Source organism: Coturnix japonica, chromosome 33 (genome assembly GCF_054131305.1).
Source record: "Coturnix japonica strain WE chromosome 33, WE-NBRP24, whole genome shotgun sequence".
Lineage (NCBI taxonomy): Eukaryota > Metazoa > Chordata > Aves > Galliformes > Phasianidae > Coturnix > Coturnix japonica.
Window position 1 is genome coordinate 2,271,782 of NC_140695.1, and position 72,089 is coordinate 2,343,870.

The window sequence follows — 72,089 nt, forward strand, 5'->3', positions numbered from 1 at the left end:
GCAGGGCTTGTGCTGCCACAGCTGCTGCCTGGGGCAGGGGGATCACAGCTCCACTGCACAACAGGATGTTTGTAAGGGTTCTCTGCAAGAGCAGAGTCAAGGCAGGGATTTTCCATTTCCTGTTCTGAGGGAAGGAAAAAGGATTGGAGGCTGAAATCTAATACGGGCTGTAAAATTTAAAACACAGTTCTGAGACTCCCAAATATTTTATCAATCAATCACTTGTTTTGAGAATATTCACACAGGTTGTGCTTTCAGCCTCTCCTTTCTAAAAGGTAAGAATAAGTTTAAGTTTCTGATGTTTTCTGCAGACACTGATAGTGCATTTATCCTGCAAACAGGCATATTTGACTAAGACAAATTGAAGTGCAAGGAGACTGGGGCTGGGGGCTCTAAGTGCTATTGGAGTAAAGATATGAGATATGTAAACAGCTACTAAGAGGAAAATATTCAGGAGGCTGGGATATGATTATGAAATGAGAAAAAAGTAACTGCTCCTTAGTCTTCCACTTATTTAGGAATGGTGAAGCTCATGAAAATAAATTCAAGATCTGGAGTAAAACGATAATTTTCCAAAGGGAAAGTGTCACGGGTTACTTAGATTTACCTATGCCCATGACAGGGGAAGCCACCCCGTGGGCCCCCCCACCCCGGGGCCCGGAAAGGAGGGGGAAAAAGGGGAGTGGGATAAAACAGTGACAATCTAAGGAGGAAAAACTTATTTTACTAAATATGATATCAAAATACAAGATAACACAATATAATATAATTGAGGCTAACAAATCGAACGAAACAGAGAGAGAGAGAGTCCCCGAAAACCGAGAGGCCTACTGTGAACTTTAGGCGACACGGCTGGAACGCTTCCCACTCTCTTTCACCCGTGCTTGTAGTGCAGAAGTGGGCTGATCATGCCACTTCCTCATGTCTTCTCCACGGTCACGTAGGTAGCGCCACATGGAAACACGCGGTGCAATCATACTGTTGTTCTTTGCTCGAGCTGGGAAGCGTGTGCGTTTAACAGCTGAGACTTTTGATGATGCAGGTGAGGAGTAGGACTGGACTAGTTTGATCAGATCCTTCATTAGACCTGGCGGCCTGTACGAGGATTGACCTTCATTAGTTGTTTCTGATACTATTACGAGATCATTACGATTAGTTGATGGAAACAATTTCTTGCACATTTCATCTACTCGGTCTTCTAGCCGTGAGATGGCAGAAACTGCGGCACACGTTTGGGGGAGCTGCTGATCGACGTTTTGAAGCATTATAATCAGCTCAACAACTCGGGGCCATCTGTCCTCAAATCCTCTAGATGCTGTTACCAGTGTCTGTGCCATTCTCTCTGGTGCTGTACTTGTGATTTTCTGCCACATGTCAGGATCGGCCCTCTCTCTCTCAGGATCATGTTTGCTTGGATCATGGTTGTACAACAATTTCTCCATGGCCAATTCCCTCAGGTACTGGATACCTTTTTGGACGGTATTCCAACTAGTAATTTTAGGCTTCAAAGCATCCTTATAGGGGTACCTTTCTCTCATGGCTTCTAACAGGCGCAACCAGAGAGTGGCAGCTCCATCCGAACATCTGCTTATCCCTCTGTCAACACCTGCATCTTGGGCAATGCTTCCTAGTTGGCAAGCTTCATTACCATCTATAGACAAGCTGTTGGCCCTGTTGTCCCAGCAGCGAAGCAACCAAGCAAGGATACCTTCATCTTGACGCCGTGTGAACTCCTTTCTTGAGCCTTGGATTTCAGTCAGCTTCAGAGGTCGACGATAGGTGATTTCCTCCTCATCATCAGTCTCTTCTTCATGCCTCTTGGTTTTTGCCTTTGCTTTTTTCGGTACTGCTCCATGCCCGGCACCTGGGTCTTCTGCTGCCCCCCCCCCCCCCCCTCTGCTTCTCCTTCTTTTCGTTCTAGACACATGGACACCCGTTTCCATTTCTTGCCTTCCACAGGGACAACTGATATTGCTACTGATGCCTCCTGTGACTGATCAGAGTTAACTTGGGCTTGAATCTCAGATCGGAAACTCTCTCTCTCCGGAATAGTATGATACAAAGCTCAGTATGCATAAGCCAAACCCCACATAAGGTTTACCTCCTTAGATCTCTGACCCAAATACTCAATTTCTCAGGGTCCCTTAGGTGTTCAAGAGTGAAATCCCATGACACTGCGGGTCCCCATGCTTATAAGACTTTTCCTAAACCTTTCCATATTCCCTGCCAGTCATCATTCTCTGGTTCTGGAGGAGACTTCCACATAGAACGAATGTATAGGATTACATATACATTCATTAATAGTGATAACATGGATACAAGTATGAACCCTATCTCAGTTATTGAAAGGCGTACGGAAATCTGAGAGTACAGCCTAAAAAAAAAAGCAGGTTTTTTTAGTTTGTACACTGGATTAAACATGGTGGTGTTTGTAAAATTGCCTATTCCATCTGGGATGCAAGTGTTTGTAAGATTCGCAATTCCATCTGGGATGCAAGTGTTTGTAAGTTTCGCAATTCCATCTGGGGTGTAGATGCCAAAATTCGGACCATACCACATCTCATAAAAGTACCAGGCAGGTGTCTCCATCAGTATCCACCTTATTAGGCTATATATCTGCACAATTCCACAACACCAAATTATGGTGTCAATAGTTGACCAATACTTTGAGAAGATCATAATTGCTTTCAATCCCTTAAACAGAGCAACTGGGATGAAGAGTGGATTCATACCTGGCAGGCTCTGTAAAAGTCAGAGCTAGCTAGCTTTGCTCTAAGGGAGAAAGAAATCCCTTTGTTTTCTATACAAAAGTTAGATAGCAATGCTGAGAATGTGCAGCTGCCCTTAATGTTGACAATTTGTCTGGTATTTCAAGGTCACGTTCTCAGTGAGCAGCTACAAAAATATAACACTCCCGTAACGAAGCTAACGAAGCTCTTTAAGAGCAAAGAGAGAGTCGTTCTAAAAGCTAAAAAGCTCTAAGCCCGCATCCTCCACCAAAACATCTGTCATGGGTTACTTAGATTTACCTATGCCCGTGACAGGGGAAGCCACCCCGTGGCCCCCCCTCCCTCCCCCTGGGGCCCGGAAAGCAGGGGGAAAAGGGGAATGGGATAAAACAATCTAAGGAGGAAAAACTTATTTTACTAAATATGATATCGAAATACAAGATAATACAATATAATGTAATTGAGGCTAACAAATTGAACAAAACAGAGAGAGAGTCCCCGAAAACCGAGAGGCCTACTGTGAACTCTAGGCGACACGGCTGGAACGCTTCCCACTCTCTGAGAAGTTCGAGAGAAGAAGGAGGGCACTCCAGCCTGGGAACAAGATTATATAGTGTCCTGGTCCCGTGACTTATCATTACCCTTGTTGTTCTCTGGGATATGTAGTCTTCTTCTGTGGACTGCACATTCAATAGAAGTATCCATGCTTTAAATGATGTTATGATGTGGAATACTGATAGCAAAATTACAAAATTACAAAACCATGATACAGGGCCATCTCCTACACAAGATGTACTGCACAGATCTTTTTCTATGTTTTGTTCATGTCAGCAGAATTGTCTGTTCTCACCATCATGTGCTATGACCGCTATGTTGCCATCTGCAAGCCCCTGTGCTACGGGACCTTGATGGACAGCAGAGCTTGTGCCACCATGGCAGCAGCTGCCTGGGGCACTGAGGTTCTCTATTCCTTGCTGCACACTGCCAGTACGTTTTCACTGCCTCTCTGCCAAGGGAATGTTGTCAGCCAATTTTTCTGTGAAATCCCCCAGATCCTCAAGCTCTCCTGCTCAGAATCAAATCTCAGGGAAATTATGTTTCTCATTTTTAGTATAGGTTTAGGCTTTGGATGCTTTGTTTTCATAGTTGTGTCCTATGTGCAGATCTTCGTGGCTATGCTGAGGATGCCTTCTGAGCAGGGACGGCAGAAAGTCTTTTCCTCATGCCTCCCTCACCTGGCCGTGGTCTCCCTGTTTCTCAGTACTGCCTTTTTTGCCCCCCTGAAGCCCCCCTCCTTCTCCTCCCCCTCCATGGACCTGGTGGTGGCAGTTCTGTACTCCGTGGTACCTCCAGCAGTGAACCCCCTCATCTACAGCATGAAGAACCACTTGGTCAGGGGTGCAGTGAGGAAAGTGTTTACCAGATGTGTTTCACAAACATTGAACTGCCTATCCTTTTGAACTCATATCATGTAATACAGATTTTTACTGATGCAAACTCTTTGTTTTGTTTTGATCAATTTTATAACTATAATTTTTATTATATTATTTTAATACTGTGATGTTTTTCACTAAAACATCATTACGCAAATCTATTCCTCTTCAGCTTGTAACTTTTTAGTGTAGACCAGACACACTGTACATAATGTACCGGGCTCTGTGTGAACCTTAACAGAATAAAGGATGTGCAGTGACTCTGTCTGTCCTCCTTCTCGTGAGACATTTCTGGATCTGTCGGGGTCGGATGTTCTCAGAAACCCACAATCCAGCAGGAAGCACACATCTGTTCATCAAACTATGCGCTGACTTCAGCCTGAAACAGTTTCTAGCTGGTCCCTTGCCCAGTGTTCCCCATAACGCTGACAATGGAGTTTCAAAATATTCTTTTCTTATCTGACCTGACATCCTGCTTACCCAAGCCCCTCTGCAATCGTTAAGTCTTAGATTGTCCCCTTGTTTGGACTCAATTATCCCCTTTTCTTGGACCTAGCAAATACTCTTGCTAGATTACTACATTCCTGGAAAGGGAAGATTTCAAATAACTTCCGCTCTCCACTTTCTGTCTTAGCTTGTGCTTTTTCTATTCTTCATAGCTATTCCCACAGGTCTTACACTGCCATAATACACACCTCATTTCAACATACATTAAAACAAGCAAGATGATTACAATAGTACTAAGTAATAAAGAGTTGCTTTAGCCATGCAAAATGTGGTAGCCAACCAGTAAATTTTTCCCACAGTTCGGTGAATCCAAGTATCTATCTATCGATACTTGATGAAGTAGTTTAGTTTTGTTCCCATATAGACTGTAGTTCAGATTCTTTCTTTTGTTGTTTGTAAGAGATGTAGTTAATCCAATCCACATTGTTAATTGTCACCCACCAGAACAGTGATTCAAACCCTGCAGCAATTGGATTTCTCAACTTAAATTTATCAGAGACACCTCTGATCACTCCATTTGAATCTGTATCTATATACAGCATCATCAAATGAGAACCCTGAGCTCCTTTTGTTCCTTCTGGGGGTGTGTGACATCCCCTTCGTGAATGCCAGGGTGAATGGTACAACTCATTGAGCAAGTGCACAGGTACCTCACAGTGAGATGGGAGAGTGGACTGTAAGATCTTCTCACCCGCCGCAACACCACCAGAGATCCGCTCTACAGATTTCCAATCTCAAATAGTTTCCTTCTGAATCTTCCGTAACATTCAAGGTCTCACTGCATAGGGAGAAATTCCCTGTATGCCTGGTAGCTCTTACACCCTGCCTTGAGATGGAAGCTGTATGGTTACCTGTAGCCATGGTGAATGCAGGAGGGGTTTTGGCATCCATATCAGGCATTGGAGAGAGCAGTAAAGATAGCGATTTACAGGCTCTGTTTCCTCAGGAGGCTTTCTCCTGATACAGGGCAATCATGCACCATATCCCTTGGGGTTCCTGGGTCTACCGCAGTGGAAGGGGTACTACCTGTGCTACAGGCCATCCTGATGCACAAGCATAGCAATCACTATGGCTGAGACTCTGGACAGTATATTTAATCCATTCTACCCAGGCATTCATATCCCCATACTTTGTCTCAATTTCAAACGTTTCTCTGAGATCCTTTATTTCTGCAACTATTACAACTGCAGGGTTTTTAGGAAGATTATGCACTCTCTTTTCCCTGTGCTGGACATTCTGAGTATGATCAGGGAATTAATCCCATACGGCTATCCTGAATTGTATTGGTCAGAACTAGCATATAACTACACCATCCTTTTTCTTGGGAGTTCAGTGAAATCCATTTGCCAATGTAGCCCAGGTTAAAATCCCTTTCCCTATTTGTTCCACAGAACAATTGGGCCTGTTCTAGGATTATTCTGTAAACAAACCTCACATTTCTGTGCTACCTACTCAGTGGTGGTGTCTAAATTCCGAGCCACAATACATTTGCTCAGCTATTTATAAAGAGCCTCTGCTCCCCTGTGAGTTTTCCTGTGCTCAGACATGAGTATGGCCCACAACAGGGACGTGGGAAATATTATGTTTTCAACCCTTACCCACCCTCCTTCTCCAACCTGCCCTCCTAAGACCTTTATCAATTTTTGTTATCTTGTTTTTTAATCTCATTTTAAATATTTACTGTCTGGAAACAAAGCCTGCGCCTCCATGTCCTCCGTTTTTGTATACTCTCCAAACCCCCCTGCTCTTCCCCCTCCCTCCATTAATTTCAGCAGACATGGAGGGAGAAAACTGAAAGACTGTAACTGTCCATGCCAGACAGGCCCTCTCAACATAATCACCAGACACCTAGTGTGGGTGTTAGCAGATGCTATAAAGACCATTGGCAAGCCCCACCAAAGCTTGAAGTGAGCGCTAAGGAGCCATGGGTTCATGTCTGACAAAGTAGTAGATGGCAAATACAGAGGAACAAACAGCAGAGTGCCAAATGGTGGAAGATGAGCCGCGCGGTGGGCGGCACATTGCTGAGTGGCTGCTGACAGAGTACTGCACTGAGATGGGGGCCCCTGATGGCTCCTTTCTTGTCAGGGAGAATGAAATTTTGGTTGGGGACTGCATTCTGTCCATCTATTGTAATAGGAAGGTGCAGCATTGTCACATCCTCTGGCAGCAGGACGCCAGCATCCACAGGTTCTTTCTGACTGACAGCCAAGCATTTGACAGCCTCTACGACTTCATCACCCACCACCAGGAGATGCCACTGTCGTGCAAGAAAATTGAGATGAGGCTGACAGAGCTGGTGCCTCAGTCCAGCCCTTGCAGCAACACAGACTGGGTGCCACGGGATGGCACAAGAGGGACCATGCCAGTTCCCCTGATAATTATGTAAGCGGTGCATACGGATATGCTACCAATGGATAAAAATCCTCCACTGTTCTGTTGATAGCCCTTGAATCTTGTAGTATCCGGAAGTTCCTGTACATTTTTCTAATCAGGAGGATGGGTACGTTGTATTTTTGACTCACACTCCATCAACAACCTGAGTTTCTGAATATGATCAATTATTGGCTGGATTCCTTTCCTGTCTTTGAATATAAAGGAGTACTGAGTAATCCAAACTGGCTGAGCTCCCTGCTTTATTCTCAATGCCATTGGAGCTGTATTCTTAGCCCTTCCTTTGTTTTGCACAACACACATCCCAGGGTGAACTTACTCACTTTGCCTGAAATCCCAGTCCCTGCAGGAGTAGTGATCAGTGCTAAACTAAGCATCTCTTTTAACTGTTCTTCGTCTGAGGGTGTGCTTGATCTCCCTGTTCCTCATGCTGAAGATAATAGGGTTCAGTGTTGGAGGAACCACTGAGTACAGAAGAGCCACTGTCACATCCAGGAGTGGGGATGAAGTGGAGGGGGGCTTCAGGTAGGCAAAAAACCTAGTGCTGACAAAGAGGGAGACCTCAGCCAGGTGAGGGAGACACATGGAGAAGGCTTTGTGCCGTCCCTGCTCAGAGGGCATCCTCAGCACAGCCAGGAAGATCTGCACATAGGACACAACTATGAAAACAAAGCACCCAAAGACTACACTGGCACTAAAAATGATAAGTACAACTTCCCTGAGGTAGGAGGCTGAGCAGGAGAGCTTGAGGATCTGGGGGATTTCACAGAAAAACTGGTTGACAACATTCCCTTGGCAGAGAGGCAGTGAAAATGTACTGGCAGTGTGCAGCAGGAAATGGAGAACCCCAGCGCCCCACACAGCTGCTGCCATGGTGGCACAAGCTCTGCTGTCCATCAAGGTCCCGTAGTGCAGGGGCTTGCAGATGGCAAGGTAGTGGTCATAGGACCTGATGGTGAGAAGGGAATACTCTGCTGAGAGGAAGAAGGTAAAGAAAAAGAGCTGTGCAGCACATCCTGCGTAGGAGATGGCCCTGTTGTCCCAGAGCTTTGTCTCCATGGCTTTGGGGAGAGTGGTGGAGATGCAGCCCAGGTCGAGGAGGGCCAGGTTGAGGAGAAAGAAGTACATGGGGGTGTGCAGGCGGTGGTCGCAGGCTACAGCTGTGCTGTTGAGGCCTGTTTGCAGCTAAAGTGAATTATTCATGCCTACAGAAAATGATGATAATTAAAATTGTTTCCATCCATCAAAAAATTGGAGACTGGAAGCACATCACGTGTGACTGTTCACAAAACAAACAACTGACGAAAAATTCTCAGAAGTGTGACTGCCACTTTCTGCCTCCAATTTGTTTTGCCTCAGAACAGGAAATGGAAACCCCCTGCCTTGGATCTCCTCTTCCATGGGCCCTAGAAAACAGAGTTGTGCAATGGAGCTGTGATCCCCCTGCCCCAGGCAGAAGCTGCGGCAGCACAAGTCCTGCCGGGGGGCTCCTTCCCCACACACGTCTCCCCGCAGCACTCTGGGCAGCTCCCTGGGCAGGCTGAGTGCGGAGCCTGGCAGGCAGCAGAGTCCCATACCTGGCACACAGCCCCTGGGGCACAGCAGGGACCCTGCTCTGCAGGACAGCCCTGGTCACCCGCCTGCAGTCCCGGCTGCACAGCCTGCAGCCATGCTGGGATACAAAGCCCTCAGAGTTGTGCTCTGGCGCTGCAGCAATGAAGCCCTCAGCTGGATCAGAATGCTTTTTCCACAGTAAAGAAACATGCAGTGCCTGCAGCTGGATCTGCTATGGGATGTCCCAGACTGTTAACCCTCTATGAAAACAGCTCACGGTCTGCAGTGAAACTTACCTTTTCACGGTCTGTGAGCAAAGCTCCTGCAGTGAGCTCACAGCCCACTCAAACCTCACACATCCTGTAAGGTCTCTCCAATTTCTCTCCTCTCCTGTCAGCTGCAGGCTGTGTTGTGCACAAGAGCTGCTCCTGAGCACAGCTGTCTCTCTACATCTCTGTCCACTTTTATGAGCTCACTGTGTCCCAGGAGCCAGGACAAGGAAGCAGCAGATGATGTCATTGCTATCCTTCCCACTCATCTCCCCTGAGATGTACCTTGGTCCTCATGGCCAACAGCTCCTGAAAGACAACAGCATAATGACTATGCTTTGAAATCCGTTCAATTAACCACCACATGTCCAGTGGTCAGTGACTGATTGTAGACATATAGGGAGTACTATCAGAGTATGTTTGATGAAGCACGAAGGTCACACAGACAAGGAAGGCAAGGTTTGGACTTTCCCTGTGCAGGGCAGTGATCCAGATGAGGTAGTGCAGGAGTCTCATCCGTTGACAGAAATCCTGGAGCTGAAATGGGATTCAGCTCCCCACAGAACCACAGGAGCTGGGATTCCTCTGGTTCAGTTCAGAAGTGCGCAAGGAGTTGCCTGCATGTGAGCTCCTGCTCTGAGTCCTCGGTCCTTCAGCTGGGAGGCAGCTGCTTACACACAGACACTGGGTGATGCCCAAGGTGCCTGGGCTGCTCCTGATGTGTGCCAGTGCTTGTAAACTGTGTGGGAAGTCCCTGAGATAGACAGCTCCTTCCTGGGCATCAGCTGAGGGCCAGAGAGGGGATAGCACCGGCTGTCTGGTGAATTCACATGCAGCTGCAAGAGCAGCACAGGTCCTTCAGGAAAGCCATGCCCTTGGAGTGTCCATGTTGCTACGTCAACTCCAAGACCCACGATCGGTCTAATGTCTGTGTGCCACCCTCTGCACACTGATACCATAGATGAGCTGCAGGCCTGAGCTCCTGTTTGGACCACAGGGACACAGTTAAATGGCTTCCACAACTTCACTGTAGCGCAAGGGGGATACAGAGTCTGTACAATGGTTGGATGAGTAGTCATGGAATGGCAACTGCCCTCTGTGAGAGTGCACTGAGCTCTGCCTGGGGATGGAAGAGCAGCCAGGTCAGAGATAATGGAAATGGCAAACAGAGGAGACCATCAGTGTCTGTTCCTGGCTTCTTGATCACGGAGGGCATGTGGAATGTGCCCTCTGCAGACATACGGGAGACTCGTTGTCAGACCTGTGTCCCCTTTGGGAGCCTTTTTCACTCCAGTATCTGCTTCAGGGACAGCACAGCAGGGCATGTGCCATCCAGCAGATCCGTGCAGAGCACAGATGGCAGATTCTTGACCAAGCCATGGAGGAACCAAAGAGGAGAGGTTCTCTGCTGGATCTCATACTCTCCTGCAATGAAGGTCTCGTTGGAACTGTGAAGGTCAAAGGGGCATCAGGCCAAGTACAAGACACAGATGGATCTCATGTTATTTATTTATTTATTTATTTATTTATTTATTTATCTATCTATCTTGAGGCTGTAAGCTTAAAAGATGTTCATTAATGTCAATAAAATTGAGACAAGGCATTGAAGACAAAGATCGAAATCAATGAAAATGTTTTAACTCAACATGCGAAACTCTCTTGAGTCTTGTTCCATTTTAAGTTGTAAATATGAATCTTTGAGTTGATTTTATGGCTTTTTTTTTTTCTTTTTTTCTTTTTTCTTTTTTCTTTTTTTTTTTCTTTTTTTTTTTTTTTTTTTCTCTTTTTCTGAAACTAAGATGTTTTCCAGAACTGTGTTTGCTGGACACAAATGCCTTCAGGTTCAGGGACACAGACAGTGGTGCCAGTGCCAATGCCCTGTGACTAAATCCTGGCGTCGCCACTGCTCTTTCCTGCTGCCTATTTGATGTCCCTCATCCTCCAGATGTCTCCAGCTCTCCTAAATAAATGGCCATGGTTAAGGGCATGTTTTCAGTAGGCCATTTAGACACACGCTCCTGCCATAGCCTGCCAGATTTCCCCATCCCTTGCTCTTTGTTCAGTCAGATACCTCCCAATTATCTGTCTGATTTCTGACTTCTAGGAGGATGATTCAAATTTGCTCCATCTCACCAAAGTCTTATAGATTGTGTTGTCAACTCCTTCATCGCGATTCGATCTATCCCTTCCTATCTTTTCTTTTTCTCATTCTTTTTCTTTTTCTATGTTGTTTTCTTCTTTTTCATTCCTTTTCCTTTTCCCTTTCCATATACTTTTCTTTTCCTTTTTCCTTTCCCTTTTCCTTTTTCTATTTCTCTTCTTTTTTTTTTTTTCTTTTTCTCTTTCTCTCTTTTAATTTTCATGCTTTAAAAAAAGCATGAATTCTGAAAGCTGTTCAGTAATGTCAGTAAAAGTGAAAAAAAGAGTTGAAGACAAAGATAGAAATCAATAAGAACGTGTTAATTCATCTCAAAGTGTGAAATACTCATGAGTCCTGTTCAGTGTTAAGTTCATATCTCCCAACTCCCTGGATGATTTATCCCAGGGAGATTACTGGAATTTGCTCCATTCCTCAAAAGTCTGTTGTCAAATCCTTCACCATCATTCTATCTATCCCATCCTATCTGTGTCTAACACATTTCTTGTGGAAATACTCCCTATGAAACATAAACCTCAATAGAAGCAGCTTGGACATGGCATGCAGTTGATCCCTGTGTTTTACTGTTCATTCAATTGCATCACCTTTCCTTCCGTTTGTTGGACATAAATAAAGAGAATTCTTTCTTTTTCCATGTGCAGTTGGTTCTCTGTGGAAAGCCACTGGGAGTTGGTACAAAGGAGGTTTAACAATGAGCAGGTGGCTGCAGAGCAGAAGAGTGATGTGAGGAAAAGTGATGCAAGTGCCATGGGGCCAGTGTGAGTAGAAGTGGGGTGGGGAGGTTGAGGAGGAACTTTGTCCACACAGAAACAGAATAGAACTCATTGGGGACATCCTGGATTGACATCAGTTGCAAAATGCTTCTTCTTGTATAAAACAATCTATAAATGAATAGAAAATAAATGCTTTTTTGATTCTTGCTCTTTAAGCTGTCTCCATTTTTCTGAACAAGTTCTGAAAACCTGAAGAAGAGAACAGGAAGGCACAAGGCACAGGAGGCTCTTTAGGTTAGAATGGGCCCCAGGGCGTATTTGCTGCTAAGTCCGTCAACCTCCAGTGCAGAGAGATGTTTGCACAAAGAACTCATCAAGACAAAGTCAGAAGTAACAGTGAAGTTTCTTGGAGTATTAGTGGTCCCACTGAGGGCCATTAGCAAGCAAGCTTCCCAAGGCACTGGTTAGAGCAGATAACTGGGAGCCATGACTCCAGTCAGGCAAAGGCACTGGCATGGTGGCTCTGATGCTAAGAAAATCCTTCTTTGTCTTAAGAATCAAACAGGACAAGCCCTGATTCCCAGACCCTTGGCAGGGAGATCCTGTCTCTCATGCTGACTAAGGATCCTTCCTGGGGCAGTGGGATGGAGGTCTGTATGATGTTAAATGAAAGACATGGGGACAGAGATCCCAGGCTCTGCATTGGGTGCAATGATACTGTCAAGTTCATGTCCCATGTGTGCCCTGTGTCTCATCACAGGATGTAGGATGTGAGAAGGGCCCTGTCTAAACAAGCAGTCAATCACAGTGAAATTCTGAACTTCAGATCTCTCAGTTCCAGTGCCCTCCTGTGCACACCCTCCCATTGTTTGATGTCCTTTATGTTCTGCATTGCCCAGAAGTGCACCTAGTGCTCCAGGTGATGCTGGAGCTGCACAGAGCAGAGAGGGACAATCCTTTCCCTCACCCAGATGGCAATAAATTGCCTGATGTGCTCCAGGGGACCGTTAGCTTTCCTGGCTGTCTGGGTACACTGCTGACTCACATTCAATTAGATTTTTACCAGGATCCCCAGTCCTTTTCAGTCAGACCTCTCTCCAGTGTCCCGTATACATTCTGTGTTTATGTCCAGGGTTGCCCCTACCCAGTTGCACAATCAGGCACTTGTTCTTGTTAGACGTTATTCACTTGGTGCTTAGTACCAGCTGGTACCCACTTCTCTGACTTGTCCACATCTCTCTGCAAGTCCTCTCAACCCTAAGTGGAGGCAACAGCACCTCCTCATCTGGTATCATCAGAAAACATCAGCAAAAAGTCCTGCATGCAAGTCATCCGCAAAAACATGAAAGAGAAGTGACCCTAAAATGGAGCTCTGGGGAACCCTGATAGTGACCATCTAACAGCCTGATGGAACCCATTGACTGTAATCCTTTGGGGCTTACCTGTGGGAATACAAGAAAAGCTGTTCAGAGCAGCAGCTGTGGAGCAAGATAAACAGCATGGGAACCAAGGACACCTCTGCAAGGAGAAGAAGAGTCTCACAGCTCTGATTGGTTATGTGCCTGCATGGACAGTTGAAAAGTGTTTTGTAGAATGCTTTGTTGACATGTAAGATGTTTGGGAAAGTTGTAAGGGCGGATGGGAAAGTTAGAAAATAACAACTTGTGAAGGTATATAAGGGATGTGAGAACTTGTAATAAACAATTTGGATTGTTCACATCTGAGTCCGTGCCGAGTCGCTGCAAATGGCGCCCACAACGTGGAGCAAATCAACCCGCGGCTGAGCGAGCCCGGTCCGGCAGCGTCGCCCGACTGAACTTCGGAGAGACTGTTTCACGCGCACCCGCACCGTTCTGCAGGACAGAAGGTGAGCAGTCGGGAACTATGGGGAGCTCACTAACGAAGGAGCAGAAAGTAAATCTCGAAGTATTGCGGTCAGTGTTACCGTATCAGGATAAGACTGTGTCTACTAAAGCATTAGCTACTCTTCTTAAATGGATAAGCAAAAATGTCCCTGAATTTCCAAAAACTGAGTTCTCTCTCGATGGAGAACTTTGGGACAAAATCGGCTCAAAACTCTACGAGGCTTCTCTCGCTAAAGACAGAAAGGCTGCTAAGCTGTTGCCCGTTTGGAGCCGGATAATGGAAGGGATTAAGCAATCACGACGGGAAATAATTTATTCCGACCGTTCCCTGCCGCCCTCCGTCCCAATCCCGCCGCTGCCTCTCGCTGCGGGAAGCGGCCCATGCCCGGATCCGACTGGCGGCTCCGACCCCTCCCCAATCCGGGGAGACGAGGGGCCGCGGCCGCCCCCCTTCGCGCTCCCGCCTTTCGCTCCTCCCCCGACGTTCGCCGCGTTGCCGCCCTCTACGGCGCCCTCGCCCTTCGCTCCGCCTATGACGTTCGTCGCGCCGCTTCTGCCCTCCTCCCCCCCCACGTCATGTGCTGCTGCGTCTGTGCAGCCGGCGTGTAACGTGGTTAAAGACACGGACGGATCGAAACCAGGGGATCGTTGTGACCCCGGTCCAGAAGATCCAGAAAGAGAATCGGATGCATTTCCTCCTGATGATACTTTGAAGGAAGCAGGAATGACAAATTTCCCTACAGCGTACTGTGATGTCTTAGAGCAATGCAAAAAAGAAACAATATTAAGGGGTGATGCTGACACGTTGCAGACCTTTCCTAATCAGGTCCCCCGTTTGGAATCTCTGCCTTATGAGGCAGTGAAGGAGCTAAGGGAGTCAGTGAGAACATTCGGAGTTCAGTCAGCCTTTACATACAATCTTTTGGTTACAAACAGTGACAGTTACACTATGGCCCCTCACGATTGGAAAACTGTGTTAAGAATGATCCTCTCTCCTATGCAATGCACCGTGTTTATGACTGAATATCAGCTACATAATTTGACTAATAGCTCTTTGCCTCAGACTCGGACAAATCCATGTGGCACAGCACCTCTTCAACTGTGTCAGACAGATGTCACTCACTTTCCTGAATTTGGCTGTCTAAAATATGCACATGTAACAATAGATACTCATTCTTCTTACGTATTTTCCACAGCACATACAGGTGAATGCAGTCTCAAGATTTAGAGTTTAAGGCATTAGCTAGGATGTTGTGTGCTTCTTCTATTTTAGTAATAGATCAGATGTGTATTAAACAGGATTTGATCTAATCAATGCTAGAGTCTACAGGAATAGCTCTTTTAATGTTTTAGTACTGTTTGGTTATGATGTTATTAGCCTATTAATTAGCTTTTCTTAATTTGCAAAGACAAAACCTGGAAAGGAATCCCAGGCAAAGAGATGACCCTGTATCATAGAACGGATACCTCTTTTACATCCAATTAATTGGGATCTGAAAATATAACCATGTATCATTTTAGACAAAAGTGCACGCTAATAGAACTAAATTTGATGGTTTATTCTGTTTTCCAAGCAGGTGTTCCACTTGGGCTCTATATCACGCACTGGCCATGCGGATGTGGTGTACAACTGGAAGAAATCCTTCAGACCCTGAATGCAGGAGAGAATCTGTGATGGATGAGAGAGGAAATGTGCACCTTGAAGCAGGGGACGCCCTGCTGGCACTACCTGTCACATCCACCACCAACATGGCTTGCTGTTTCTCAAGGGTCAATAAGTATTAATGCCCCTAGTGATACTCTAGTACATTTGTCCTCTAAAATTGGTTCTATTTGACATGATATTCCATTAAATTGTGCAATCATTAATCAATTATTAGCCCGGATAACTCAGTTGGTAGAGCATGATTATGAACATCTTAAAAGCATTTACTGCACAAATTTTAGTGGTCATTAAAAATCAATATATCAGAGTATATAAAAATTGAAGCCTTTTCCTGATCAGTTACGGATTAACACAATGGGACCCTCATGGATTTATTTTCAGGTTGCAGAAACTTAGGTTGCAGTACAAACATGTTTGTTCTTTTTAGTGGGTTTAACAGTAATGTTGTTATGTTGTATTTGACTTGTCTCTTTTTTCACTTTTAGAGTATTGTCAATCGAGGCCTTGATTGAGTTATAATGATTATGTTATTAATATAATGAGTGTTATTATTTTATTGTATGGTAGTAGCTTGTCAATAAACAAAAAAGGGGGAATTGTGGGAATACAAGAAAAGCTGTTCAGAGCAGCAGCTGTGGAGCAAGATAAACAGCATGGGAACCAAGGACACCTCTGCAAGGAGAAGAAGAGTCTCACAGCTCTGATTGGTTATGTGCCTGCATGGACAGTTGAAAAGTGTTTTGTAGAATGCTTTGTTGACATGTAAGATGTTTGGGAAAGTTGTAAGGGCGGATGGGAAAGTTAGAAAATAACAACTTGTGAAGGTATATAAGGGATGTGAGAACTTGTAATAAACGATTGTTTCTCAAGACCCAATATGGTGTTTCAAGCAGTTGCATGGGGTACTGCATGTGTTTCAAGCCACCCAGTGGTTACCTCCACCATGGTAAGCACATAACACTTACCACTACGAGATTGTGGCAATGTGATATAATCAACCTGCCACATCTCCCCATATTTATCCTTCTGCCATCACCCTTCCTCAATGAGAGGTTTCATATTCTTGGCTTGTTTAATTATGGCACATGTTTCACAGTCATGAATAATCTGAGCCATAGTGACAATAGTTAAGTCCACCTCTTGGTCTCTGGCCCACTTATATGTCGCGTCTCTTCCTTGATGGCTTGAGGTCTCATAAACCCATCGAGCTAGAAATACTTCACTTTTATTCTGCCAGTCCAAGTCTATTTGAGCCACCTCAATTCTGGCAGCTCAGACTACCTGATGGATATTCTGCTGTTTTTCAGTAGCCTGACACTTGGGTGCATGAGCATCTACAAGAAACACGTTTATAACCATATTCTTTGTTCAGGCAGCAGTGTCCTTCAGCATGTCTGCTGTTGATATAATATTGGGAGGATTGGCTGACAAGCCTGAAAGCTGTGCTGCCATTCAGCAAGACCTGGACAGGCTGGAGATCTGGGCAGTAAGAAACCGGATGAGGTTCAACAAAAGCAAGTGTAGAGTCTTACATCTAGGCAGGAAGAATTGCATGCATCGGTACAGGCTGGGAGATAAGCTGCTGGAGAGGAGCTCTGCACAGAGGGACCTGGGTGTCCTGGTGGACGACAGGTCGGCCATGAGCCAGCAGTGTGCCCTTGTTGCTAAAAAGGCCAATGGCATACTGGGGTGCATTAAGAAGAGCGTGTTCAGCAGGTTGAGGGTGGTGATCCTCTCCCTGTATACTACTCTGGTAAGGCCTCATCCATAGTACTGTGTCCAGTTCTGGGCTACCGAGAACAAAAAAGACAGGGACCTCTTGGAAGGAGTCCAGCGAACTGGGTCTGTTTAGCCTTGAGAAAAGAAGACTTAGAGGGGACCTGATCCAGGTCTATAAATATCTGAGGTGTGGGTTGCAAAGTGGTGAGGCCAGACTCTCTTCAGCAGTGTTTGGAGACAGGACAAGGGGAAATGGCCAGAAACGGGAACATAGGAAATTCTGCATGAATGTGTGCAAGAACTTCTTTATGGTGGGGGTGACGAAGCACTGGAACATGCTGCCCAATTGAGTTGTGGAGTCTCCTTCTCTGGAGATATTCAAGACCTGCCTGGATGCCTACCAGTGCAACCTGGTGTAGGGAACCTGATTTGGCAGGGGGGTTGGACTCAAGGATCTCTGGATGTCCCTTTCAACCCCTACAATTCTGTGATTCTGTGAGTAATGGGCACCTGAGAGTGCAGCGTTATTCAGCTAACCCAATGGGTGAGTACACCAAATTAAGAGACCTTTCTCTATATATCTAGTGAAAATTCCAGATCTTAAGGCATTCCTAAGCTGTGACAAACCCACATTCTGTCACTGATGGCACCTTTCTTTGTTTTGGGCTCTCATTTAAATGGCAGTTCCCTGGCGTCTTCCAGCACAGCCCTAGCCAGTTGGCAAATGCAGCTGAGGACTTTCAGAAAAGCCATGTCCTGGTAGTGTCAGTGCTTGCTGGACAACTGTGAGCTCCACAATGGGTCTCGTTTCTGTGTGACACCTTGTGAACATGAGTACCACTGTGTAGATGTGAGGCCAAGCCAAGCTAAATCTAATCATGCTACTGAAAAGGGATGGAAGAATCTTTACACTAATGAGAAGACCACAAATATTCACTCAGTGAGCTCGAAATCACTGTGCATTTGCAGACCCAGGGTCTTGTTTGTCTCACACAGACATGGTGGGGTGGTTCCCACCTCTTAACTGTAGCAAATGGGATAGAGATACTTTATGACGGATGGGCAAGGAAGATGAAGAAAGGCTGCTGCCGTCTGTGAGTGTGCACTGAGCTCTGCCTGGGGATGGCAGAGGAGCCAGGTGAGAACTGATGGAAAGGGCTCAAAGAGAAGAGTTGCAGATTCTGTTCCTTGCTTCCTGATCAGGAAGAACAAGAGGATGGGGACAGGCAGGTATCTGAGTTACAGCTGGGATGGAGTTGTTTTCTTCAGACTGCCTGCTCTGGTGCAGTGTTTTGGTTCTAGTAGAAAACCATTGATAACTCTCTGATGTTTACAGCTGCTGCTAAGCAGTGTTGTACATAGCCAAGGTCATGGTCAGTGGAAGGCACATGGAGCTGGGAGGGAACAGACTGCAGACAGGTGACTGAAAGTCACCTAAGGAACATTCCGTACAAACTGACAGCAAGCAGAAGGAGTACTGAAAGGGTGGAAGTTCATCTCACTCTCTTCTGCTGCCCAGAGACCAGCTTGGAATCTTTCTGGTGGTGCTGAGCAAGTGCTTGTGCATCAGTTGTTATATACCATCCCACATATCTGGATATATAGTGATAACTATTACATTTCTCCTTTAATCTTGCTTAGTAAATAGCATCATTTCACGAGTTGTACTTTTTTTCCCCCCCAGTACCCTTCCCCATCCCACTGGGAATGCAGCAGTGGACAAAGCTCTATTTCCTGCTTCATCCACCATTGTCTCTTTGGTGCCCAATGTGAAGCTCCAAGGCTTGACATAACACCACATCTGTCCAGAGCAAGTTAACACAGAGCTTTGTGGAAGCTGGACAGTTGCAGGCCATGATGCTGATTGTTTCCCTATTTGTGGAGCTCATTCAGCCTTTCACATGCTTTACACAGGCATTGCTCAGCTCCTTCTCTGCTGCTTGTTTTCCATGCTTTGCTGTTTGCCAACTCTGGGGGCTGGATGAGGATATTTATTTTGCTATGCTGTTTGACTTTGGTTTATATCATGATAAAATTGGCAGCTGAGAAAATGAAGTTTTGCACACATTCATCTCTGAGGTCATCTTTGAGTTACAGAAGTAACACTGTTGATAAGGATAGAAATTACACCCTTTACTTTGAGTCCTCAGGGAGTCTGGCTATGGAGGAGAGAAGGGTGGGCTCTTTCCAGTAGTCCCTCAGTCTCACTCTCACTTCTTTTTGTACTGGAGAACAAGAGCTACTTCCAATAGCTCTTGAGGATTTTGACAGTGGCAGCAAGGAGACGAGCTCTGACACAGCCGGTCATATTGTGGGCTACTGACTGCAGCTACAGAGTGCTGCTGTAGAGACAACAGGATGGCCATGAGACCCACAAGATCTTCAGGACTGCACAAATGAGAGGACTTGAGAGCAATGTAGCACTGTAACAAGAGGAGGAATGAAAAGAGCTGGTTGTGATTCTGTCCATGGCTGTACCTCCCCCAGATCCAGACAAGGTAGGAAGAGAGAAGAGCTAAGGAAAAGTCTACTTTGAAAGCTTTTTAGGTATCTTTTAACTGATTCAGGGAATCTGGTTCCATGTTTACATGAGTTCTTGGAGTGAGAAAACGGAAAGTAGGTAGGAAAGAAGTGAAATAAATTTTTATTTATAAGTTCAATAACATATTTTTGCAAGTTGCTATATCACACAAAATCAAACAAGCAAAGATGCATAAAACATAAAGAACCATCTCTGGGAATCCTGTGAGGAAGGTGTGCACTTTATTTAAGCTGGAATAGTGTGTATTGCAACTCCTTCCTGAGAGCGTGCTTGATCTCCCTGTTCCTCATGCTGTAGATAATAGGGTTCAGTGTTGGAGGAACCACTGCGTACAGAAGAGCCACTGTCAGATCCAGGAGTGGGGAGGAAATGGACGGGGGTTTCAGGTAGGCAAAAGAAACAGTGCTGAGAAACAGGGAGACCACAGCCAGGTGAGGGAGGCATGTGGAGAAGGCTTTGTGCCGTCCCTGCTCAGAGGGCATCCTCAGCACAGCCACGAAGATCTGCACATATGACAAAACAATGAAAACAAAGCAGCCAAAGACTAAACTTATACTAAAAATGAGAAACACAAATGCCCTGTGGTAGGAAGTTGAGCAGGAGAGCTTGAGGATCTGGGGGATTTCACAGAAAAACTTGTTGACAACATTGCCTAGGCAGAGAGGCAGTGAAAACATACTGGCAGTGTGCAGCAGGGAACTGAGAACCCCAGTGTCCCAGGCAGCTTGCGATCATGGAGGTGTGGTGGGACAGCTCGCATGACTGGAATGTTGTCATGGAGGGCTATGTGCTTTTTAGGAAAGTTCAGCTGGCAATGCGGGGTGATGGAGTTGCTCTTTATGTGAGAGAGCAGCTAGAATGTATTGAACTCCACCTGGGGGAGAGTAATGTAGAAGTCGAGAGCTTGTGGGTGAGAATCAAGGGCCAGGCTGGCAAAGGGGACACTGTTGTGGGTGTGTACTACAGGCCTCCTGATCAGGAGGAGGTGGTTGATGAGGCCTTCCATAAGCAACTGGATGTAGCGGCACACTCTCAGGCACTGTTTCTTATGGGGGATTTCAGTTATCCAGATATCTGCTGGACGACCAACATGGCCAGGCATGCGTGGTCCAGACAATTCTTGCAGTGCATTGAAGATAACTTCCTGATGCAGGTGGTAGAGGAACCGATGCGGGGTGGGGCGTTGCTGGACCTTATTCTCACCAATAAGGAAGGATTTGTTAAGGAAGTAAAAGTTGGAGGCAGCTTGGGATGTAGTGACCATGAGATGGTAAAGTTCGAGATCCTGAGTGGAGGAAGCAAAGCAAAAAGTAGGATTGCTACCCTGCACTTTAGGAGAGCCAACTTTGATCTCCTTCGGGACCTACTTGGGGCTATCCCATGGGCCAGGGTGCTAGAAGGCAAGGGGGCCTGTGAGAGCTGGTTAGTGTTTAAATGGCTCTTCTTCCAAGCTCAGGATCGGTGCGTCCCTGTGACTAAGAAATCGGGAAAAGGTGCAAGGAGACCTGCGTGGATGAGTAAGGAGCTCATGTGCAAGCTCTGTGGAAAGAAGAAAGTACATGATATGTGGAAGAAGGGTCTGACCACTTGGGAACAATACAAGAATGTAGTCAGGGACTGCAGAGATGCAACCAGGAAGGCCAAAGCCCACCTGGAGTTGAATCTAGCTAAGGAGATAAAGAATAATAAAAAAAGCTTTTTTAAATACATTAATAGCAAAAGGAAGGCTAGGGAGAATGTGGGCCCCATACTAAGTGAGGGGGGCGCTCTGGTAATGGGAGATGCTGAGAAGGCAGAAATACTGAATGCCTTCTTTGCTTCTGTCTTTAGTGAAAGGGCTCTCCCTCAGGAATCCCAGACCCTGGAGGCTGATGAGAGAGTCTGGGGAATGGGAGATTTCCCTTTAGTCAGGGAAGAGGTGGTCCGTGAGTGCCTAGGAAACATTAAGGTCCAACAATCCATGGGACCTGATGGGTGCATCCTCGGGTGCTGAGAGAGCTGGCAGAGGTTGTTGCTGAGCCGCTCTCTGTAATCTATCAGAGGTCTTGGAGAACTGGGGAGGTGCCTGAAGACTGGAGGACAGCCAGTGTCACTCTAGTCTTCAAAAGGGGCAAGAAGGATGACCCGGGTAATTATAAGCCAGTCAGCCTCACCTCTGTCTCAGGGAAGGTGATGGAACAGCTTGTGCTGGATGCCATCTCCAGACAACTGGGTGATAAGGAGGTTATCATGAGTACTCAGCATGGGTTCACCAAGGGTAGGTCGTGCTCGACCAACCTGGTGGCCTTTTATGAAGATGTCACTAGCTGGGTGGACAGGGGGAGGGCGGTAGATGTAGTCTACCTTTATTTCAATAAAGCTTTTGATACTGTCCCCCATGACATCCTTATAACAAAGCTGAGGAAGTATGGGATAGATGAGGGGACGGTGAAGTGGGTTGAGAATTGGCTGACTGGCCGAGTGCAGAGGGTTGTCCTTGGTGGTGCAGTGTCTGGCTGGAGGTCTGTAACTAGTGGCACCCTCCAGGGGTCTGTACTGGGTCCGGTCTTGTTCAACATCTTCATCAACGACCTTGATGAGGGGATAGTGACCACCCTCAGCAAGTCTACTGATTACACAAAGTTGGGAGGATTGGCTGACACGCCTGAAGGCTGTGCTGCCATTCAGTGAGACCTGGACAGGCTGGAGAGCTGGGTAGGAAGACTGAATGAGTATAAGTCTATGGGGCCAGATGGCGTGCATCCCAGGGTCCTGAAGGAGCTGGCTGAGGTGGTTGCTGAGCCGCTCTCCATCATATTTGAGAAGTCGTGGCTGTCAGGTGAGGTCCCAGATGATTGGAGGAAGGGTCACGTCACTCCCATTTACAAGAAGGGGAGCAGGGACAACCCGGGTAACTACAGGCCGGTGAGTCTCACCTCTGTGCCTGGGAAGATTATGGAACAGATCCTCCTGGACAACATGCTTGATCACATAAAGAACGAGCATGTGATCCGAGACAGCCAGCATGGCTTCACCAGGGGAAGGTCATGCTTAACTAATCTTGTGGCCTTCTATGATGGAGTGACGGCGTTGGTGGATGAAGGGAAGGCGACCGATGTCATTTACCTGGACCTGAGCAAGGCCTTTGACATGGTCCCCCATCACATCCTCATCTCCAAATTGGAGGGAGGTGGATTTGATGGGTGGACAACTAGATGGATAAGCAATTGGTTGAAAGGCCGCAGACAGAGGGTGGTGGTCAATGGCTCTATGTCCAGGTGGAGGCCGGTAACGAGCGGCGTCCCTCAAGGGTCTGTCTTGGGACCGGTGCTCTTTAACATCTTTATTAATGACATCGATGAGGGAATGGAGTGCACCCTTAGCAAGTTTGCTGACGACACCAAGCTGAGTGGTGCAGTCGATACGGTGGAGGGAACAGATGCCATTCAGAGGGACCTTGACAGGCTGGAAAGCTGGGCTCGGGTGAACCTAATGAGGTTCAACACGGCAAAGTGCAAGGTTTTGCACTTGGGCCGGAAGAACCCCAGGCACCTGTACAGGCTGGGAGGAGTTGTCCTTGAGAGCAGCTCAGCTGAAAAAGACCTAGGGGTCCTGATAGATGAGAAACTTAACATGAGCCAGCAGTGCGCTCTGGCAGCCCGGAAAGCAAATGGGATCCTGGGCTCCATCAGGAGAGGGGTGGTCAGCAGGGATAGGGAGGTGATCGTCCCTCTCTACTCTGCTCTTGTGAGGCCCCATCTGGAGTACTGTGTCCAGGTGTGGAGCCCTCAGTACAAGAAAGACATGGAGATTTTGGAAAGGGTCCAGAGGAGGGCCACAAAGATGATCAGGGGGCTGGAGCACCTCCCCTATGAGGACAGGCTGAGGGAGTTGGGTTTGTTCAGCCTGGAGAAGAGAAGGTTGCGAGGTGACCTCATTGCAGCCTTTCAATACCTGAAGGGAACTTACTCCCAGGAGGGGAGTAAACTCTTCGAAAGGGCTGATAATAGCAGGACTAGGGGAAATGGTTTTAAGTTGAAGGAGGGAAGATTTAGGTTGGATGTTAGGGGAAAGTTCTTTACTAGAAGGGTGGTTAGGTCCTGGAACAGGCTGCCCAGTGAGGTTGTGGATGCCCCGTCCTTGGAGGTGTTCAAGACCAGGTTGGACAGGGCCCTGGGCAACCTGATCTAGTAAATGTGTATGTTTGGTGGCCCTGCTAGGCAGGGGGGTTGGAACTACATGATCCTTGAGGTCCCTTCCAACCCGGGTAATTCTGTGATTCTGTGATTCTGTGATTCTGTGAAACCGGATGGGGTTTAACAAAAGCAAGTGTAGAGTCTTGCACCTGGGTAGAAATAATTGCATGCACCAGTACAGGCTGGGGGAAGAGCTGCTGGAGAGGAGCTCTGCTGAGAGGGACCTGGGCATCCTGGTGGACGACAGATTGACCATGAGCCAGCCACATGACCATGTGCCCTTGTAGCCAAAAAAGCCAATGGCATACTGGGGTGTATTAAAAAGAGTGTGTCCAGCAGGTTGAAGGAGGTGATCCTCCCCCTCTACTCTGCCCTGGTGAGGCCTCATCTGGAATATTGTGTCCAGTTCTGGGCTCCCCAGCACAAAATAGACAGGGATCTCTTGGAAAGAGTCCAGCAGAGGGCCACTAAGATGGTGAAGGGCCTGGAGCATCTCCCCTATGAGGAGAGACTTAGGGAGCTGGGTCTGTTTAGCCTTGAGAAAAGAAGGCTGAGAGGGGACTTGATCCAGGTTTATAAATACCTGAGGTGTGGGAGCCATAGTGGTGAGTCTGGTCTCTTTTCAGTAGTGCGTGGGAATAGGACTAGGGGTAATGGGATGAAAGTACAGCATACGAAGTTCCGCACGAATGTGCAGAAGAACTTCTTTACAGTGAGGGTGATGGAGCACTGGAACAGGCTGCCCAGGGAGGTGGTGGAGTCTCCTTCTCTGGAGATATTTAAGACCCACCTGGACGCCTACCTGCGTGACATGGGGTAGGGAGCCTGCTTTGGCAGGGGGGTTGGACTCGATGATCTCTAGAGGTCCCTTCCAACCCCTAAAATTCTGCGATTCTGTGATTCATTCTCCTATGACAATATACATTTAGCAACTCTAATTGAATTTAATTTCATTAAGTTCAACATTCTATTAGCAGAAGAAGTCCATGGAGCTTTAACCTTCTTTTCATCTTCTAATCCATCTCCCTGGACTTGTTCATCTGTTTTGTGTCTCATATCTTTACCCTCACTGCTGTTAAAATCCTCAGTCTCAACCTTTGTGCCCTTCACCTTCTGTTCAGGAAACCTGCCTATATGCAATATAAGTGCATTATTCTTGTAAAAAAAAATTGATAAATTCAACTAGTTCCACCCTTGGAAAGGTTACTTTTCGTGAAAGGAGAGGCTGAAAACACTTCACCTGTGACAGTTCACATAAAAAACAATTGACTGAAGAAGAATTGGGAGTCTCAGAGCTGTGTTTATATTTGACAGACTATTACATTTCTGCTTCAAATCCTTTCCACTTCCGTACAAACAAGAAATAGAAAATTGCTACCTTGGCTCTCCTCTTGCAAAGGACCTTCAGAAACATACTGTTGTGCTGTGGAGCTGTGATCTCCCTGCCCCAGGCAGCAGCTGTGGCAGCACAAGCCCTGCCAGGGGGCTCCTTCCCCCCACACGTCTCCCCGCAGCGCCCTGGGCAGCTCCCCGGGCAGGCTGAGTGCTGACCCTGGCAGGCAGCAGACTCCCATACCCGGCACACAGCCCCTGGGGCACAGCAGGGACCCTGCTCTGCAGGACAGCCCTGGGCTGAGACATGCAGCTCCCCCCCCAGCTCTTATGCCACAGCACAGAAGCCCTCAGCTGGAGCAGAAGCCTTTTTCAACAGTACAGAAACACGCATTACCTGTAGCCAATCTGCTATGGAATGTTGCATATTTTGTTAACCCTCTATTAAAAGCAGCTGCATTGCCTACTGCATGATACTTACCGTGTCGTGGTCTGTGAACAATGCTCCTTCAGAGAGCTTGCAGCCCGCTCACACAGTACACATCTTGTAAGCTCACTCCAATTTCTCTCCTCTCCTTCTGTCACCTGCAGGCTGTGCTGTGCTCAAGAGCTGCTCCTGGGCACAGCTGTCTCTCTACATCTCTGCCCACTTTTATGAGCTCCCTGTGTTCCAGAAACCCGACCCAGCTGAGCAGTAGAGGATGTCATTTTTTATCCTTCCCACTTGTCTCCCCTGAGATTTACCTGCATCCTAATGGTCAACAGCTCCTGAAAGACAACAGCATCATGAGCTTTGAAATCTGTTGAATTTAACAACAGATTTCAAGTGGTCAGTGACTAATTCCAGACATGTTCTGGGTCATCCCAGAGAGTGTTTGCTCAAAGAGGGCACTCATACAAGGACGGGATATCATAGAGTCATAGAATCGCCAAAGTTAGAAATGACCTAAATGATCATCCAGTCCAGCTGGTCACCTATCAGCTCCCAGAAACCATGTCCCTCAGCACAACATCCAATCATTCCTTGAACACTTCCAGGGTCAGTGAATCCATCACCTCCCTGGGCAGTCCATTCCAGGTCCCAAAGTTCAGGACGTGGCATTTGGTCTTGGTGAACCTCATCCCATTGGCTTCAGCCCAGCTCTACAGCCTGTCCAGATCCCTCAGAAGGGCCTTGCTAACTTCAGGCAGATCCACACTCCCAGCCAATTTGGTGTAGTTTGCAAACCTACATAGGATGCACTCAATGCCCTCATCCAGGTCATCAGTAAAGATACTGAAGAGGACAGGCCCCAGCACAGACCCCTGGGGAACACCAGGTAGGCACAAAGGTGGGCGTCCAGGCTGGTCTGGAATATCTCCGGAGAAAGGGACTCCCCAACCCCTTGTGCAGCCTGTTCCAGGGCTCTGTCACCCTCACTGTAAAGATTTTTCTGCATACATTCGTGCAGAACTTGCTATGCTACAGTTTCTGACCATTTCCCCTTGTCTTGTCTCCACACACTGCTGAAAAGAGCCTGGTCTCTTCTCTTTGACCCCACACCTCAGATATGAGCACTGACATGAGAGCAACCCCCTTCACATTTCCCCTGTGAGCAGAGCATCACAGACCAGAGACACAGTCCCCATGTATCATGCAGTGTTATTCTGCTTACCAACAGCAGAGGCCAGTCTTTCTCTATGCTCCATCTGTGGCATACTCCAGAGTTCAAGGCATTGTAAAGCTATGGCACATCTACGTTCTTGCAATGATGACACCTTAGTATGCTCTGGGCTCTCATTTCAACTGCATCTAAATAAGTCTAGGGTCATACAAGTCGATGAGAAGCTGGCAAATGTTGTCTCATTGTAAGGAAGAGCAAGAAAGATGACAGGGGCAATTATGAACCAGTCAGTCTCACTCCAGTGCCTGGTAAAAGTATGGAGAAAGTGAAGGTGGGAGTTATGAACAAACAGCTGAAGGACAATTGTGTCATTGGTTGCAGCCAATGCAAGTTCCCGAGGGGAAGTTCCTGTTTAACTTCTGATCCCTTTATGACATGATTATCCATTTAGCTGACCAAGGGAAACCAGCTGATGTTATCCCTGGGGATTTCAGTAGAGTTTTTGAGACTACTCACAGCACCCTTCTGGGCAGAATGTCCTGCATACAGCTAGACAAAAACAGAATGTGGTGGGTGAACAGTTGGCCAATATGTCAGGCCAAACAGACTATAGTCATTGTGTTTCATCAGGCAGGTAGATGGTCATTGTCAGGGTTCCCCAGGGCTCCATTTTAAGGTCACTTCTCTTTCATGTTTTTGTGGATGACTTGCATGCAGGACTAGAAGATGTTCTGAGCAAGTTCGCTTATGAGACCAGATGAGGAGGTGCTGTTGCCTTCACTGAGGGTGAAGAGGACTTGCAGAGAGATGTGGACAAGGCAGAGAAGTGGGTACCAGTTGGTACGAAGCACCAAGTGCATAACGCATAACAAGATCAAGTGCCTGATTGTGCATCTCGGTAGGGTCAACACTGGACATACACACTGACTGCATGTGGGACATTGGAGGGTGGTCTGACTGAAAAGGATTGGGGGTCCTGGTCAGCATCAAATTGAATGTGAGTCAGCAGTGTGCCCAGAGAGCCAGGAAGGCCAATGGTCCCCTAAAGTGCATCATGCAATTTATTGCCATCTGGGTGAGGGAAAGGATTGTCCCCCTCTGCTCTGCACTGCTACAGCCACACTTGGAGCACTAGGTGCACTTCTGGGCAATGCAGAACATAAAGGACATCAAACTATGGGAGAGTGTGCACAGGAGGGCACTGGAACTGAGAGATCTGAAGTTCAGAGTTTCATTGGAACTGACTGCTTGTTCAGACTGGGCCCTTCTCACATCGCACATCCTGTGATGAGACACAGGGTACACATGGGACATGAACTTCAGACCGTCCTTGCACCCCATGCAGAACCTGGGATCTTCTGTCCCCATGTCTTTCATTAAACATCATACAGACCTCAATCCCACTGCCCCATGAAGGGCCCTGAGCCAACATGAGAGACAGGATCTCCCTGCCAAGGGTCTGGGAATCAGAGCTTATCCTGTTTGCTTCTTAAGAGAAAGGAGGATTTTCTTAGCATCAGAGCCACCATGCCATTGCCTTTGCCTGACTGTATTCATGGCTTCCAATTATCTGCTCTAATTAGTGCCTTGGGAAGCTTGCTTGCTAATGGCCCTCAGTGGGCCCATTAATACTCCAAGAATCTTCATTGTTACTTCTGCCTTTGTCTTGCTGTACTCTGTGTAAACTTCTCTTCACTGGAGATTTGATTGATTCAGCATCAAATGCGCCCTGGGGCCCATTGTAAGGAAGAGCAACTTGTGCCTTGTGCCTTCCTGTTCTCCAGGTTTTCAGAACTTGTTCAGAAAAATGGAGACAGCTTAAAGAGCAAGAATCAAAAAAGCATTTATTTTCTATTTATTTATAGATTGTTTTATACAAGAAGTAAAAGAAGCATTTTGCAACTGATGTCAATCCATGTCTCCATGGAGAGATATCTAGAGAGAGATTTAAGAGGAAGAATCCAGCAGACATTTATATTCTATTTATTTATAGTTGGGTTAAAACAAGACATTAAAGCAGCACTGAGCAACTGAGAGTGATCCAGGATGTCCCAATGAGTTCTGTTCTGCTAATGTGTTGACAAAGCTCCTCAACATCCCCACCTCATTTCTAATCACATTGGCCCCATGGGACTTGCATCACTTTTCCTCACATCACTCTTCTCCTCTGCTGTTACCCACTCAGTGTTAAACCACCTTTGCACCAACTCCCACTGGCTTTCCACAGAGAACCAGCTGCATATGGGAAAGGAAAGATTTCTCTTTTTTGTTTTTGGCCAGCAAACAGAAGGAAAGGTGATGCAATTGAATGAACAGTAAAACACAGTGATCACCTGCATGCCATGTCCAAGCTGCGTCTGTTGAGATTTGTCTTTCACAGGGAATAATTGTACAAGAAATGAGTTAGAAAAAAATCGGAAGGGATAGATCGAATCACAGTGAAGGAGTTGACAACAAAGTCCATCAGACTTTGGAGAGATGGAGCAAATTCCAGTAATCTCCCTGAAAGTCAGAAATCAGCCAGACAGTTGGGAGGTATCTGATTGATCAAAGAGCAAAGGATGGAGAAATCTGGAGGGCAGTGGGAGGGGCTCATGTTCAGATGGCCTGTTGAAATCATGCCCTTAAGAGTAGCCATTTATTTAGGAGAGATGGAGACAACTGGTGGATGAGTGACAGCAAATAGCAGCAGGGTAGAGCAGCAGTGGATGCCGGCCTTTAGTCACAGGGCATTGGTGCTGGCACCGCTGTCCGTGTCTGTCATGATTTTGTGATTTTTGCTATTGGTGTTCCACATCATAACATCATGTGGAGCGCAGAGAATAACTACATGTTCCAGAGGACCTCAAGATCGGAGCAGGAAATACGTCACGGAAGTGACGCTCGCTCTCTCTCTCTCACTGCCTGGCAGCAGGTTTGGGTGTGCTTCCAAACCATGGTGCCTTCAATTTCAAAGTTGGCTTCTCAGTCTTTGAAGCCTCTCTCTCTTACTTATTTTACTTGTTTTATTAGCCTCAGATTCAATTATCTTGTACTATATTGTGTTATCTTGCACTCCGATATCATACTTAGTAAAATATATTTTTCCTCCTTAGATCTTAGCCATTGCTCTGTTTGTTTTTGATGAGCCCAGCTTCCATCTCCATACCATTTCCCATTTTCCTGTACCCAATTTTGTGGTAAGGGGCCTGACTTGTCGAATCAAACTCCATAACCACAAAGTAGTTATAAAGCAGGTATGTTTAATGAGGGATGCACATACACCTTGGTGCAAGGGGGAGAGCTCCACCTCACTTCCACACCGTTAGGAGAAAGTGTGCAACAGATATAGGCTGAACTAATACATCATCAATAGTTTGCAGGAATTTGGATACATATTCATTACATTCCTGAGACCCCATTAGCATGCAGTCCCTCCCCCCTTGAGCATGCGTAGTGAGTTGTGGGGGTGGTCGTGGGATGAAGGCTCATCATCTTCCTCGTGAAGGCTCATCATCTTCCTCACCGTAAACTTTCAACCCCTCGGGAGGGGCATTCTCCAAACTGGTTCCAGCTTGCTCTGTGGACATCTAATCACCATACTGTTCTCGGGCTGTTCCACCCTTATCTTCATGGCCTTCATCCCCTTTTCTCAAACTTAGCGTCTGCAATTCCCCCTCTCTCTGCTCCCCCTTAACATAAACTATCTATCTGTAACTACCCTTTGCCTTAGTGAGGCCCCTTTTCCCTTTCTGTAGCAAAGTGTTCCCTTTTCATCTACTATGGGGTCCCTTAACACTATTCAATTCCCCCCTTTTCTTTAATCTAGCAGGGCTTCCACCTGCTAGATCATTTTATTCTTTCTTGACGTGTCCTGAAATAAGCCCCGCTCTCTACCTTTTGTCTTAGCTCATGCCTCTCTCATTGCTCATATTCCCTTCCGGTATCCTCGCACAGACACAAAAATCAACTTATAACAACACAAGTAAAACACACCAAGAGTAGCAAGGTGATGCAGACTAAGAAAAGCTGTTTTAGTCATCCTAAATTTGGCAACTAGTAAGTTTATCCCATAGTCCAGAGAAAACCATTCCCCAGTTGATGTTATCCCTACCTACTCTATGTTGCAATGCAGTTTTGGATAAACAGGATACCTCCTCTTGGATTGTCCATCAGGCATCTGCAGCAGCATCCTCAATTGTTTCTAAGGTTACAGAGATTTTCATACAGCGATATCCCCCTTTTCTTGGGAGTTCTGTGAAATCAATTTGCCATTGTTGCCCTGGATAGCCCTTTCCTGTGAGGCCCACTTGTCACGGCTTGAACGAAAAGTCCACCTGTGTCCGTGACAGGGGCCGTGGGCCCCAGAGGGGCCCTAGGCCAAAGGAAAAAAAAAAGTTAATTAGGAAAAGAAAACAGCAGCAACGATCTAAGGAGGTACACTTATTTACTAAATACTATATCGAAATACAGAATAACACAATATAATACAATATAATTGAAAATTGAGCTAACGAATCAAGCAAAATAGGAGAGAGAATGAGTCCCGTAACTGAGAGGCCTACTGTAAAAATCTAGGCGAACGGCTGAAGGCTCCCACACACTCCCCTGAACGCCAGAACTCGAAAGACGTCAGTCTGTTCTGCGACCAAGTTAATATTGAGTCCAGGTCCCGTGACCTATCGTGTTGTTCTCTGGGAGATGTAGTCTTCTTCTGTAAGTTGCAGATTCAGTAAAATTATTCATGCTTTATATGATGTTATGATGTGGAATACTGATAGCAAAATTACAAAATTATTAAACCATGACATTCCACCCCTTATTCTACATCATTACATTATGTTTATACATACATACACACTCTTACGTATAGTTGTGAACAATCAGCAACCTTATTTTCTCAACCATTTATATTTATTCCATACAAATCCCTAAGTTGAGAACAAAACTCTATAACTTAACCTACTATTTATTAATTTTGAGAAAATGGCAAAACTGCCAGAAAAAGGAAAACATGTCAGCGGTGGAGGAGAAAGGCAGCTTATATTTTATATACCTTATATATTAAGGTATATAGGAAAAAGTGTTTCCTTAACATTAATCCACTCTATCTTAAGTCCTGTGCCTAACTGAACATTCGTCAAATATTTTCTGAGACTCTACCTATATATCTACAGGAAAATTATTGGCTGCACTCCCAACATCAAATTCCCTTGTGGTACACATTGGACATCCCCATTTTTGTCCATCACCCACCATGTGCACCCAGGTCCCTGGGCAAAGACAGTACCTCGGAGAGGTTTGACCTTTCCAGATGCTGGAAGGACCCAAACTGTTTTTCTCAACACGCTCTTTATGTGTACTACAGGAACCTTATCTCCCTCCACGGTACGTAGGGAGCTGGATTGGTTAGGACCATTACGATTACTAGATCCTCGAGTGTTGACCAACCAGGTGGCTTCTGCTAAATGGTTCTCCCAATTTTTATATGTTCCGCCACCCATTGCTTTCAACATAGTTTTAAACAACCCATTGAATCGTTCAATCTTACCAGAAGCTGGTGCATGATAGGGAATATGGTAAATCCACTCAATACCATGATTTTTGGCCCAAGTGGTTACAAGAGAATTTTTAAAATGGGTCCCATTATCTGATTCAATTCTTTCCGGAGTGCCATGCCACCACAGGATTTGCTTTTCCAACCCTAATATGGTGTTTCGGGCGGTAGCATGGGGTACTGCGTATGTTTCGAGCCACCCAGTGGTTGCCTCCACCATGGTGAGTACATAACGCTTACCATTGCGAGATCGTGGCAAGGTGATATAATCAACCTGCCATGCCTCTCCATATTTATACTTTAGCCACCGCCCTTCCCCCCAAAAAGGTTTCATCCTCTTGGCTTGTTTAATTATGGCGCATGTTTCACAATCATGAATAACCTGAGCAATAGCGTCCATAGTAAAGTCCACCCTTCGGTCTCTGGCCCACTTATATGTTGCATCCCTTCCTTGATGACCTGAAGTCTCGTGGGCCCACCGAGCTAGGAATAATTCACCCTTGTTCTGCCAGTCCAAGTCTATTTGAGCCACCTCAATTTTGGCAGCTCGATCAACCTGATGGTTATTTTTATGTTCTTCAGTAGCCTTACTTTTAGGCACGTGAGCATCTACATGGTGCACCTTTACAACAATGTTCCTTATTCGGGCAGCAATGTCTTTCCACAGTTCAGCAGCCCAAACAGGTTTACCCCTTCGTTGACAATTATCATTTTCCCACTGTTGCAACCACCCCCATAAGGCATTTGCCACCATCCATGAATCAGTATAAAGATGAAGCATTGGCCACCTCTCCCGTTCAGCCACATCTAAAGCCAGCTGAACAGCCTTTACCTCTGCAAATTGACTTGATTCTCCTTTACCTTCAGTGGCCTCTGCAACTTGTCGTGTGGGGCTCCATACAGCAGCTTTCCATCTGCGATGCTTCCCTACAATACGACATGATCCGTCAGTGAATAGGGCAAATTTCTTTCCGTTTTCTGGTAGCTCATTGCATGGTGGTGCCTCTTTAGCACGTGATACCTCTTCTGTAGGTGGTGTTTCAATTTTTTTACTCTCAGGCCAGTCCATGATCACTTCTAGAATTCCAGGACGGCTGAGTTTTCCCATTCGAGCTCATTGAGTAATTAATGAAATCCACTTACTCCAAGTGGCATCAGTAGCATGATGTGGTATACTGATAGCAAAATTACAAAATTATTAAACCATGACACCACTTGTGCCCTGTTCCTGGTTCTGGGATTGTACTTTGTAGTGCTGGTTTGCCCAATATATTCTCTTATCTTCTCTTAGAACAAATTTCCATAAAACACAAAAAGGCATGACATTGTGTCCATCTGGGCGCACACCCATCTGTCAGCATGCTCTCTTCCCTTCTAAATCATTAATTAGACTCCTGTCTTCTTTAGAATATTTTACAGGTTTTGACTTGAGTTCAGAGATTTTAAGTTTACAGTCTGGAATTGAAGCCTTCATCAACTGCCTGTACTGCCACCTGATCTATCATCCTATTTTCTGTTTCCTGTACAGTGTTACATTTCTGATGTCCTTTACAACATATAGTAGCAATTGGTAGATTTACATCATGCTGTTTTCCTTGTGTGTGAGCAATCTCTTTTCAGATGGTACTATGAGCGTGTGGCGCCCAAACACATATTTAGCATCTGTCCATATGATTAAGGCTCTTGTCAAGGCAGTTATTTCAGCCTTCTGAGGGGAAGTCCCCACAGCTGGTGGTTGTGCTTCGATTACCTACTCAGTAGCAGTGACTGCATGTCCTGCCTTACAGTCTCCTTGTCTCACAAAACTGCAGCTGCTGGTAAACCAGGTGTCTTCTGCATCTTCTAAGGGTTTGTCCTCCAGGTCCGACTGATGGCTGGAATGTGCAGTTTCGGTTGTTTCAAAGCAGTCATGTCATCCTGGTTCTCCACCAGGGGAGTTCCACTAAGGAAAGATACCGGGTTGACAATATTAGTTATGATTATTTCTACATCACCCTGCTGTACCAGGATGGCCTGGTATTTCAGGAATCTTTGGGGTTAGAACCAATGTCCCTTTTTGTCACCAAGGCAGTAAACACTGTATGAGATATTAAAACTGGTATCCTTTGGCCCAATGTACATTTACAGGCTTCTTGAATATTGAGCACCAGTGGAGCCACCGCCCTCAGGCACCCACGCCATCCCTTACTCACTTTATCAAGCTGTTTGGAGCTTATGGATCAGTCCATAGTTGTGTATCCACAGTCAGCACCATCCTGTCACTCCTGGGAAAGTATGGAGTTCCTTGGCAATTTGCGGCTCAGGGGTTTGGCAGATGGCTTCTTTCCTGGCAGTCTTTAAGGTTCAAAGTCCATCTGTAATCTCATATCCCAAATATGTCACTTGCTGTTATTGTTATTTGTGCTTCCTGTAAACCAAGAAACTCAGCAAACTCACAGACCATTGCACAGTTCTCTTTTGTTGCTGTGGCATCCAGGTGCTGCAGAAAAGTTCCACCACGGGATGGAGGATCCCAGATCTCAGGCTCATGAGTTGACCAGTTCTCAGAAATCATTAAGCTGTTCTCACAACCCTGGGTAACACTGTCCTGGTTAACTGAGTCTCTTCTCCCTGTATTGGCCAAACCAGGCAGAAGAAACATCCTTCAAATCCAGAAGGAAAACTCCACCTATTCATTCCTTAACTGGGTTAATAAAGTGCATGGATTTGCCACCACTGAGTGTATCCATTCACAGAATCACAGAATCACAGAATTGTAGGGGTTGGAAGGGACCTCTAGAGATTATCGAGTCCAACCCCCCTGCCAAAGCAGGCTCCCTACACCACATCACACAGGTAGGCATCCAAGTGGGTCTTGAATATCTCCAGAGAAGGAGACTCCACCACCTCCCTGGGCAGCCCGTTCCAGTGCTCCATCACCCTCACCGTAAAGAAGTTCCTGCACACATTTTTGCAGAACTTCCTATACAGAACTTTCATCCTGTTTTCCCTAGTCCTGTCCCCACGCACTACTGAAAAGAGACCAGCCTGGCCACTATGGCTCCCACACCTCAGGTATTTATAAACCTGGATCAAGTCCCCTCTCAGCCTTCTTTTCTCGATGCTAGACAGACCCAGTTTGCTTAGTCTCTCCTCATAGGGGAGATGCTCCAGGCCCTTCACCATCTTAGTGGCCCTCCACTGGACTCTTTCCAAGAGATCCCTGTCTTTTTTGTACTGGGGAGTTCAGAACTGGACACAGTATTCCAGATGAGGCCTCACCAGGGCAGAGAAGAGGGGGAGGATCACCTCCCTCGACGTATCTCTTGAAGAATTTAACTGTATTGAAGAATACAGGGATGCCGTCCGGACTTGCAGAAGTGGGATCAGGGAAGCCAAGGCGCAGGCAGAACTGAACTTGGCAAGGGACATGAAAAACAATAAGAAAACCTTCTACAGGTACATTGTACAGGCCAAAACGGGCGGACCTACTTTGGTAAATTTAAAAGGAGAACTGGCTTCAACAGATGAAGAGAAAGCTGAGGTGCTGAATGAGTTCTTCACCTCGGTCTTCGCTGGTGGCCAGGATTCTAGTCTTGTTCACGTCCCTAAGCCCTGCATCCCCAAACCTCTATGTGGGGACCAAGGAGGTAAATCCCTCCCCACTGTAAGGGTAGAGCAAGTCCGAGAGTGCCTCCTTAGACTGAATGAGTACAAGTCTATGGGGCCAGATGGCGTGCATCCCAGGGTCCTGAAGGAGCTGGCTGAGGTGGTTGCCGAGCTGCTCTCCATCATATTTGAGAAGTCGTGGCTGTCAGGTGAGGTCCCAGATGATTGGAGGAAAGGTCATGTCACTCCCATATACAAGAAGGGGAGCAGAGAGGACCCGGGTAACTACAGGCCGGTGAGTCTCACCACCGTGCCTGGGAAGATGATGGAACAGATCCTCCTGGACAACATGCTTGATCACATAAAGAACAAGCACGTGATCCGAGACAGCCAGCACGGCTTCACCGGGGGGAGGTCATGCTTAACTAATCTTGTGGCCTTCTATGATGGAGTGACAGTGTTGGTGGACGAAGGGAAGGTGACCGATGTCATTTACCTGGACCCGAGCAAGGCCTTTGACATGGTCCCTCACCACATCCTCATCTCCAAATTGGAGGGAAGTGGATTTGATGGGTGGACAACTCGATGGATAAGCAATTGTTTGAAAGGCTGCAGACAGGTGGTGGTCAATGGCTCTATGTCCAGGTGGAGGCCGGTAACGAGCGGTGTCCCTCAAGGGTCTGTCTTGGGACCGGTGCTCTTTAACATCTTTATTAATGACATCGATGAGGGAATGGAGTGCACGCTCAGCAAGTTTGCTGATGACACCAAGCTGAGTGGTGCGGTCGATACAGTGGAGGGAACGGATGCCATTCAGAGAGACCTTGACAGGCTGGAAAGCTGGGCTCGGGTGAACCTAATGAGGTTCAACACGGCAAAGTGCAAGGTTTTGCACTTGGGCCGGAAGAACCTCAGGCACCTGTACAGGCTGAGAGGAGTGGTCCTTGAGAGCAGCTCGGCAGAGAAACACCTGGGGGTCCTGATGGATGAAAAACTCAACATGAGCCAGCAGTGCGCTCTGGCAGCCCGGAAAGCAAATGGGATCCTGGGATCCATCAGGAGAGAGGTGGTCAGAAGGGATTCTGATTTCATAATTTCATGTCATACAAGTATAGGGAGTACAAGTATATACATACACACATAGGGAGGTGACTGTCCCTCTCTACTCGGCTCTTGTGAGGCCCCATCTGGAGTACTGTGTCCAGGTGTGGAGCCCTCAGTACAAGAAAGACATGGAGATTTTGGAAAGGGTCCAGAGGAGGGCCATGAAGATGATCAGGGGGCTGGAGCACCTCCCCTATGAGGACAGACTGAGGGAGTTGGGTTTGTTCAGCCTGGAGAAGAGGAGGTTGCGGGGTGACCTCACTGCAGCCTTTCAATACCTGAAGGGAACTTACTCCCAGGAGGGGAGTAAACTCTTGGAAAGGGCTGACAATAGCAGGACTAGGGGAAATGGTTTTAAGCTAAAAGAGGGAAGATTTAGGTTGGATGTTAGGGGGAAGTTCTTCACTAGGAGAGTGGTTAGGCCCTGGAACAAGCTGCCCAGGGAAAAGGTGGATGCCCCGTCCTTGGAGGTGTTCAAGACCAGGTTGGACGGGGCCATGGGCAACGTGATCTATGGGGTCTCTATGGGGATCTATGGGGCCTATGGGATCTCTATGGGGATCTATGGGGTTTATGGGGTCTCTATGGGGATCTATGGGGTCTCCTGGGCAACCTGATCTAGTAAATGTGTATGTTTTGTGGCCCTGCTAGACAGGGGGGTTGGAACTACATGATCCTTGAGGTCCCATCCAACCTGGGTCATTCTGTGATACTCTGTGGAGACTGCATGGGGTTGTGGGGCCTGTATGGGGTTATGGGGCCTATATGTGTTTGTGGGTCCCAAATGGGGTCTATAAGGCCCATATGAGGTTGTGAGGCCTGTATGGGGTTATGGGGACTGTTTGGTGTCTATGGGGCCCATATGGGGTTGTGGGGCCTGTATGGGGTCTATGGGGCCTGTATGGGGTTGTGGGGTCTGTATGGGGTTGTGGGGTCTGTATGGGGTCAGTCGGTCCCATATGGGGTCTATGGGTCTTATATGGTGTTGTGGGGCCTGTATCGAGTTGTGGGTCTGTATCGAGTTGTGGGGCCTGTATCGAGTTGTGGGGCCTTTATGGGGTCTATGGGACTCATATGGGGTTTTGGGGCCTGTATGGGGTCTATGGGTCTTATATGGTGTTGTGGGGCCTGTAAGGTGTTGTGGGGCCTGTATGGGGTCTATGGGTCTTATATGGTGTTGTGGGGCCTGTAAGGTGTTGTGGGGCCCATATGGGGTTTATTGGGCCCATATGGGCATGTGGGGTTTGTATGGGATTTTGGGGCCTGTATGGGGTCTCCAGATTGAGAGCTCCAGATTGAGCATAGCTGCCCCCAGTCTGAGCATGACACTCTCCAGTCTGAGCGCAACACTCTCCAGTCTGAGCGTGACACTCTCCAGTCTGAGTGTGACACCCTTCAGACTGAGCACAACATCCTCCAGTCCGAGTGTAACACCCTCCGATTTGAGCAAGACATCCTCTGGTCCGTGTACAGCGACCTCAAGGTTCAGTTCGATGCCATCAAGTTCAATCGTAACACCCTCCAGACCATGTACGACGCCGTCCAATATGAGCGCGACACTCTCCAGTCCAAACACGACGCGCTCCAGTCCGGGTTCGACACAATTCAGTCCAAGTACAACACCCTCAGGGCTGAGTTTGACACCCTTGAGTTTGAGCGCGATCTCCTCCGATCCAAGCTATGCACCCTCCAGTCCAAGGGGAACACCCTCAAGTCTGAACCGTATGTACCACAACTTGACCAGCCACCAGGGGCACCAGATACAATGTTGGTTGCCCCTGTAAGAGGGCGAAAAATAAAACAAGTTTCAACTCAGTTAGAGAAAATACAGAAGGAGTTAGAAGAGTGGAGGGAGTTAGGAGAGCAGGACTCAGGAGAGCAGGGGGAGTCAGAAAACCAGAGGAAGCTGGAGGAGCAGAGGATGTTAGAAGAGTATAAGAAAAAGTTAGAGGAGCAGAGGAAGTTAGGAGAGAGGAAAAAGAAGGAGGGTTACCTGGAGGAAATAATACAAGAGTCAGAGTCAGAAGAAGAAGAGTTGCCAAAAGTTAGATTTTCTTTATGAGAATTTCTCAAGTCCAAACTTATAGATGGGGCAGCCTCATCAACACAGTTGCCACCATCAACACCTGGGACTCTTGATAGAGCAAAAGGTGAGCAAAGTATTACAACCATTGTTGATAGATCTTTAAAACTGAGTGAAATTCGGGATCTAAGAAAGTATTTCACACGTCAACCAAAAGAACATATGGTCACTTGGTTACTTCGATGCTGGGACAATGGTGCCAGCAGTGTGTGGCTTGATGGCAATGAAGCTCGCCAACTGGGTAGCATTTCCAGAGACGCACGTGTGGACAGAGGTATTGGCACATGCCAAGATCAGTCCTACACCCTCTGGAAGCGGATGTTGATAGCGGTAAGATATAGATTCCCCTTTAAACGGGACTTGGAGCCTGAGAAAAAGAAATGGACTGATATAGAGAAAGGCATCCAAACTTTGAGAGAAAGTGCTCTGGTGGAAATGCTATACAGTCCCCACTTCAACCGTAATGACCCGAACCAATTACATGATCCTGAGACAGTCCGTGTTCCACGACAAATGTGGCGTGACTTTACAAGGGCTGCTCCATGAAAGCATGCCAGTGCACTTGCATTAGTATATGGCCAAGGGGAAAGGTAACCCCTTGTGAATGAACTAATTGCTAAACTTCAGGAGCTTCAATTATTTATAAGCACTACAGAAGTTAATCATTATACTTCAGCCATTGCCAAAATAGCTGAAAGGTTAAACACAATGGAGGGAACACAAAATGATATTATTGACATGTTGACTAACGTGCCTGATGTAGATGAATCCATGGAGGTACCAGATGATGGGGACCAGGATTCCCACGATCGCCTATTGAGAAAGCTAAACAACATGAGTTCCTCTCGACCTGTATCATCGAAAATCTCAACCATAAAAAAGAGACGTCCTTGTATTCAAGCAAATGACAACAGTAAGACACCTCGTATTCAAGCAAATGACAACGATAAGACCATGCATTTTGCCTTGTTGTATTTCTTGAGTAATCATGTGGAGGATATAAAGAAGTGGTATAATTCATCCACTTCTGCACTTCAGGCACGAGTGAAAAGAATTACAATGCAAAACAACCACCAAGGTGAACTCTTCCAAAAGGGGGAAAGTTCCCGTTGCTGCAAGCCACCGAGGTAAACAATAGAGGGGCCCTGCCCCCAGCCAGGGTGGGGAAAGGGACAATAGAGTTGTCACGGGTTACTTAGATTTACCTATGCCCGTGACAGGGGAAGCCACCCCGTGGGCCCCCCTCCCGGGGCCCGGAAAGGAGGGGGAAAAAGGGAGTGGGATAAAACAGCGACAATCTAAGGAGGAAAAACTTATTTTACTAAATATGATACCGAAATACAAGATAACACAATATAATATAATTGAGGCTAACAAATTGAACGAAACAGAGAGAGAGAGTCCCCGAAAACCGAGAGGCCTACTGTGAACTCTAGGCGACACGGCTGGAACACTTCCCACTCTCCGAGAAGTTCGAGAGAAGAAGGAGGGCACTCCAGCCTGGGAACGAGATTATACAGCGTCCTGGTCCCGTGACTTATCATTAACCCTGTTGTTCTCTGGGATATGTAGTCTTCTTCTGTGGACTGCACATTCAACAGAAGTATCCATACTTTACATGATGTTATGATGTGGAATACTGATAGCAAAATTACAAAATTACAAAACCATGACATTCCACCCCTTATTCTACATTATTACATCATGATAAATATATATATACATATATATACACGTATGTAAAATTATGATAGCTAAACAGTAGAATTACATGTAACATAACTAAATGTACAACTATAATAACTAAAATACACTACACATGCAAACATATATATATATAAATACATAAAATTATTGACTGCACTCCCCCAGCATCAAATTCCCTTGTGGCACACATTGAACATCCCCATCCTTCTGCATTACCCACCAAGTGCACCCAGGTCCCTGGGCAAAGACAGTTCCACGGATAGGTTTGCCCTTTCCAGAAGCTGGAAGGACCCAAACAGCTTTTCCCAACATGTTCTTTACATGTACAACAGGGACCTTATCTCCTTCTACAGTATGTAGGGGGCTAGATTGACTAGGACCATCACGATTGACAGATCCTCTAGTATTCACCAACCAAGTGGCTTCTGCCAGATTCTTCTCCCAGTGCTTAAATGTTCCACCACCCATTGCTTTCAACATAGTTTTCAACAACCCATTATATCGTTCAATTTTACCAGAAGCTGGTGCATGGTAGGGAATATGATAAATCCACTCAATGCCATGATCTTTGGCCCAAGTATTTATAAGGGAATTTTTAAAATGTGTCCCATTATCAGATTCAATTCTTTCTGGGGTGCCATGTCGCCACAGGACTTGTTTCTCAAGACCTAATATGGTGTTTCGAGCAGTAGCATGGGGTACTGCGTATGTTTCAAGCCACCCAGTGGTTGCCTCTACCGTGGTGAGTACATAACACTTACCACTGCGAGATCGTGGCAAGGTGATATAATCAACCTGCCACGCCTCCCCATATTTATACTTTTGCCACCGCCCTTCCTCCCAGAGAGGTTTCATCCTTTTGGCTTGTTTAATTATGGCACATGTTTCACAATCATGAATAATCTGCGCAATAGCGTCCATGGTTAAGTCCACCCCTCGGTCTCTGGCCCACTTATATGTCGCGTCTCTTCCTTGATGACCTGAGGTCTCATGAGCCCATCGAGCTAGAAATAATTCACCCTTATTCTGCCAGTCCAAGTCGATTTGAGCCACCTCAATTCTGGCAGCTTTATCTACCTGATGGTTGTTTTGTTGTTCTTCAGTAGCCCGACTTTTGGGCACATGTGCATCCACATGACGCACCTTTACAACCATATTCTTTGTTCGGGCAGCAATGTCCTTCCATAATTCAGCGGCCCAAACAGATTTACCCTTCCGTTGCCAGTTGTTTTGTTCCCACCTCTGTAACCACCCCCATAAGGCATTTGCCACCATCCATGAGTCAGTATAAAGATACAGCATTGGCCACCTCTCCCGTTCAGCAACATCTAAGGCCAGCTGGACAGCTTTTACCTCTGCAAACTGACTTGATTCTCCCTTACCTTCGGTGGCCTCTGCAACCTGTCGTGTGGGGCTCCACACAGCAGCTTTCCATATGCGATGCTTCCCTACAATGCGACATGATCCGTCTGTGAATAGGGCATATTTCTTTTCATTTTCTGGTAATTCGTTGTATGGTGGGGCCTCTTTAGCACGTGATACCTCTTCTGCTGGTGATGTTCCAAACTTTTTATCTTCAGGCCAGTCCATGATTACCTCTAGGATTCCTGGACGATTGAGGTTTCCCATTCGCGCTCGCTGTGTAATCAGCGTAATCCACTTGCTCCAGGTGACATCGGTAGCATGATGAGTGGAGGGAACCTGTCCTTTGAACATCCAGTTCAGCACTGGCAGTCGAGGTGCCAAAAGGAGCTGTGTTTCAGTCCCGACTACTTCGGAAGCAGCCCGAACCCCCTCATACGCGGCTAAGATCTCCTTCTCAGTTGGAGTGTAGCACTCTTCAGACCCCTTATATGATCGACTCCAGAATCCCAGGGGTCGGCCTCGGGTCTCTCCTGAGGCTCTTTGCCACAAACTCCAAGTGGGGCCTTTCTCTCCAGCAGCAGTATAGAGGATGTTCTTTACATCCTGTCCAGTCCGTACTGGCCCCAGAGCTACAGCTCGGGCTATCTCTTGTTTAATCTGTTCAAAAGCCTGCTGCTGCTCAGGGCCCCATGCAAAATCGTTCTTCTTCCGTGTCACCTGATAAAGGGGGCTTACAATGAGGCTGTAGTTTGGAATGTGCATCCTCCAAAAGCCTACTGCACCCAGGAAAGATTGTGTCTCTTTCTTGCTAGTTGGTGGAGACATGGCAGTGATTTTGTCGATCACATCTGTTGGGATGTGACGACGTCCATCCTGCCACTTTATACCTAAGAACTGAATTTCCTGGGCAGGTCCTTTTACTTTGCTTCGCTTAATAGCAAAGCCGGCTTGTAGAAGAATTTGGATGATCTGCTCTCCTTTTGTGAAAACCTCTTCTGCTGTATCACCCCACACAACAATGTCATCAATGTACTGCAGGTGTTCAGGAGCACCACCTTGTTCCAGTACAGTTTGGACCAACCCATGGCAAATGGTTGGGCTGTGTTTCCACCCTTGGGGCAAACGGTTCCAAGTATACTGAATGCCCCTCCAGGTGAAGGCAAACTGTGGCTTACATTCTGCAGCCAAAGGAATAGAGAAGAAGGCATTGGCAATGTCAATGGTGGCATACCATTTGGCTGCTTTTGACTCCAGCTCGTACTGGAGTTCCAACATGTCCGGCACAGCAGCGCTCAATGGGGGTGTGACCTCATTCAGGCCACGGTAGTCTACTGTCAGCCTCCATTCTCCACTGGCTTTACGCACTGGCCATATGGGACTGTTAAAAGGTGAGTGAGTTTTACTGATCACTCCCTGATTCTCCAACTGGCGAATCAAATCATGAATGGGGAGCAAGGAATCCCTGTTGGTGCGATACTGCCGTCTGTGCACTGTCTTTGTAGCAATTGGTACCTGCTGCTCTTTTACTCGTAGCAGCCCCACAACAGACGGGTCCTCTGACAGGCCAGGCAAAACAGACAGCTGCTTAATGTTGTCCATATCTACAGCAGCTATCCCAAAGGCCCATCGATACCCCTTAGGATCCTTGAAATACCCCCTTCTGAGGTAATCAATACCCAGTATACATGGAGCCCCTGGGCCAGTCACAATAGGGTGTTTTTGCCAGTCTTTGCCAGTGAGGCTTATTTCAGCCTCCAGCACAGTCAATTCTTGAGAGCCCCCAGTCACTCCAGAAATATGGATTGATTCTGTCCCTTCATGACTGGAGGGCATTAGGGTGCACTGTGCACCGGTATCCACCAGCGCCTTATATTCCTGTGGTTCTGATGTGCCAGGCCATCGAATCCACACAGTCCAATAAACTCTATTATCCCTTTCCCTCCCCTGACTGAGGGCAGGGCCCCTCTATTGGTTACCTGTGATGACTGGAGCAACTCCAGTGGTGGTTGGTATGTCTAGTAGTTCTTTCACCCGTGTTCGTAGTGCAGAAGTGGGCTGATCATGCCACTTCCTCATGTCTTCTCCACGGTCACGTAGGTAGCGCCACATGGAAACACGCGGTGCAATTGTACTGTTGTTCTTTGCTCGAGCTGGGAAGCGTGTGCGTTTAACAGCTGAGACTTTTGATGATGCAGGTGAGGAGTAGGACTGGAATACTTTGATCAGATCCTTCATTAGACCTGGTGGCCCGTACGAGGATTGACCTTCATCAGTTGTTTCTGATACTATTACGGGATCATTACGATTAGTTGATGGAAACAATTTCTTGCACATTTCATCTACTCGGTTTTCTAGCCGTGAGATGGCAGAAACTGCGGCATGCAGTTGAGGGAGCTGCTGATCGGTGGTTTGAAGCATTATAATCAGCTCAACAACTCGGGGCCATCTGTCCACGAACCCTTTAGAACCTGTTACCAATGACTGTGCCATTCTCTCTGGTGCTGTACTTGTGATTTTCTGCCACATGTCAGGATCGGCCCTCACTCTCTCAGGGTCAAGTTCGCTTGGATCAGGGCTGTACAACATTTTCGCCATGGCCAATTCCCTCAGGCGCTGAATACCTTTTTGGACGGTATTCCAACTATCAAATTTAGGCTTCAAAGCATCCTTATAGGGGTACCTTTCTCTCACGGCTTCTAACAGCCGCAACCAGAGAGTGGCAGCTCCATCCGAACATCTGCTAATCCCTCTGTCGATACCTGCATCTTGGGCAATGCTTCCTAGTTGGCAAGCTTCATTACCATCTAGAGACAAGCTGTTGGCCCCGTTGTCCCAGCAGCGAAGCAACCAAGCAAGGATACCTTCATCTTGACGCCGTGTGAACTCCTTTCTTGAGCCTTGGATTTCAGTCAGCTTCAGAGGTCGACAATAGGTGATTTCCTCCTCATCATCAGTCTCTTCATCATGCCTCTTGGTTTTTGCCTTTGCTTTTTTCGGTACTGCTCCATGCCCGGCACCTGGGTCTTCTGCAGCCCCCCCCTGTGCTTCTCCTTCTTTTCGTTCTAGACGCGTGGACACCCGTTTCCATTTCTTGCCTTCCACAGGGGCAACTGATATTGCTACTGATGCCTCCTGTGACTGATCAGAATTAACTTGGGCTTGAATCTCAGATCGGAAACTCTCTCTCTCCAGAATAGTATGATACAAAGCACGGTATGCATAAGCCAAACCCCACATAAGGTTTACCTCCTTAGATCTCTGACCCAAATACTCACTTAATTTCTTAGGGTCCCTTAGGTGTTCAAGAGTGAAATCCCATGACACTGCGGGTCCCCATGCTTCTAAGACTTTTCCTAAACCTTTCCATATTCCCTGCCAGTCATCATTCTCTGGTTCTGGAGGAGACTTCCGCATAGAACGAATGCATAGGAACATATATGCATGCATTGATAGTGATAACATCAATGCAAGTATGAACCCTATCTCAGTTATTGAAAAGCGTGTGGAAATCTGAGAGTACAACCTAAATAAAAAGGGTTTTTTTAGCCTGTACAATGAATTAAACATGGTGGTGTTTGTAAAATTGCCTGTTCCATCTGGGATGCAAGTACTTGTAAGATTCGCAATTCCATCTGGGATGCAAGTGTTTGTAAGATTCACAATTCCATCTGGGATGTAGGTGCCAAAATTCTGACCATACCACATCTCATAAAAGTACCAGGCAGGTGTCTCCATCAGTATCCACCTTATTAGGCTATATACCTGCACAATTCCACAACACCAAATTATGGTGTTAATAGTTGACCAATACTTTAAGAAGATCATAATTGCTTTCAATCCCTTAAACAGAGCAACTGGGATGAAGAGTGGATTCATAGCTGGCAGGCTCTGTAAAAGTCAGAGCTAGCTAGCTTTGCTCTAAGGGAGAAAGAAATCCCTTTGTTTTCTACACAAAAGTTAGATAGCAATGCTGAGAATGTGCAGCAGCCCTTAATGTTGACAATTTGTCTGGTATTTCAAGGTCACGTTCTCAGTGAGCAGCTACGAAAAGATAACACTCCCCTAACGAAGCTCTTTAAGAGTAAAGAGAGAGTTGTTCTAAAAGCTAAAAAGCTCTATGCCCGCATTCTCCACCAAAAAATCTGTCACGGGTTACTTAGATTTACCTATGCCCGTGACAGGGGAAGCCACCCCGTGGGCCCCCCTCCCGGGGCCCGGAAAGGAGGGGGAAAAAGGGAGTGGGATAAAACAGCGACAATCTAAGGAGGAAAAACTTATTTTACTAAATATGATACCGAAATACAAGATAACACAATATAATATAATTGAGGCTAACAAATTGAACGAAACAGAGAGAGAGAGTCCCCGAAAACCGAGAGGCCTACTGTGAACTCTAGGCGACACGGCTGGAACACTTCCCACTCTCCGAGAAGTTCGAGAGAAGAAGGAGGGCACTCCAGCCTGGGAAAGAGATTATACAGCGTCCTGGTCCCGTGACTTATCATTAACCCTGTTGTTCTCTGGGATATGTAGTCTTCTTCTGTGGACTGCACATTCAACAGAAGTATCCATACTTTACATGATGTTATGATGTGGAATACTGATAGCAAAATTACAAAATTACAAAACCATGACAAGAGTATACTGAACTGTGTGGATTAAGTGGCCTGGCACATCTCAACCACAGAAATATAAAGCCTTGGTGGACACTGGTGCACAATGCACCCTAATGCCCTCAAGTCACCAAGGGACACAACCAATATATATCCATGGAGTGACTGGGGGTTCCCAAGAATTGACTATGTTGGAGGCCGAAATAAGCCTCACTGGTAAAAACTGGCAGAGACACCCTATTGTGACTGGTCCTGAGGCTCCATGTATACTGGGAATCGATTACCTTAGGATGGGATATTTTAAGGATCCCAAGGGGTATCAATGGGCCTTTGGGATAGCTGCTGTTAACACAAATGGTGTTATGCAGTTGTCAGCTTTACCTGGTCTGTCAGATGATCCTTCTGCTGTGGGGTTGCTCCACGTAAAAGACCAAGAGGTACCAATTGCCACCAAAGTGGTTCACAGACGGCAGTACCGCACCAATAGGGACTCATTGCTCCCCATTCACAAGCTAATTCGCCAATTAGAGAATCAGGGAGTGATTAGCAAAACTCACTCGCCTTTTAACAGCCCCATATGGCCAGTGCGTAAAACCAGTGGGGAATGGAGGCTGACGGTGGATTACCGTGGCCTGAATGAAGTCACACCTCTATTAAGTGCTGCTGTACCAGACATGCTAGAACTCCAGTATGAATTGGAGTCAAAAGAAGCTAGGTGGTACGCCACCATTGACATTGCTAATGCCTTCTTTTCCATCCCATTGGCTACAAAATGCAGGCCACAGTTTGCTTTTACCTGGAGAGGTATTCAGTATACCTGGAACCGTTTACCACAAGGGTGAAAGCACAGCCCAACAATTTGCCATGGATTGATCCAAGCTGTCTTGGAACAGGGTAATGCTCCCGAGCACTTGCAGTATATTGATGATATTGTAGTGTGGGGCCATACAGCAGCAGAGGTTTTCAAGAAAGGGAAACAGATAATCCAAATTCCCTTGCAAGCTGGTTTTGCCATTAAGCGCAGCAAGGTGAAGGGGCCTCTCCAGGAAATCCAGTTCCTAGGTATAAAATGGCAAGATGGACGTCGTCACATCCCAGCAGATGTGACTGACAAAATCACTACTATGTGTCCGCCCACAAATAAAACAGAGACCCAATCTTTTCTGGGAGTAGTGGGCTTTTGGAGAATGCATGTCCCAAACTACAGCCACATAGTGAGCCCCCTCTATCAGGTAACACAGAAGAAGAATAATTTCTCATGGGGTCCTGAGCAGCAGCAGGCTTTTGAGCAGATAAAACAAGAAATAGCCCGTGCCGTGGCCTTGGGGCACCGCATATGTCTCAAGCCACCTGGTGGTTACCTCCACCGTGGTGAGTACATAATGCTTACCATTACGAGTCTTTGGCAGGGTGATATAATCAATCTGCCATGCCTCCCCATATTTATACTTTTCCCATCGCCCTTCCCCCCAGAGAGGTCTCATCCTCTTGGCCTGTTTGATCATGGCACAGGTGTCACAATCATGGATGATCTGCGCAATAGCGTCCATAGTTATGTCCACCCCTTGGTCTCTAGCCCACTTATGTGTTCCATCTCTGCCTTGATGGCCTGAGGTCTCATGGGCCCACTGAGCTAGAAATAACTCTCCCTTATTCTGCCAGTCCAGGTCTATCTCAGCCACCTCAATTCTGGCAGCTCGATCTACCTGGTGGTTATTTTGTTGCTCCTCTGTCGCTCGACTCTTGGGCACGTGGGCATCTACGTGACGCACCTTTAGGACCATGTTCTTTATTCGGGCAGCAATGTTCTTCCATAGTTCAGCGGCCCAAATAGGTTTACCTTTCCGCTGCCAGTTGTTTTGCTCCCATTGCTGCAACCACCCCCATAAGGCATTGGCCACCATCCATGAGTCAGTATAGTGGTAAAGCACTGGCCATTTCTCCCACTCAGCAATGTCTAGGGCCAGCTGGACAGCCTTTACCTCCGCAAATTGACTCGATTCTCCTCTTCCTTCCGTGGCCTCTGCAACTTGTTGTGTGGGGCTCCACACTGCAGCCTTCCATCTGCAATGTTTCCCAACAATGCGGCACGATCCATCAGTGAACAAGGCGAACTTCTTTTCGTTTTCCGGAAGTTCATTGTATGGGGGAGCCTCTTTGGCGCGTGACACCTCTTCTGCTGGTGGTGCTTCAAATTTTTTACCTTCGGGCCAGTCCATGATCACTTCTAGGATCCCTGGACGGCTGAGGTTCCCCATCCGGGCCCGCTGTGTGATTAGTGCAACCCACTTACTCCATGTGGTGTCTGTGGCATGGTGAGTGGAGGGAACCTGCCCTTTAAACATCCAATTCAGCACTGGAAGTCGAGGTGCTAGGAGAAGCTGTGTTTCGGTGCCAATTACCTCAGAGGCAGCCCGGACCCCTTCATATGCGGCTCAGATCTCCTTCTCAGTTGGAGTGTAGCCATCTTCCGACCCCCTGTATGCTCTACTCCAGAATCCTAGGGGTCGGCCTCGGGTCTCATCTGAGGTTCTCTGCCACAAGCTCCAAGTGGGACCTTTCTCCCCAGCAGCCGTGTAAAGGATGTTCTTCACATCCTGTCCCATCCGTACTGGCCCCAGGGCCACAGCACGGGCTATCTCTTGCTTGATTTGCTCAAAGGTCCAGCAGAGGCAACCCGAGCAAGTGGCGAGCAATAGCATACCATCCCTCTACTGAGACCATCTGGTTTGATGAGGGGGATGGTCAAAGCAGCCAATGGGCAGAATTGCGAGCCGTGTGGATGGTTATAACTAAAGAACCTGGCGACGGTGTCCTGAACATCTGTACAGATAGTTGGGCTGTGTACCGGGGGCTCACTCTGTGGATTACGCAATGGGCTACCCAGGAATGGACTATCCACGCCCGACCGATTTGGGGTAAAGACATGTGGGTAGACATTTGGAATACGGTCAAACACAGGACAGTATGTGTCTACCATGTCTCTGGTCATCAACCCTTGCAGTCACCAGGAAATGATGAAGCTGACACACTGGCCCGAATCCGATGGATTGAGAATTCACAATCTGAAAATATTGCCCGTTGGTTACATCAGAAGCTACGGCATGCTGGACAGAAGATAATGTGGGCAGCCGCTAAAGCATGGGGGCTGCCTGTACAACTATCTGATATCGTTCAAGCATGTCAGGATTGCGATGCTTGCTCAAAGATGAGACCGAGACCGTTGCCTGAAACAACATCCCACATTGCTAGAGGATATAGTCCTCTTCAGAGATGGCAGGTCGACTACATTGGGCCCCTCCCTCGGTCTGAGGGGGCGAGATATGCCCTGACCTGAGTTGACACCGTAAGTGGACTGCTGCAAGCCTATCCTGTACCAAAGGCAAATCAAGCATACACAATTAAGGCACTTACTAAACTGATGTCTGCATACGGGACACCTCAAGTTATCGAGAGTGACCAAGGGACTCACTTTACTGGAGCGATGATACAGCGCTGGGCAGAAGAAAACAACATTGAATGGCGATTCCACCTGCCATATAATCCAACAGGGGCAGGCCTTATTGAACGTTATAATGGTATCCTTAAGGCTGCCCTGAAGACAGACTCTCAGTCCCTGCAGAGGTGGACAAAAAGATTATATGAAACCGTGCGGGACCTGAATGAAAGACCTCGGGATGGCAGACCCAGTGCCCTGAAAATGTTACAAACTATATGGGCCTCCCCTCTTAGGATCCAAATTATGATAATAAGGTAAAACCGCAGGTTGGTACTGAAAATAATCTTCTGCTCCCTGCCCCTGAGAATTTAGAACCGGGAATCCATAAGATAAATTGGCCTTGGAAGGTGCAGGTAGGACCCAAATGGTGTGGCCTACTTGCACCTTGGGGGAGATTATTGGAGGTGGGAGGTTCAGTCACCCCCTCGGTGATAGGTACATGGCCTACTGACATCATGGTCAATACTCCGGCCTTTATTGCTAAAGGAACACCTATTATGTCCCTATGGCAGATCAAGACTCCTCCTCTGGTGCCAGATATAGTTATACAGCCACAGATATCTGGCCAGAGGTTTATGGTATCGGAGGCCGGGACATAATCCAGTACAAGCAGAAGTATTGACCCAAGATAAGAATACGGCCTGTATCTTGCCATGGAGGGCGGATCTTCCCCTCCTAGTACCCTTGAAACATCTGTATTACTCCCCTTAAGATTGATTCTAAGCCTCTAGGACAATTACTCTGGACTGATGTAATGCAGACGGACCTGCACTTCAAGATGATTTGTCTCCGGTAACATCTATCAAGCACTGGCCCATGGAAGATCATAAACACCCATCCAATCATCATCATTTGAATAATATCAACATCTAATGCGACGGGAGATTGTATCAGCGTCGTGATTGGGTCTCTGTAATAAGGGGAACTCACCTAATCATTGGTTCACGTTGTGAAGGGGTGGAGTGTATGGGAGATCACAGTATGAACCACTGATTAATCAGCTGAGGCAAGTGTGGGGTCAGCTGTGGGAGCACAGGTGAAAGTTATGTAGCTGTGCTCCCTGGAGGGGTGGAGTTCGACTCCACCTCCTCTGAGACCTCATTTAAGGGCTGACCCTCACTGAGGCAGCATCTCTTGGAGATTGCTTGCCAGGGAGGATTGCTTCAGCTCTGGTGAGTTCCCTTTTTCTTAATACCTTCTGTATTTCTACTATTTTTCTTTTGTAATTGCTATTCTTGTTAGTACCAGCATAGCTACTGCCAATACAAGGGTGTTACGGAGGCTCCATGTTACACTGGGGTACTCAGGCCTTAGTGGATCGTTTTGCCAATAATCATATGTGTACAGGGGTATATAACATAGCAAAGGGTATTGTTAATGGATATATGACTTGATGGAGGGTGAATGCAAAGAATATGAGAAAAAGAATCCCAGGAGGGCGAGAATTGGCTTATCGACCCTTCGCAAGGATCCAGTTGGACTTTACTGAACTCCCTAAAACTGGGAGATATAAATATTTATTAGTGATTGTAGACCATCTTACAAACTATGTTGAGGCATTCCCTACGGCAAGGGCTACAGCACAAACAGTAGTGAAGGTACTATTAGAAAATATAATTCCTCGATATGGAATTAGAGAAGCAATAGATTCTGACAGGGGAGCTCATTTTGTGTCAAAGGTTACACGTGACACAATGAAAATTCTAAGGATTAAATGGGAATATCATACTCCTTGGCACCCTCAGAGCTCTGGTAAAGTAGAACGAATGAATGGGGAAATTAAAAAACAACTTAGAAAATTAATGATAGGAACTAAGACATCTTGGATAAAATGCTTGCTGTTAGCTCTGTTAAATATATGTGTGAAGCCCAGAACTGATCTGGGAATTTCACCTTTTGAAATGCTGTATGGTATGCCCTATAATCTTGAAATACCTCTTGGTCACCCCCATTTACAAGATGATCAATTAAAATCTTATACAATTAATGAATGGGTGCAAGGAACTACAAGAAGGATCTGATTGCACAGCAGTCCCCATTGGAGATAGCAATCCATAGGATACAGCCGGGGGATGGGGTCCTAATAAAAACTTGGAAAGAAGCTACACTAACACCACAAGGGGAAGGTTGTTTTATTTACTGCAGAAACAGCTATTTGAACCGCAGAGAGAGGATGGACTCATGCCAGCCGTGTTAAAGGACCCATCGGTGACGAGAAGTGGGAGGTAGCTCCCGGGAGTGACAACCTGAAACTCACACTGCGACAAGCCCAATGGGTATTCCAGGTAAAGGCTTCCCCTGAAGAACACTACTGCTGCTGAGAAGAACTAAAAAAACCCCTCGTAGCTGGTTGCAACCCAGTTGACGAGTGAGGCAGAGGAGAGAATTGTGGAGAAAGATGGGCCTTAGGGGTATCCATTGGTACTTGGGGATTCTCACAGTGATCACATTTTGTATAGCAGCACAACACCACCCACACCAAGCTTCCTTACATCCCTGTGTGACCTGGTACCTATACAGCCCAGTCTAAACCAAAAGGGTTACTATTTTTGCCTAAGCTCAAACCCAGGGAGGGGATACTGTAACCACCCAGGCTCATATTACTGTGCCTATTAGGGATGTGAAACTATTGCCTCAGATTCGGCACCTGGGGCTGGGGAGGATAAATATCTACAAGTAGGGCATGGACCCTATGGGTGCATACCTCCTAACCGAAACCCACAGTTGGGAAGATGGGCTGTGTGGGGATTTAAGACAGAGAGAGAGAGAAACATCTGCCAGCAACTATGGATAAATGTAACGAATCCAGATAACCCAGTGTGGCTGTTAGGGAAAATATGGGGTGTAAGTGACTTGCGGAATCAAACTGTATAACACATAGATGGGTTATAAAGCAGGTATGTTTATTCCAGCGCTGGGTGCAAGGGGGATAGCTCCACCAAACTTGCACACGGACTTGTAAAATCGTGACACAGATATAGGTACATCTCATACATAGTCAATGATTTCTCAGAATTCTGATACATATTCAATAGTTGTTTAGCATGCAGACCCCCTCTTGTTCTTATCAGGGGGATGCAACTCCTCTTCTGGTATTTACAACATCTATTCTCCTCCTTGCCTGATGTCTTCTGTGAGGTCTCACTCCTTATCTGCATCCTTCCTGCTCTCCCAGGCCCCTTGTTTCCTTTAAACAAAGAGGGAAGGAAGGGAGGGGTGCTCTGGGGGGGGAATGGGAGGGGTGGAGGAGGGTTGATGTCAGACTGTGAAATCAATTTTTTTTTTCTTAATTCTGCTTCAGAAACAACATCTGATTCCCACACTCTCTGCTTGATATTTTGTCTTTTGATGCAAACACGTAAGCCCCATTGGTGCCTGGTTCAGCAGTTCAGCTTCCTTTGCGCCCTTTGCCTGGTTGTAGGGAAGGTGGCAGGCTCTGATTCAATGAGGGTGTTGTATGGACACAGTATTTATTGCCATGTATCCAAAGGTGCAACAGTTTCTGGAAACCCAGGTGGGATCCTATAGGTGATGGTTCTCTCGCCACCAAGTATCCAGTTGTCAGCAGTGGGTGAGTTCACTGGGGCTTTGGGGATGGGAGGTGCCAACTAGCAAGCCTTCAATATCTGCTACTAAAATCAGGCTTGGAAGCATGTTACACGTGGGAAATACACTTGGTGCAGGAAAGGGGATTTCCTTAGCCATCAAAAAAAGATGAAACTGCAGATCTATCAACAAAAATGTAAGCACGTGACACTTGACTTGGCGGGTCTGTGGGAAGGTCAGCTTCTCCGTGTTTGTATTTCAGCCATCATCCTCCACACTGGAGAGGATTTATCCGCTTGGCTTGCTTAATTGCAGCACGTTTCACACGCGTGGATAACCTGTGCATATTGCGTCACTACCCCTGTGGCCTGAGGTGGTGCACCAGGCTGGAAATAATGCCTTCTTGGGGTTGTTGAAGCTCTGCAAAAGTTTGCCAAGCAAAGTTGTGGATGCTCCATCCCTGGAGGTGTTCAAGGCCAGGCTGGATGGAACTCTGGGCAGCAAGACTCTGTGGGTGGCATCTCTGCCCGAGGCAGTGGGGCTGGGGTTCTGAGTTCTTCACTGTCCCTTGCAAGCCAAGCCATTCTATGATTCTGCATTTCTATGATGTAAGCACCAGCCCCACACAGCCCTGGTGCAGTGCATCACAAGAGCAGCAGCCTGCGGGGAGCCACCACCCGGAATCACAGAGATGTGAGGTCACAATGCCCCATCCTATGACTGTGCTGAGCTGCGTCATGAGCTCACGAGGCCTGGCCGCAGTCTTGGCTCAGTGCGACACTCACTGTGGCTGCAGCGGTGGTGTTGGAAGCGTGGTGCAAGTGTGGGGGCGGCCATGGACCCTGCCCGCCTTGTCCTCTTCCTCCTATTGGTGGCCATGAGTTTCCAGGAGAGCTGTGCTGCTCTGTGGCGAGCACGGGGAGCAGGTGAGTGGGTAGAGATGGGACCCAAACTGAGCAGCGCTGGGAGCAAGAAGTCAGGCTGTGTCCCCACGGCCCTGTAATACACTTGCCTGGGGCCTGCCTTCCATGGGGGTGTTGCTGGGTAGGGGGTGATGGGCAGCACTGCAGGAGCCGGGCAAGAGCCCGTGGCTGCGCTGCTCCCCAGGGCTGGCTCCAGCCATGCCAGGCTGTGGCTCTGCTAATTGCTGGCTGGAGCACAGCCTTCGTCCTGGGAGATGCCCGGGGAGAGTTCAGAAGAGGCGTGCTGGGCGTGCATGAGCATTTCTGCTTCAGGCTCATGGCACTCCCCAGTTTCCAAGCCAGAGCCCCAGTCCACAGCCCAGGGGAAGAGACAGGTGTGCTTTCCTCCAGTGCCTCAGTGTGACCTTGCTGTCCATCAGAGGCCTCCCAGTAAGAAAGCCCTGGGGGGGCTGCATCTTCTTCCACGTAATCTGTGAGAGATGTGGCATGTGGCCCGGAGAGAGCACTGCATACGCTGCCAGGTGCCAGCCTACAGGTCATCCCATCCACCCTGCAACTTTGGAAATCATGACCTGAGTTATTCTCCACATCCAGTTACTGAGGGAGAAGGAGATCACACCATATAGTGCATATAGTGGGAACTTCTCTCATCTGTTCTTGATTCTAGATGATGAGCTTCGTGCTCCCTTTCCGGATGCTCCTTTGGATCCGGACTTCATGCCTGTGCCTGGGGGACAACCCAGGGGTAAGTTGTGAGTGTCTGTTTCCTTGGAGGCTGAAACGTTCATGCTCTCATGGTTTACCTCGGTGCAATTTTACTGGAGATCCTCTCCAGGTCTTCCAAGCCTGTTTGTGCCCGGAAGGGTTTGCACAGATGAGCCATGAGTATTTTTTCTCTCGGAGAGCTGCCACGTTTCAGTGGGAAGGTTACCGCTGCCCCTCTGCAGCTGAGGGAGCCCAGACCTTTGTATTTGGGCTGTGGCATTCCCCAACCACCGCCAGACCCTACAGGTCTCTCAGGGAAAAGGAGGCCCCCACATGTGCCGGAAGCTCTCCTCACCTGTGTCTGATCACACTTGTGTCTGCAGGCCCTGCTGGTGAATCTGCAGAACTGAATCCTGCCTACGATCCCGAGGGTGAGACTGGAGGTAAATCAGCAGGCTTCATTTCCTTGATATTTGTTCATATTTGGCTGGGACGGTTCATCGAGTGTTCTGCGTTTAACCGGACAGAGGGTTCTTCTCCCCGAGAAGCATGGATGGTCATCGTTTCTTGGGAGCTCCGTGCTGTCAGCATTGTGTTGGCTTTGTCTGTGTATCTACGAGGTCTCCCAGTAAGAAACTTTCAAGGGGCCAAGTGTTCTTCCACGAGGTCCCTGAGAATTGTTTCCCACGGCCTGGAGACAGTATTTGGGAAGCTGTGGAATAGCAGCCAGCAGGTCGCCTCTGTGCAGCTTTGGAATTTCCCCCCCGTGTCATTACCTGAGCCACTTCCACCACTGCAGCTCACTAAGGAAAAGAGAGATGGGCACATGCAATGGGAACATTTCTCCTCTATCCGTGATGACAGCTGTGTCTCCAGGAAGTGGCTTACCAAAGCTGAGGTTTACCCCACTCCATGCAGTTTAGAGCTGGGGTGAACTCCAGGAGGGCGTTCCTCTGGGCAGTTCCACACAGGATTAGTTAAGCACGATGGTGAGGCCCCTGTAGGCAGCCCGGAACTGTTTCCGAGGCGCTCCTGTGCGGAAGGGAGAGAATAGTGTTGTGAAGGAATCCCTGGCTTTAATTGCATCCTGTGACCTTGTGGCTGAAAGGGATGCTCAGTAGCAGTTGCTCTGTCCTGCGTTCATTTGCAGATTTGACTAGAGGAGTTGATCCAGCTTCCTCTCTGAGATCTGGAACTGAAACTCTGTCGGATCGCGCAGGTACGTCATAGCTTTGAAATTCTTTAGAGAGCTTTTGCTGCCCATTTCAGTGCCATTTCATGGCACAGTCCCCTGTACGCTCTGCTACTCAGTTGATGCTGTATTGTGTGACTGAAACTTTTCATGGGTCTTTGGTTGCAGAAGTGCCCCCAGTGTGGGCCTTGCCCGGTCATCGGTTTCCTCCTGTGCTGGAGCCCAGCTGGAATCCCAGCAGTGAGTACTCTGTCTTCACTGACTTGGCTGACTCGCCGCTGATCTTCAAAACTTCATGCATGTGATATTTAACTTCATACATTCTGTTAAGGTCCGGAAAGAGAAGAGGATGAATCCAAACGAGGAAAATATTCTCAGGGCTCATCCTGTCTCCTGAAGCGATTGCTGAAGGAAATGGAGAAGGCAGAGCGTGGTGGGTATACTTCAGTCTGTTCACTGTGGGACCTGGGAAGCTGAGGTGTGATATACAGGTGTGGGCAGGCTGTAGCCTGCACAGCAGGAAGGGATGGGTCAGAGCCATGCTGCAGCCGTGTTCCATGTATCACCTTGCAGGTGCTGTCAAGCACCAGAGCTGGTCTGCTGCCAGATGGTCTGCATCCAGCCAAGACCCAGAGGCAGCTGCTCCCCCAGCACAACCATTACTTGTCAGAGCTGCTTTGTGCAGTCATTGGCACCCAGATGGCAGCAAGTGGCAAAGTGGCAAGTGCTGTGCTTCTGTTCATCCAAAGCCCTCCGTGCAGCTGAGCAAGTTCAAGGCAGGAGGAGCATCCCGAGCAGGGTTGGCTGCCTTTGCTAATGCTGGAAATGAGGTGGAGATGCTAATTCTGAAGGCTTGGACTGTGTGTTAGAGCTTGGATTTCAGCCTGCAGCTACCTGGCTGTGACGGGCTGCTGACAGCACAGAATGTGAGGGCCTTGCACAGGAGCTGATTCCTCAAGAGGTGTGAGGGAGTCAGGATTGTCCAATAGCTGGGAGGGCCCAAATGCCCTTGGGTAACAGAGGGGCTCACAGTGTACTTGGGGGTGGGGGGCCTGGACTTTACCTGAGCTCGGGATTGGAGAAGCTCAGTTTTTGATGAGGGCACGTGACATCCCAATCCTACTGCCCCGCTTTCTTTCTAAAGGAACGGACCAACAAAGTGAGCGGGATGCACTCCAGGAAGGTGGATATCCCACACTGCCGGTCCCGGATGCGCTGCAGGAAGGCGGATATCCCACACTGCCCGTCCCGGAGAGAGGAATGCAGGCAGCACCAACCGGCATGCCAGGTGATTTCTGTCCTATGATCATATGGTGTCACGAACCAGAATCACTGCATGCCTGCAGGCTCTTGCTGCCAGTTCTTGCACACCAGGTCAGCAGCCAGACCTGAGCGTGTGAGCATAGAGCACATGTAAAAGAAGCCAGGGGTGGCTCTCTGAAAATGGCTGGCCTTCGTGGGGTGTGGAGAGTTGTTCCAGCAATGTGCCAGAGAAGGTACTTGCAGACCTCTGTGACCCTGCTCAGCTCCCACCGCTCCCGGATCGCAGAGTTTGCCCTTTTGGAACGAAGCCACCTGAGGGTGATGAGCAGGGTCTTGCGTGGTAGGAGCCTGCAGGAGTGTTTCTCCCCTGGGCTGGCTCTGGCTGTGCCCTGTGCTGGCTGAAGCCTGACCTTCAGCCTGGGGGGCGTCCCACAGGAGAGCTCAGGACACGCATGCCGGGAAAAGCATGAGGGATTCTGCTCTGTAGCCCTCCCCACGGACCAAGCCCAGACCCCAGGGTACAGCCCCAGCTCTTGGCCCAGAGGAGGACACGGGTAGTGCCTGTGCATCCTCTCCGTACCCAACGAGAGGTGGAAGCAATCCTTCTTGTCCTCCAGTGCTTCGGCACCAGAGACGGAGGTACCCACTGACAGGTGTGACCCCAGGGTGCCAGGGATGAACACAGGCAAAAGCACAGAGGCTGCTGCTCACAGATCTGTGCGGAAGCGCCGCATTCCGGTGACAGTCTCAGCGATGCTGCTGCCTGCGCTGGTGCTGGCCGTTGGTGTTGTGATATGGGTGCTCAAAAACTACCTGTGAGTTGGCCTTTCCCCAGAACACCTTATTGCTGCATTTGGCAATGAAGCATTTGTGGTGCCAGGATCCTGGACGGCCAAATCAGCTGCTGGCAGTACACTGCCAGGACTTAGGTTGCAAAGTCTTTCAAGTTTCCCCTTATTTCCTGTCAGTGAGTAGTGCTTTCTGAAACTCATTCTCACAGAGCGCGCAAGAGGGAAAAGAGAGCAGCAGAAGCAGCAGATGGAGCTGGGGAAGGCAACGAGACAGACTCTGACCCAGTCAAACAAGAATCTCCGTAATAGATCCAGTCCGTTCCATTCTGCCATTGAAGACGCCAGAAGTCTTCAAGGTCATCTGGAAGACCTGGAGCTTGAACTCAAAGCCATGAAAGAGATCCTTGGGAACAGTCCTGAGTGCTGCCTTCTGTCAGAGGACAGCCCTGAATGTGAAAGCAGAGCTTTTGTCCTTCATCCTGCATTCTCCAGGACAGGTATCACCAGCAGTTTGAAGATTCTTAGCTCGACACAGCTACATTCCTGTTGAGGGTCCTAATGAGGACCCAGAAAACGAGCTTCCTCTGACTGCCGGACAATGCGTAATGTCTTTGGAGATGTGGGTGAGAATGGCTGGTTTCAGGGAGAGCTGACAGATGGCACAAGAGGACTGGTCCCTTCCAATTTGCTTGCGGAGCTTTCAGATGATGAACTGGATACACCTGGAGATCGTGTCAGAATTCCTGCACTGCTCCATCTGCAAGACTACCATTGCTCCACTCAATGGAACAACTCGATGTTGAGCAGAATGTGGTTGAGCTCCTTCGGGAACTCTCTGAGGCGACTGACAGTGGAACTGCATAGCTTTATTGTATATTAAAAACAACCAAACAACTGTCCCCTCCCTCTGCCTTCCCCTCGCACCCCCCCCCCCCCCCCCGTCCCCCCCCAAAAAAAAGACAAAAAAAAAAAAAAACACCTCAAAAAACAACAAAAAACAACCCACCCTCAATAAAACCAAAAAAACAAAACCAATTAAAATCTCAATGCTGTTCTTTTTTTGGTATACACTGAGGTGACGCTTTTTCTAGCTTAGACTTTGCAATGAGTTTGTGTCACGGAGTTCTCTCTAGAGCTCACTTGGTGACAGTGGGAACAAACCCGGGGAGAGAAGGAACAAAGAACCTCCCCTCTAACAGCGCGGTGCGGCGCGACCGAGAGGGGAAGGGAAGGGAGATTGTGAATGGGTCTAGGAGGGAAAAAATGAAAAAAAAACAATGATCTGAGAATGAACAGCAGTTTAACAAACCCAGTGACACTAAGCAACGATGTTGCAGAACGGCGGGAGAAAAGCAGACGACCACACATGTCATTGACATATGATCAGCGAATCTCGTTTATTCCTTGGCTGCGTGTACCTTTATAATACGGATAATTATCTCATATACATTGCAAAAGTGGAGTTCATCATTGGTTCCCAATTACATACCATCCCCGAGTATCTTAACAGCTTGTTGTTATCAACTGAAAGTTACTCCCTTGCTGAGTTCACAAAACCATGGCTAGTTTCTCACCTTCACAGGGCATCCTGATGTTCTCACTATCCTTGCAGGTGTTATGGCTGCTTGATTAACCGTGCTGTGTTTACGACCCTTCTCAGCTAACTAGCTGTAAAAAACACTCTCTACAGGACCCCACAGATTGCATTCAGAATTCAACAGTTAGTTCTGTTTCCTTTCTGAGTGCATAACAACCTGAGCAAATGAATTGAATGACGTGGCTTGTTAGTCTGGTACAAACTCTGCTGTACACTGGAACTTGGTCCATTTGTAAGCAGGACTTCGTCCATCTCTGCAGGACAGCAGAAAACCCTTTGTGCTAATTATGATGCCAAGAAGCAGAATGCAGCAAATGGCAGATGATCCAACTGCTTCAGGTGTTCATTTCCTTAAAACTGCAAATAATTTTGGACTGAGAGTTTGTAAGCAGAACGGAGCTCTTAAAGCTGTCAGAGATTATTTCTGCACTGTTCAATTCTATCTGCATAACATACATAGGATCTCAGAACTGCGTTGCTTGAACTGGTGGAACTTGTTGAAGTGAACTGGGATGAGCAAGTTTTAGAACTTAGAGTGCTGTAAAAAATGGATAATCTCATGAGTATTAAGGTACAGGATTGCTATTTCTGCACTGAATTTGTTTTTATTTTACATGGCTGTGATCTGAAAGTTGCTTGAAATGCAGGCACCTAGGCACTGTTGTGTAACTGAATTTCACACATGATAGGTCCTGAAAGATCCTGGAACCTAAAACTCTGACTTGTTTTAAGTCTGCTGCTTGAATCTAATCAGGGTCATACTGTTTGTGTGCAGTGTTTCTTTCCCTGTAATGCTCCACATCATTTCATTTTGGGAATTGTGAAGCATTTGAAATATTGAAGGAAATGGACTATGTGCCATAACTGTTGTTAGAACAAACTATGTCTGGTGTGATCTTATGCATAGGTTCTGTAACTGCTCTTCACAGCTCAGGTGTTTGACCTTCCTTTTGGTGAAGTGATGAAATACTGCTGCTTTCTATTTGTGCTTCTAGGCACCTTGAAGCTCTTAGGAATAGAACAATTGTCTCCAGTTCTTTTCAATGATATCAGTAACAGCTCGAGTGTTGCTGCCCACTAGGTAGACCCAAAGAAGCAGATTACAGTGAAACAACACACGAGCTGGACCTGCATGAGGATCACTTTCAAGACAGTGGCTCTGTTGCTTGAAGCCTATTTGCTTCTTCCTGCCGACACTCTATTACCAAATATCAACAACCTCTTTCATGATTCAACTTGCAAACGTTTGACACTAACCCTCGTGTTTCTGTGCCTTCCTAGGTGATTCGAGCCCTTGTCAACCCCAGAGATCCAAACCAAGTAGTGATGTGCAGTGTGTTTCCATCGATGGAGAGTTCTTATTAAGCATGAATCACTGCAATTCGGATGACAGCCTTCCACATGGTAACAGTGATGGACACAAGGGGCTCATCCACGTTCATGCTCTCATATCTCCTGGCTCTGCTGAAGATGCTGACCTGAGCCTGCCAGACACAGCAGTCACCTGCCTGGATTGCAACCCAGCGCCTTTGCAGTGCTGCCCATCCCAAGCACAGCCCGAGTGCCCCAACAGCAGCACCACCATGCAGGAGCAGGTCAGCATCAGTGAGGTGAAGCTGAGCATCTTAGATGGGGACTTAGAGTCAGGCTGCCAGTCCCAGGCACCAGGCACTTACATGCTCAGTCATCGCCTCGACTGCATTCCGAGTCTTCATTCACAGGGACTGGGATGAATGCAACAAACAGCAAGGCAGCTCAGCTTGCAACACTCTGGCTGTGGGGTTCGTGCAGGCAGAGCTCTGGGTTCCCATTTTGCCTGGCTTTGGGATGTCTGCAGCAAGATCTCTACCATTTTGTATGGGAGCAAATAATCTCTAGCATCCAGGTTGCTGCTCATGATAATCCCAGTCTTTCTGGCTGTTGCTTTGTGATACTTTTCAAAGTTTTTGGATACTCTTTGATGCCTTGGCTGCTCCCTAACACCTCTGTCCTCCTGCCATGTTGACTCATGTCTCCCACTTTTAAGCTGGCTTTGCAGATCATCTCCAGCCCTGTCATCATCACGCTGCAGCAGGAGGTGCTCACCTGGCCCAATGTCTGGCAGTACTGCTTGTTCTACAGATGAGCAGCTGCCTCCTCATCTCTTCAGCTACAGTAGTTTTTCTCAGGGAAGTTAGATGCAGTCATGCTCCTCTGGATTTGGTGTGTTAAATCCATGCTGCATGGCAGCAGTCAGTGCAATACAAAGGTGTTCTGTGTGCCACAGCATTTCTCCAGGGGCTGCCAAAGGTAGAAGCACAACACGGCACCATCCTTCTGACAGTAATGTCTGTGAGTTTTAGACATGTGAGCACTGCATCATCTCCAGCATGTCAGTGCTTTTCCACACCAACCTGACTCTCGCACTCTCTGCACTGAATGTAACTATGCTCTTGTGGAGACAAATGCTTTCTGTCACATCCTCCATCCCTGCAACCATTTGCCGGTAGGCAGCTCTTGCAGAAGAATCAAGCAGAACCTTTTGCTCACCCTACAGCATGCAAATGCTATGAAAGCAGAAATAACCTGGCATGCTCTGGGTCTGCAAGGCTGCACAGATGGGAGAGGTAGATTGTGTTTTTGCAGTGGAATTTTCCAGTATTTTCAGTACATAGTGTAGGCCCTAACTGAATGTATAACCCTCTTGTAAAACAGCTGTATAAGTAGTTTTTCCACCAAGAAAGTTGCTGAACATAGTTAAGTTCAGACTGGGGGCATTCTGACATGGGTAGAATTGAGACAAGCACAAGATAAATACAGAGGGTGGGTAGAGCCCAGCACAGGACAGAATGAATGTACTGACTTTTGGAAACATTGCCCTTCTCTCCGCAGAAAAGTACAAGGCATACCTGTTATAGTTTTGCAATTTGGTTGGTGTTGGTATTCCACATCAGAACAACATGCCTCATAATGGGAGTAAAGGGGACAAGTTTTTTTTTTCTGTGAACTGCCTCAAACGGGCATGTGGGGAGGGGCACCGGAAGGGAAGTGAGGAAGGGGACGGGGTTGCTGGCCGGCTCCCTGCGAGGAGACAACGTGGTCAGAGCTTCCTGCCTTCCACAGCTCCATCGGTGAGATTGGGAACTTGGTATTCTCTTTGTTGAAACTCTCTTGTTGTTTGTTTAGCATTATTAGGTTATTAAACTGCCATTCGTTCTCAGATCACCTTTTTTTCTCCCTTATTTTTTGTTAGACCTAATCGCAATCTCCCTTCCCTTCCCCTCTCCCGAAACGCACGTGGCCGGGCCGGGCTGCGCCGCGCTGTGCCAATAGAGAAAAGGGGGGGGGGCTTTTGTTCCTGCTGCCCCAGGTTTGTGCCCACTGTCCCGGAGTGAGCTCTAGAGAGAACTCCGTGACATTTTTTGGTGGAGAATGCGGGCAGAGCTCTGGGCAATGTTTTGGACAGTAATTAGGTGGTTTTTTTCAGCAGCCCTGTATGTAGGACTGATAGTCCGTAGGTTCCTGTGGTCCTGGCTTAAGGACTTCCTGATGTTGGGGGTAGGGGTAGATTTATTAAGCCGATGGCTGGCAGGGATAGAGATATCTGCCTGGCTCCCTTCCAGACTAACGAACATCACAGGCACCGTGCTTGAACTGGCTCACGAATGCTCTGAATTCCTTAAGTATGACTGGGGTGTCAATTGGAATACTGTGTTGTTAGTCTCTCTAATTGTAGTAGTTTACTATAAATTGCAGAGAGACTTGCAAAGAATAGTGCAGAGAGACTCAGGAAAAGGGCCAGAAGCATCGGGACCCCCAGTATCAGGTAATCTCACCCCTGAACACCAGAGCGACCTTGGGAAATTAATAGAACCCCTGAGTGAGTGTGGGAGATCAGGGAGATCTCAGAACGAATGGCTTATGAAAAAGATAGAGAGTCTCGAGAATGAGATCCAAATCCTAAGGGGAAGGCAACAAGTTAATCCCAGCCGACCACAGGAAGCACCAGCATCAGTGTCAGTCGCCCCAATGGAAGGCAAGAGATGGGAACGTGTGCCCTCACATCTGGAATGGATGGAGGAAGTAGAGGAAGATCCGGGCGAGGGACCCTCCCCAAAACCACCAAGGAAGGCAACTCAGAAGACTAACAGACGCGGAGAAGATAGTGATGATGAAGGCCAGAGATGGGAGCGTGTGCCCTCACGTCTGGAACGGATGGAGGAAGTAGAGGAAGATCCTGGTGAGGGACCCTCCCCAAAACCACTGAGAAAGGCAACCCAGAAGACTAACAGACGCGGAGAAGATAGTGATGATGAGGGAAAAGTCACTGTTTCCTCTACTCGTAAACCTCTGAAAATTACTGAAATCCAAAGTGCGAGAAAGGAGTTTGCCCGACTCCCAGGTGAACGCCTTGTCACTTGGCTGCTCCGGTGTTGGGACAATGGGGCCTCCTGCATGTCCCTAAGCTGCGATGAGGCTCGTCAATTAGGAAACATTGCTCGGGACTCATCTATTGATAGAGGGATCAGCAGATGTCTCAATGGAGTCGCCAATCTCTGGGAGAGGATTCTATCAGCTGTAAAGGCAACCTGTCTTCTCAAAAGTGATTTGGAGCCTGTACTGGAAAAATGGAGTACAGCTGAGGAAGGTATCCAGTACCTGAGAGAAATGGCTGTGGCAGAAATGCTGTTCGATCCCACATTTGTCCCTGGGGACCCAGAGGATTACCATGACCCAGAAAAGGTGAGCGGTACTCCGGAAATATGCAAGAAACTCATACGGTCAGCACCAGGGAAGTATTCCAGTGTACTATTAACGAACTCTAACAGGTATGATGAGCTGGATAGGAGACCTGAAATTTTTGAGCTCATCCTTTCACTGCAAAATATCGAATACTCACTACTGCCACACCGTACCACCATCGCAGCCATCTGTAAAATGGTGGATAGAATGGACCAAATGGAGAGAAGACAGGACAACATGCAGAAGAGCTGGTCTGTGGCAAGGAACCACAGTGAACCTGTGGCAGTCTCAGCTGTCAGACGCAAACGCACACCTGTCCGAGTGAAGGACCGCAGTGAGCCTATGTCACGTGGTGCCATGTGGAACTACCTGCGTGACCATGGAGAGGATATGAAGAAGTGGCATGACGAACCCAATTTTGTACTGCGAGCACGGGTAAGAAAATTACAAAAGAAGTCAGCCACTACTGAGGTTGCCTCTACCGCCTCAGACAACCAATAGAGGGGCCCTGCCCTCAGCCAGGGGGGGGAGAGGGATAATAGAGTGTATTGGACTGTGTGGATTCGGTGGCCTGGCACATCAGAACCACAAAAATATAAAGCACTGGTAGATACCGGTGCACAGTGCACTCTGATACCCTCAGGTTTCGAAGGGACAGAACGGATACATATACATGGGGTGACTGGGGGTTCGCAGGAACTATCTGTTTTAGAGGCCGAGATAAGCCTCACTGGTAGAGACTGGCAGAAACATCGTATAGTGACTGGCCAGGGGGCTCCTTGCATACTTGGAATAGATTACCTAAGAAGGGGACATTTCAAGGACCCCAAAGGATACAGATGGGCTTTTGGAATAGCTGCTATAGAAACAGACAATATTAAGCAGCTGTCTGATTTGCCTGGCCTATCAGAGGACCCGTCTGCTGTGGGGTTACTGCGGGTGGAAGAACAACGGGTGCCAATTGCCACGAGAACAGTACACAGACGACAGTACCGTACTAATAGGGATTCCTTGCTCCCTATCCATAAGCTCATTCAACAACTAGAAAGTCAGGGAGTAATTAGTAAGACCCATTCACCCTTCAATAGCCCCATATGGCCAGTGCACAAAGCCAGTGGAGAATGGAGGCTGACAGTGGACTATCGTGGCCTTAATGAGGTCACACCCCTATTGAGTGCTGCAGTGCCAGACAGGTTGGAACTCCAGTATGAACTGGAATCGAAAGAGTCAAAATGGTATGCCACCATTGATATTGCCAATGCATTCTTCTCTGTCCCTTTGGCCACAGACTGTAGGCCACAGTTCGCTTTTACTTGGAGGGGTGTTCAGTACACTTGGAATCGTTTGCCCCAGGGGTAGAAACACAGCCCGACCATCTGCCATGCGCTGATCCAAGCCACGTTGGAACAGGGCGGTGCTCCAAAGCACCTGCAGTATATAGATGATATCGTTGTGTGGGGTGATACAGCGACAGAGGTTTTTAAAAAGGAGAACGGATAATCCAAATCCTCCTGTCTGCTGGTTTCGCTATTAAGCGAGACAAAGTGAAGGGCCCTGCCCAAGAAATCCAGTTTCTTGGGGTGAAATGGCAAGATGGGCGTCGCCACATCCCAACTGACGTGATCAACAAAATTACTGCAATGTCTGCGCCCGCTGACAAAAAAGAGACACAGTCCTTCCTGGGTGTGGTAGGCTTCTGGAGGATGCACATCCCAAATTATAGCCTCATTGTGAGCCCCCTCTATCAGGTGACCCGGAAGAAGAATAGCTTCGCGTGGGGCCCTGAACAGCAGCAGGCCTTTGAGCAAATCAAGCAAGAGATAGCCCGTGCTGTGGCCCTGGGGCCAGTACGGATGGGACAGGATGTGAAGAACATCCTTTACACGGCTGCTGGGGGGAAAGGTCCCACTTGGAGCTTGTGGCAGAGAACCTCAGATGAGACCCGAGGCCGACCCCTAGGATTCTGGAGTAGAGCATACAGGGGGTCGGAAGAGGGCTACACTCCAACTGAGAAGGAGATCCTAGCCGCATATGAAGGGGTCCGGGCTGCCTCTGAGGTAATTGGCACCGAAACACAGCTTCTCCTAGCACCTCGACTTCCAGTGCTGAATTGGATGTTTAAAGGGCAGGTTCCCTCCACTCACCATGCCACAGACGCCACATGGAGTAAGTGGGTTGCACTAATCACACAGCGGGCCCGGATGGGGAACCTCAGCCATCCAGGGATCCTAGAAGTGATCATGGACTGGCCCGAAGGTAAAAAATTTGAAGCACCACCAGCAGAAGAGGTGTCACGCACCAAAGAGGCTCCCCCGTACAATGAACTTCCAGAAAACGAAAAGAAGTTCGCCCTGTTCACTGATGGATCGTGCCGCATTGTTGGGAAACATCGCAGATGGAAGGCTGCAGTGTGGAGCCCTGCACAACAAGTTGCAGAGGCCACGGAAGGAAGAGGAGAATCAAGTCAATTTGCGGAGGTAAAGGCTGTCCAGCTGGCCCTAGACATTGCTGAGTGGGAGAAATGGCCAGTGCTTTACCACTATACTGACTCATGGATGGTGGCCAATGCCTTATGGGGGTGGTTGCAGCAATGGGAGCAAAACAACTGGCAGCGGAAAGGTAAACCTATTTGGGCCGCTGAACTATGGAAGAACATTGCTGCCCGAATAAAGAACATGGTCCTAAAGGTGCGTCACGTAGATGCCCACGTGCCCAAGAGTCGAGCAACAGAGGAGCAACAAAATAACCACCAGGTAGATCGAGCTGCCAGAATTGAGGTGGCTGAGATAGACCTGGATTGGCAGAATAAGGGAGAGTTATTCCTAGCTCGGTGGGCCCATGAGACCTCAGGCCATCAAGGCAGAGATGGAACACATAAGTGGGCTAGAGACCAAGGGGTGGACATAACTATGGACGCTATTGCGCAGATCATCCATGATTGTGACACCTGTGCCATGATCAAACAGGCCAAGAGGATGAGACCTCTATGGGGGGAAGGGCGATGGGAAAAGTATAAATATGGGGAGGCATGGCAGATTGATTATATCACCCTGCCAAAGACTCGTAATGGTAAGCATTATGTACTCACCATGGTGGAGGTAACCACCGTGTGGCTTGAGACATATGCGGTACCCCATGCCACTGCCAGAAACACCATATGAGGCCTAGAGACACAAATCCTGTGGCGACATGGCACCCCAGAGAGGATCGAATCAGACAATGGGACTCATTTCAAAAATTCACTGGTGAGCACCTGGGCCAAAGAACATGGCATTGAATGGATCTATCACATCCCCTATCACGCACCAGCCGCTGTTAAGATCGAGCGCCACAATGGTTTGCTGAAAACCACGCTGAAAGCGATGGGTGGTGGAACATTTAAGAACTGGGAGAAACATCTAGCAGAAGCCACCTGGCTGGTAAACACCCGAGGATCAGCCAACCGAGACGGCCCTACACAGTCCAACTCCCTGCGTACCGTGGAGGGAGACAAGGTTCCTGTGGTGCATGTAAAGAATATGCTGGGAAAAGCGGTTTGGGTCCTTCCAGCCTCTGGAAAGGGTAGGCCCCTCCGTGGAACTGTCTTTGCACAGGGACTTGGGTGCACCTGGCGGGTGATGCAGAAGGATGGGGATGTTCAGTGTGTGCCACAGGGAAATTTGATGCTGGGGGAGTGCAGCCTGTGATTCCATGTGTATATATATATATATATGTGTATGTACATATGTAATGCATGTTAACTACTGTTCTGTTTATATGTTGATAAAAGTTAGGCATGATGTGATGATGTGTAATAAGGGGTGGAATGTTATGATTTTGCAATTTGTTTGGTGTTGGTATTCCACATCAGAACAACATGCCTCATAATGGGAGTAAAGGGGACAAGTTTTTTTTTTCTGTGAACTGCCTCAAACGGGCATGTGGGGAGGGGCACCGGAAGGGAAGTGAGGAAGGGGACGGGGTTGCTGGCCGGCTCCCTGCGAGGAGACAATGTGGTCAGAGCTTCCTGCCTTCCACAGCTCCATCGGTGAGATTGGGAACTTGGTATTCTCTTTGTTGAAACTCTCTTGTTGTTTGTTTAGCATTATTAGGTTATTAAACTGCCATTCGTTCTCAGATCACCTTTTTTTCTCCCTTATTTTTTGTTAGACCTAATCGCAATCTCCCTTCCCTTCCCCTCTCCCGAAACGCACGTGGCCGGGCCAGGCTGCGCCGCGCTGTGCCAATAGAGAAAAGGGGGGAGGGCTTTTGTTCCTGCTGCCCCGGGTTTGTGCCCACTGTCCCGGAGTGAGCTCTAGAGAGAACTCCGTGACAATACCTAAAAACATGAGGTTGGTAATTGACCTTATATGGAAATGAATCCTAGCAACAGTCTCGAGGAGTCTGTGAGCCTGTGATGCTCAACCAATGAGAGCCATGAGAGCATTACCTGCATTGGGTTTAGGGCATAGAACAGAATTAATTTCACTGACTGGTGTGCAATTTCTCCCTTGCCAACAGGGGATGTGCGCGCAGTATTGCAATAATGAATAAGCACTGCTGCTATCGCTGCCATCTTTGCCTAACTAGAAATCTTTGACTTTGAGAGTTTCTCACACAAGGGGAGAGAGTAAGAAAGTAAAGAGGCACAGAAAACTAAGGGAAACTGCTCTTCTTTATCTTATCTATAAAAATTGATACAACTGATGCTGTCGTGCATTTTTTTTAATTATTTATAATTTTTTGCCAATGTCAGTTAGATTGTTTTAAAATATCCACACACCAAAATCTGACTACCAAGCAAATTTAATGAAAATGAAATGAAGGTGAGTTAGCGGAAAGCACAAGGCCTTATTATATTAGGCTCTAGCAAATTTACAGGCAGTCACTGCACGAAGAGGTAGATCTGAGTTGCACATTATATGATTCCCACAAAGATTAAGGAAATCTGAAGCTTTCAATATATTTTTTTTTATTCTTTTTTCATTTCATTTTTTAAACAGCTGACCCAGACCCCAACCCTCATAGGAGCTGTAAAGATAACAGCAATAACCCGCAATGTAACTCTAATCCTAACCCTTACCCTGATTGTAAAATTGTCCCTAACTCCAAATGTAACAACAAAAATCATGCTAGAAGTTTGTAGCAAAAGGAACCTCAACCCTGATCATAATCCAAAAAACAATCATTAAGGTAACAATAATCTTTACCTTAAAAGTAATATTAATCAGAGCCCAGATGATACCTGCATCCAATCAGAAGCATGCTTTGTATTATTTAAGAGTTGTATTTTTTCCAATGAACTCTCTCTATTATCACGTCTATAAAGTAACAGAGTCTGTTCTTTTTCTCCTGACACTGTGCCTTACTCCTGACATCCCCTGGAAATGACCCAGATAGGGCACCATCAAAGTAATGCTAATAGTAATGTCAATCCTAAGGGTATCTATAGCCTCAGTGTTAATGGGACGCTAACAACAATCCCAACAGCCTTAAACATTCTGGTGGTGTGAAAGAGGTGCTGCCTTGCACATGCTGGGCAGTCCCATTGCCTGTTAAATGCAGGCGGCAGCGTAGAAACATGATGCCCGTGGTCAGAATGCCCTGTGGCAGATCCTGGCACCGGAGAACTGACCGGAGAACCATGAGAGAACTGACAACAAATCACTCGACATCAGAACCGACCCAGTGGTTATTTACAAGCCTTGGGTGACCCAGACAGGATCTCAGAGTGGTGAATGTAGGTACAGAAGTTGTTACTACTCTGTTTTCTTCTAAAAGCTGCTCAGCTGCTTTGCGTTTCAGACCATCCCTGGCTTCACTGTGTGCATCTGTACAATTGATACCAGGTGTTTTTTTTTCATCTCAGAAGTTTGAGGGGGGTGGGGGGGGGAGAAGGGACATCAATTCAATTACTCATTTATTTATTGACAGACATTCATGTTTGCTACGTTTGGAGAAGTTTTTATTTGTTTGCTGTGGTTTGATTTTTTCTTTTTTTCTTTTTTTTTTTTTTTCCCCTTTCCTCCTCTTCCATCTTTGTGTTCTTCCCCTATAATCAAAAGAGAACGGATCCCCAGGGTCTGTCCCGAAGATGTTCTTTCCGTGGTCTCTGCTGCCACCTGCTGGCCAATACACGGAACTGCCTCTGTTGGGCGTTTGGTGCCGCAGGAAGCACAACGCAGATCTGAGTTCTGACCGGTCTACGCAGCAAATCCACCGATCTTTATTGCGATAAGCCCTAAAAATGGCATTGTGCATGCACTCGAACACGCAACAGGCATAGATTTCTCCTAACTCCTTGAGGAGCAGGCAAGCAGAACAACTGAGCGCACCACTGCTTGTGAGTGGGCCACCCCCATCATAGAGATGTGTGTTAGATCTTTTACCCACACCTGGACTGGCCTTGTTGTTTAACAATAACCTCTGAAATCTGAGTTACTGGTTCTACCACCTGTAGTATAGAATAGGTAGCCAATAAATGCTTTTCAACTGTGATGTATCCTTATTCTGCTCCATGCCAAACCTGTGACCAAAACCTCATAGGGGTTCACAAAGAACTCTGGCTCTGCCAGAGCCCCCATCCAGACCCATCTTGAGTTACATCCACATCTAGTTTGGCTGAAAAGGTTGGACTATAAATACTCAGTGCTTGGGCCTGTTTAACAGATATTTTTTCCTGATTATGCTGTCCATCGATCTTTTTAAACTGAACTCCTGCTCCTCTCCTCTCCTCTCCTCTCCTCTCCTCTCCTCTCCTCTCCCAGAAATAAAAAGTTCTCTCCTAAGAATCATTCTTTATCCTTGCAAAAACATGGATTTCTCACCAAAATAATGCTTTTTATCCCTTTACAATAGCGTTGTTTCCCAGAAATGCTGGTTTTCATCCCCAGAAGAAGACATTTTTTCTACAAAATGGAGCTTTTTAGCCAAATATGACACATTGTTTCCAGAATACCTTTTCTCTTCTACAAATTGAGGACATTACTAACAGAAATACCTTTGCTCCTCTACAAAATAAGGACATTTCCAACAGATATATACCTTTCTGACAGATTTTAGAAAAATTTCACAGGAATATCAATACTTATACCAGAAATGAAAAGGTCTCTCTTAGGTACCACTCTTTACCCTTGCAAAAATATGGTTTTCTTACCAAAATAATGTTTTTCATCTTCACAAACAGCACTTTCTAAACATAAAGGTGGTTTTCATC

The 72,089-nt window shown here is 47.4% G+C and overlaps 1 protein-coding gene across 1 annotated transcript; it reads left to right on the top strand.

Moving 5' to 3' along the window:
- The first annotated feature begins 6,725 nt into the window (after positions 1 to 6,725).
- On the top strand, positions 6,726 to 59,470 carry LOC146755354 (uncharacterized). Its single transcript, XM_085525690.1, has 10 exons — positions 6,726 to 6,968; positions 38,288 to 38,570; positions 55,202 to 55,369; positions 55,713 to 55,772; positions 56,480 to 56,548; positions 56,690 to 56,761; positions 56,853 to 56,954; positions 57,666 to 57,809; positions 58,458 to 58,599; positions 58,785 to 59,470. The coding sequence occupies exons 1-10, from the start codon at positions 6,726 to 6,728 to the stop codon at positions 58,879 to 58,881; spliced, it is 1,380 nt and encodes a 459-aa protein (XP_085381816.1). The 3' UTR covers positions 58,882 to 59,470.
- The last annotated feature ends 12,619 nt before the right edge of the window (positions 59,471 to 72,089 follow it).

What these genes read in the sequence shown, in the direction of transcription:
- LOC146755354 (XM_085525690.1), top strand. Translation starts at nt 6,726, where the DNA reads ATGGGGGCCCCTGATGGCTCCTTTCTTGTCAGGGAGAATGAAATTTTG. An exon ending in AGATGAGGCTGACAGAGCTG is followed by an intron (nt 6,969 to 38,287) that starts GTGCCTCAGTCC and finishes GACACCCTTCAG; the next exon opens with ACTGAGCACAACATCCTCCA. An exon ending in GCCTGGGGGACAACCCAGGG is followed by an intron (nt 55,370 to 55,712) that starts GTAAGTTGTGAG and finishes TTGTGTCTGCAG; the next exon opens with GCCCTGCTGGTGAATCTGCA.